Source organism: Lolium perenne, chromosome 2, assembly GCF_019359855.2.
Source record: "Lolium perenne isolate Kyuss_39 chromosome 2, Kyuss_2.0, whole genome shotgun sequence".
Taxonomy (NCBI): Eukaryota; Viridiplantae; Streptophyta; class Magnoliopsida; order Poales; family Poaceae; genus Lolium; species Lolium perenne.
In genome coordinates, this window is record NC_067245.2 from 141,465,860 (window position 1) to 141,536,845 (window position 70,986).

General features: G+C 46.2%; 3 protein-coding genes and 1 long non-coding RNA gene across 7 annotated transcripts; all 4 read right to left on the reverse strand.

Moving 5' to 3' along the window:
- Nucleotides 1-6,887: 6,887 nt before the first annotated feature.
- Nucleotides 6,888-8,962, reverse strand: LOC127333413 (uncharacterized). Its single transcript, XR_007871128.2, has 3 exons — nucleotides 8,673-8,962; nucleotides 7,232-7,336; nucleotides 6,888-6,986 (listed from the first exon to the last, which is right to left on the reverse strand). It is a non-coding gene; the product is annotated as an uncharacterized lncRNA (long non-coding RNA).
- Nucleotides 8,963-9,951: 989 nt separating this feature from the next.
- On the reverse strand, nucleotides 9,952-12,420 carry LOC127333412 (uncharacterized). Its single transcript, XM_051359808.2, has 2 exons — nucleotides 11,657-12,420; nucleotides 9,952-10,273 (listed from the first exon to the last, which is right to left on the reverse strand). Exons 1-2 carry the CDS (start codon nucleotides 12,332-12,334, stop codon nucleotides 10,115-10,117), a joined length of 837 nt encoding a protein of 278 aa, XP_051215768.1. The 5' UTR covers nucleotides 12,335-12,420; the 3' UTR covers nucleotides 9,952-10,114.
- A 12,529-nt stretch (nucleotides 12,421-24,949) lies between these two features.
- Nucleotides 24,950-51,867, reverse strand: LOC127333411 (uncharacterized). Of its 3 annotated transcripts, none has more exons than XM_071826265.1 (11): nucleotides 50,071-51,867; nucleotides 49,461-49,554; nucleotides 49,317-49,380; nucleotides 49,108-49,184; nucleotides 48,710-48,987; nucleotides 47,829-48,082; nucleotides 47,475-47,515; nucleotides 46,154-46,298; nucleotides 45,103-45,253; nucleotides 44,929-44,994; nucleotides 24,955-26,038 (listed from the first exon to the last, which is right to left on the reverse strand). In XM_071826265.1, exons 9-11 carry the CDS (start codon nucleotides 45,184-45,186, stop codon nucleotides 25,238-25,240), a joined length of 951 nt encoding a protein of 316 aa, XP_071682366.1. In that variant the 5' UTR covers nucleotides 45,187-45,253; nucleotides 46,154-46,298; nucleotides 47,475-47,515; nucleotides 47,829-48,082; nucleotides 48,710-48,987; nucleotides 49,108-49,184; nucleotides 49,317-49,380; nucleotides 49,461-49,554; nucleotides 50,071-51,867; the 3' UTR covers nucleotides 24,955-25,237. The 3 variants fall into 3 exon arrangements, with proteins under 3 accessions (XP_051215767.1, XP_071682366.1, XP_071682365.1); XM_071826264.1 differs by having other exon boundaries at nucleotides 49,685-51,867; XM_051359807.2 differs by lacking the exons at nucleotides 45,103-45,253; nucleotides 46,154-46,298; nucleotides 47,475-47,515; ... (4 more) ...; nucleotides 49,461-49,554; nucleotides 50,071-51,867 and adding an exon at nucleotides 45,254-46,134 and having other exon boundaries at nucleotides 24,950-26,038.
- A 1,816-nt stretch (nucleotides 51,868-53,683) lies between these two features.
- LOC127333410 (dolichyl-diphosphooligosaccharide--protein glycosyltransferase 48 kDa subunit) lies at nucleotides 53,684-58,787 on the reverse strand. Of its 2 annotated transcripts, XM_051359803.2 has the most exons (13): nucleotides 58,417-58,786; nucleotides 57,851-57,987; nucleotides 57,632-57,757; nucleotides 56,777-56,830; nucleotides 56,546-56,659; nucleotides 56,105-56,160; nucleotides 55,992-56,033; nucleotides 55,077-55,152; nucleotides 54,921-54,992; nucleotides 54,721-54,846; nucleotides 54,530-54,634; nucleotides 54,335-54,418; nucleotides 53,684-54,057 (listed from the first exon to the last, which is right to left on the reverse strand). In XM_051359803.2, exons 1-13 carry the CDS (start codon nucleotides 58,691-58,693, stop codon nucleotides 54,010-54,012), a joined length of 1,317 nt encoding a protein of 438 aa, XP_051215763.1. In that variant the 5' UTR covers nucleotides 58,694-58,786; the 3' UTR covers nucleotides 53,684-54,009. The 2 variants fall into 2 exon arrangements, with proteins under 2 accessions (XP_051215763.1, XP_051215764.1); XM_051359804.2 differs by lacking the exon at nucleotides 55,992-56,033 and having other exon boundaries at nucleotides 58,417-58,787.
- Between the last annotated feature and the right edge of the window lie 12,199 nt (nucleotides 58,788-70,986).

The following is a 70,986-nucleotide window of genomic DNA, read 5'->3' on the forward strand; positions in this document are numbered from 1 at the left end:
AGATAGCAACCAATCTTTAGCTCTTCCTCTTAATGAGAAAGGGAACAATTTTAGTTTAATAATATCACCATCTACATCTTTATATTTTTGCATTTCACATAATTCAACAAAATTATTAAGATGGGCAGCAGCATCATCGAACTAACACTTAAAATTGCTCTCGCATAACAAGATTCAGTAAAGCAGGTTTAATTTCAAAGAATTCTGCTGTAGTAGCAGGTGGAGCAATAGGTGTGCATAAGAAATCATTATTATTTGTGGTTGTGAAGTCACACAACTTAGTGTTTTCAGCGTTGGCCATTTTAGCAACAGTAAATAAAACAAACTAGATAAAGTAAATGCAAGTAAACTAATTTTTTTGTGTTTTAGATATAGCAAACAAGATAGCAAATAAAGTAAAACTAGCAACTAATTTTTTTGTATTTTGATTTAGTGCAGCAAACAAAGTAGTAAATAAAACTAAGCAAGACAAAAACAAAGTAAAGAGATTGAGAAGTGGAGACTCCCCTTGCAGCGTGTCTTGATCTCCCCGGCACCGGCGCCTTAAATTTGCTTGATGCGTGTGGTTGGCACGTCCGTTGGGAACCCCAAGAGGAAGGTGTGATGCGCACAGCGGCAAGTTTCCCTCAGTAAGAAACCAAGGTTTAATCGAACCAGTAGGAGTCAAGAAGCACGTTGAAGGTTGATGGCGGCGGGATGTAGTGCGGCGCAACACCAGTGATTCCGGCGCCAACGTGGAACCTGCACAACACAACCAAAGTACTTTGCCCCAACGAAACAGTGAGGTTGTCAATCTCACCGGCTTGCTGTAACAAAGAGTTAACCGTATTGTGTGGAAGATGATTGTTTGCAGAAAACAAGAGAACAAGTATTGCAGTAGATTGTATTTCAAGAAAGAGAATTGGACCAGGGTCCACAGTTCACTAGAGGTGTCTCTCCCATAAGACGAACAGCATGTTGGCTGAACAAAAAACACTTGGGCAAATGACAAATAAAGAGAGCATGACCATGCACATACATATCATGATGAGTATAGTGAGATTTAATTGGGCATTACGACAAAGTACATAGACCGTCATCCAACTGCATCTATGCCTAAAAAGTCCACCTTCAGGTTATCATCCGAACCCCTTCCAGTATTAAGTTGCTAACAACATACAATTCCATTAAGTATGGTGCGTAATGTAACTAGTGACTACATCCTTGAACATAGCACTAATGTTTTATCCCTAGTGGCAACAGCACAACACAACCTTAGAACTTTCTCACATCGTCCTGTGTGTCAATGCAGGCATGAACCCACTATCGAGCATAAGTACTCCCTCTTGGAGTTAATAGCAAAAACTTGGCCAGAGTATCTACTAGTAACGGAGAGCATGCAAGATCATAAACAACACATAGCATAACTTTGATAATCAACATAACAAGTATTCTCTATTCATCGGATCCCAACAAACGCAACATATAGAATTACAGATAGATGATCTTGATCATGTTAGGCAGCTCACAAGATCCGACAATGATAGCACAATGGGGAGAAGACAACCATCTAGCTACTGCTATGGACCCATAGTCCAGGGGTAGACTACTCACACATCACACCGGAGGCGACCATGGCGGCGTAGAGTCCTCCGGGAGATGATTCCCCTCTCCGGTAGGGTGCCGGAGGCGATCTCCTGGATCCCCCGAGATGGGATCGGCGTTGGCGGCGTCTCTGGAAGGTTTTCCGTATCGTGGCTCTCGCACCGGGGGTTTCGTCACGGAGGCTATTTGTAGGCGGAAGGGCAGGTCAAGAGGCGGCACGGGGGCCCCACACCACAGGGCCGCGCGGCCAAGGGGGGGCCGCGCCGCCCTAGGGTGTGGCCCCTCCGTGGCCCCTCTTCGTCTCTCCTTCGGACTTCTGGAAGCTTCGTGAGAAAATAGGCCCCTGGGCTTTGATTTCGTCCAATTCCGAGAATATTTCCTTACTAGGATTTCTGAAACCAAAAACAGCAGAAACAAGAATCGGCACTTCGGCATCTTGTTAATAGGTTAGTTCCAGAAAATGCACGAATATGACATAAAGTGTGCATAAAACATGTAGATAACATCAATAATGTGGCATGGAACATAAGAAATTATCGATACATCGGAGACGTATCACATCTTCACCTTGGATTGTTTCTTACTTCCTTATTTTATCTCCAAGAAATCATTATAGCTCCCATATGTCTTCCTTGTCCCTTTGAAAAATCTTTTGATAAATCATCTTGATTCATATCAAGTGTTTGTTTTGGAATACATACCTTTTCTTTACGGTACATTGTGCCATTGTGAAAAGTGAGGGTTTGGTTTATTTGTTCGAACCTTGCTCTTTTGGGGAGTTTGCTATCTCATTCCTTCTTACATATTTTATTAGTTTGAATGAGATAAATCTTTGAGCATGTTTGCTTTATTTCGTCCTCTATGCTCAATGGTTTCTTCTTAGTTCATTTGTTGAACTTTGTTGAACAAATCTTTTGAGATTTGCTTCTTAGATATAACTTGGACAACAAATTTGTTTTGTGGCACCTCTATGCCTTATTTAATTATTTTGGTGTTTTGTCCAAAGTATATCTTTCTTGGATCTTTTAAAGTTTTGGTGCATGCTTATATGTAATTTGTTTATACTTGTAGCATGCTTGCTTTCTTTTGATCCATTATGTAGGATATACTCCATCAAATCCTAAATGGCTAAGATGTGCATGAAATTCAAACTTCATCTAAATATGCACATGTTTATATGGAGTGTGTCCTATATATTGTGGTTAGTCTAACCATGTTGGACCCAATAAGTTTGGGGACCAAGATGTACTTGAATGATGTTTTAGGTACATTGGAGATGCAATGGAGGCTTGTCTCATCTATAAGGAAGGTGTTGTCACCATATGAGGATTGGAGTCAAGCTAGGATGATCGATGAACTCTTATCTATTACATCAAGCCATTGCCATCTCGGTAACAAGTATCTTATTCATGCACTCTCATATAGCATCCAACCTCTTGTAGGTTGTATCTTGGCATGAAATTATTTATTTCGAAAATATTGCGGTTCTTGAAAAACCCTTTTAAAAGTAAAACTTCTTATTGAACATTTGAGTAATTTGAGAAGATGCATATGATAGGTTATATATATATATCATATTTTATGATTCACCTATCACAGATATGCCCTCTAGCAATTTATTGCATATCAATTCCTCAAAGAGCTCTTATGTGCAATATTGATGAAATTGCGAAATAAATCCATATTTATGATACTTGTTGCCTTTCTCAAAACACTCCAACTAGCTCTATTTCCCTTATTGTTAGTTTTGATGTTTTTGAGGTTTAACTTGGTTGAAGTTCATTCATATACCATAAGTGAAAATTGGAGCCATAGGCTATATATGCTTCTTAAGCAAACATCCTTTGGTATATTTTATGACTTCATCTTGGATATCTTGTCTTATCTATTTTGTTAACCTCTTGTGTGTGCATGTTTCTTTATGGATCACTTTGTCCACTTTAGAAACTCATATACATAAGAGAGTTAATCCATCACCTTGATATCCTTGTTCTTTGCCGACCATCTTTTACCCCTTTTTGTTTTAGTGGGTTGGTAAAGAAAATTTATGAGTGCTTGGTTTATTTATTATCTTCATGCACTCATATCTCGTAATTGTTGGACTAAAGTTGTTCTTGATAAGCATACTCTCTTTATCTTAGTTGCGTTCTAAATGATATATAGGGAGTGAGGATTCCATGTTTGTGCATATTGTATTCAAATGCAAACATTATAAATTGTGCACGAACCTTGGGGAGCTTTCTTATTTTTAGAGCACTATATCTCTCTTATCATGATATCTTTGTTTGTCCAATTGGATCCTTGATTGCTTGCTTTATTTGTTGAAGCTCACTTCACCATGTTATCTTTATGCAATCTTTGATCCTCAATATAGTTTGACTTCCTTCAAGTATTCATCATTGAATATGTGCACTTGACTCCACTCAAATTATGAGAAGTGCACACTTTGGGGAGGAACTCACATTATATTGGCCTTCTAAATTTTTCACCCATTTTGACAATCGATGCCAATGGGGGAGAAGTTTAGAGGGTTTAAGGGAATGGTTTTATACTTAAGTTTGGTTTGTGCTTAAGTGTTTTGCCTCTCATGCATTCCATATTTATATGTCTTGCATGGTTGTATATATATAGTGGAAACTATCCCAAAGGTTAATCTTGACAATGTATGCAATGAATTCATGTTCATCACACGTGCATACATTGTGGGGGAGTTTTCTCTATATATATTGGTTCTACTCACATCCATTGCATTTGTTGTAGTTGTGTGAGTAGAGCCGGTTTTGATATGGGCTAGTAGCTTTGTGTTACTTGACCATATCAAATACAACCTCTCGTATACAACTTATTCTCGGATAAGTTGCGTACTTGTCACTAATATTCATTATATAAACCCTCTTATTGTGGTTGTCATCAATTACCAAAATGGGGGAGATTGTAAGGGTACATTGCCCCTATGTGTGGTTTTGGTAATTAATGACAACCCCTATGGACTAATGTTTTCATTGAGTTTATATGAAGGAATATTCCATAGGTACTACTTGTACTCCATGTGTTGGATTCAAGTATGGATGCCATGAAGATAAAAGGTATTCTTTGTGTATTGGCATCAAGATCATCGGTATGAAGATACATATATGTGATATGATCAATAAGAAGAAATGAAGATGGAGTTCTTATGTGGAACTCAATATTAGCCATGCTCTATCTTATGTGAGTATGAGAAGATACAAGGTTGAGTTGGGCAAGTTCAAGATGAGCATCTCAAGTGAATCACATGCTTGAAGCTTGCCGTCTATTTGGTGATAATGGACTAGTGAAGATGTGCATCAATGGAGCTTTCCCATCATAGTGTATGGGGGAGCATTTGTTAGTCTTCACGAAGCAACATCGGTCAAGTGAGGCATTCCGGCTTGACTGAAGCTTGAAGAGTTATCATCAAGATCAAGCGGGATGCGCAAGGCAAAGGTATGGCCTTGCTAGGTTTTCCTTTTACCGGTCTCAAGGTGGATGTTGGGAGACCGGATTATAGGATAGATAGCCGCACTATTAAGAGGGGCTTTCGGTTGAGTAACTTGATCACATCGTCTTAGGGAGCTCAATCCTTTGCATACTTTGCATATCCTTATTGCTTCTTGATGTTTCTCTATGTGAGGTTCTTGAGCTTGTTGCTAGCTTTACAACAAGCCCAAGTTCATCGAAAACGGAGTTCGCATGCATCTTCTACTGCGTTTTCAAGGTTGGGTGATTTTACCGGTTATTCATGATATAAGGTTCTACCCTTTTATATTCATGATAAAATCCCCTCCTACATTTTCTTGAGTTTGCACTTTCTATTGGATAGCATTTGTTGTTATCTTTCCAACGAAATTAGTTTCATGTCAATCGGAGTTCGGGAGCAATAGTTATTAAAGAAAATGTAAAAGAAGAAAAAGAAAAAGAAAAGAAAAAAAAAGGGGGAAGGCTGCCGGTTGCCGCCCGGCCTGCCGGGCCGCACGCCGGCCCACCCGGTCCGCACCGGGCGCCAACCGGACCGGGCGGCCACCGGCCCACGCGCCGACTTAGCCCAGCTGCTCCTCCGGTCCGACCGGGATCCGGACTGGGCCGCCTTGGCCGCCCAAGGCCCACGCGCCCGGCTTCCCCCCGCGCGCCCGAGGCCTACCCGCCGCCCAGCCGTGCCACCTGCCGCGCCCGGTTGCTGGGCCGGTCGGACCAGGCTGCCGACCGGGCTCCTCAGCGCCCAGGCCGGTCGGCCGGCCTGGCAACCGGCTGGGCTGTTTTTCTGCCCGATTTTTATGCGTTTTTCACCCCGTTTCTTCCCCAACGGTTATTTCTTCTTCCCCCACTATAAATACCTTTCTCCTACCTTGAGACAATAACTTCTTCCCTTCTCTCTCACCTCCATTGTTGCATTTGAAGAAGTTGCTCTCTCCCTTGATTCCTCCAACCATTCTTGCTCATACTTGAGGATTTGAGAGAGGAGATCTAGATCTACACTTCCACCAAACCGTTTCTTCTCTAAGTGAGGGAATCTCTTGGGATCTAGATCTTGGAGTCTTTGGTTGACTTTCCCCCTTGTTCTTCCTCTCCAATCTCATCCTAGCATTCGTTGCTTTGGTGAGATTTGAGTGTGAAGGACTTGAACACCTCCGGTGTTCTTGCTTTGCATCATTGCATAGTGTTGAGCTCTCCACCATGATTTGTTCGAGTGAGAGACCGTGAGCTTGTTACTCTTGGAGGGTGACCTCCTAGTTGGCTTGGTTGGTGTCCCGGTGATCTCTTCGTGGAAGATTGTGAAGGGGCCCGGGCTTCTCCTTCGTGGAGCTTGTGAAGTGGTTGTGGAGCTTGCCATCTCCGGAGTGGAGGAAAAGCTAACCATAAGGAAAGTGCCATTATCCTTCGTGGGTGTGGTTCGGAGAATAGGGTGAGCCTTCGTGGCGCGGGGAATCCTTCGTGGGACCTCCACTCCTCCAAACGTGACGTACATTGTTGCAAAGCAAGGGAACACGGGAATACATCCTCGTCTCCGCGTGCCTCGGTTATTTCTATACCCGAGCTCTCTTTCCTTGTGATAGCCAACGTGCTTGAAGTACATATATCTTGCTATCACTTGTGCTACATATATCTTGTGCCTATCTTGCTTAGCTCTAGTTGCTATTGTTACACTTAGTTGAGCTTAGCATATTTTGGGTTTGTGCTTGTAAACTAAACGATAGTTTAATTCCGCATTCTTACAAGACAAATCCGCAAGAGTTTGTAATTGCCTATTCACCCCCGCCTAGGCGACATCTCGATCTTTCACTTGCCAATTAGCAGCTGCAGGTACATTTCAAAATGATGGGTGGATGATGCCCTGCAGTCCAACACAAATAACTACCGATCAAAGGTAGAAGAAGAAATTTGACCTGAAATTCAATGAACCAGATTAATTATTTTCACATGGAAGAAACTTCATGCAAAAATGCAGAAGAATATTCAGTTTATGTTTTCACTTTTCAGTTTCCATGAACAAGCATAAGTTGATGGTATGCACATATTTCTTAGAAGATGGATATACACTTTCTGCTTTGAGAAACAAGCACAAGATGGCTGATCAAAAAACTTCTAAGCACTAAGCACAGTATGTGTTTTCGTTACTTCTTAGTATAACCATAAAGTAGATTTCAAGCTCCAGCTCTTTGGTTCCAAGAGTTTCTGCTGCAAAACCTCAAGCAAGAGAGCAACCTTAACCGTCACACTTGTAGAAGAGAAAAACCTGAAGAAAAGAGCAACAATCGGGTCAAGTTCTCACTGCGTACAGACTGGATGTCCAAACAAGTTACACTGAAATCTGAATTATCAAGCTAATTACCAAACAGGAATACAACATATACATTGGGAACTTATATAAAATACATATATTTGTCTCTGAAAGGAACAAGAAACTACCACAACCCACCAATTTTACACAAGTACACAACAGAATGCAATAGTACTCATACTTTTGCAAAGAGTTGGATGCATGATAGTAACTGAACATGCAACATTTTTTTTTTTGAGAAACACAGTACAAACGTAGACGCTCACATACACGCGCATACACTCACCCCTATGAATGCACACACGCACACCCTACCCCTATGAGCACCTCCGGAAGACTGAGCCGGCGGATTGGATCTTGAAATTGACGAAGTCACCACAGGCGCCTCGCTGTCGACGGGAACGTCGCCTCCCACTGAATGAATATACCGCCTTTTATGAGACACACAGATGTCAAATCTGGGGTTTGAACTCTGGTGGGCTGGGGATACAACCATCCTCCTAACCACCCAACCTCAGGTTGGTTCTCAACTGAACATGCAACATGAACCTAAATGTATGGGAACTGAACTGTAATGAACATATGATGAGTAGAGCCTGATAAACTAAATCTATTGTTATTCCAAATCTGAGAAAATCCTAGATTGTAAGAGGGAATCAATTCATAGTTGGACAAGACAAACAAGAATAATTTAGAAGAGTGTTAGCAAGCTACTTAGAAGAGTACAGAAATCTTCCGAATCTTGCAGACATGTTTTAGATCACATGACAAGTTCCATGTCTCCAATTTTCACTAGAGCTGAAGAAAGTGGGAAAGTAGTAGTCCAAAGATTCTAAGCTTGACAAAAAAATAATCTCTTGTAGAAGGTGCAGTACGTAACGAGACTACACTAAAATCGTATCATAGATGGTGTCCTTCAGTACAACAAAAGAAACATTGAAGTGACAGTACTGGCTACTACCAATAGTGCAGTAAAACCAAATATACATCCGACAAGTTGTGTTATGGTCCTATTAGAGGCCAATCAAGACCGTCAATGAATCAACTGGTGAACTTACAACAACTAGCCCGCATCAAGGGCTCACGAGATGGATATGAGCACATTTTGTAGCCAAAAAAAATACTCCCGCACATTGTTTCCTCGAAGTAGCGACCACATCCATCGGTTCCAAACTGTATTTCAGACATGCCCTCCTCTCCTACTTCGTTCTTGCTACTTCACCATGAACAACGGCGGGGAGAGAGAGAGAGAAAGAGAGGAGGAGGAGGAGGAGGAGGAGGAGGGGGTTACACAGATCGGAGCACATGACCAACGGGAAGTGGCATCGCCGGTCAAATTCCAACAACGGCGGCGGCGTTGTGGAGCAGCTCGGAGAGATCCATCCTTGTATTCGTCGGTTAGATGCTCCGCCCGACCTGCAGCTCCGATCCCGTCGCCGCCGCTCGCTTGCGTGCATAGGGTTTGAATGGGGACGGGGATAATACGCGAGGTGTGGGTAGGGGATTGCGTGCAAGGCAAAAACGGATCGGGGATGGGGTTTTCCGGGGATGACCGGGGATTGTTTTGGCCAAAACTCCAGTACCAAATGGTTAATTAGGGAAAACTGGGGATTCAGAGATGGTCCGAGATAATACTCGCTGATCCCCTTGAATACTCTACTACCAAACAAGGCCTAAACTGGCTGATCGGAGACTTCACTGAACGGAAGGCGTAGGCAAAGTGCTTGTCCTCTCTCACAAGATCAAAGAGAATCAGGGTCTTTCCCCTTCCCAATTGGACGACCAGAGGCCAGATTATAGGAGAAGATTCGGAACCGGCTAGCAGCTTGAGGCGTTCCGTTGGGCAGGCGGTCTTGGAGTGGAAGACGACGCCGGCGGAGTAGCCATCGGCGGCGGCACGGGGAGGGGTCACGTCCAACCAGAAGATCGAAGGTGCCTGTATTGGCGACATCGCCGCCCGAGTCAGATCGATAGTTGTCCTCATCAATCCAAAGATGAGAAGCTCGAGGCTAATCTTTGGGATTCCCTGATGGGAATCGAGAATCCACAGATCTTGGGAAACTGAACAAACTGTATGGTGATCCAGAATTTGTTTTTGCATCTTCCACTGAAGCCGATCTAAAAAAAGACACAGCAGATCGGCGGTGGGGGAAACGAGCACCAGCTGGGTCACGCGCCCATTGCCTAGATCCGCGGCGGCCGCGCTGAAGTCCATCGCCGACACTGGGGCGTCCTTGGTGACGGTCGTTGAGGGCTGCTACTTCTCCAACAAGCTTGACATCGGTGTGCTTCCATCAACGCTTGGTTCGAGGAACTGGTCGATGCGCTTCGCCCCATGGCCGCATACCTCCTCGTGAGTCAAGGCTTACCGGCGGGGGTGCCGGAGGAGACGGGTCCACAAGGAAACCAATGCGACGAAAATCTTTTTCTAACGGAAAGTCTTTTAAGCATTATCGCAAAAGAAATGATGTGCAACCACAAATACATTGAAAAACTAATGGCTGTTACAAATATAATAAAGCAGAATGAAAAAAATCAGGCCAACTTGATAGCCAAAAGATACGAACTGGTAAAAAAAATGCTGAATGCAAGAACCATCTATTGTGCCCAACTTTCCATGATTCAAAATTTTGATTCTGTCATAAGTAAGCCACAAGTCTTGCACAAAAGGGAGTACGAAACCAAGTTCCCTGCAAACGCCAAAATAGATTCTCAACACTTTACTCCAAACATCTAAGCTTCGATCTTCTCCATAGGTGCCTCGATCATGAGCTTTGGCTTAGAAGCCAGCAGGTCCGTGAACTCCTGGTACGGGGCCTTCACAAACCGTGTCTCCATCCAGAAGTCAGGAGTCAGGAAGCCATAGGTTTTCATAAGGCAATCAAAGGTGGCCTGCAAATAACAAGGTTAGGCCCATACACGTACTTACAACCAGCATTATTATTTATTAGTAAGGAAAACTTGGACGAAGGGTTTTCAACAGCAATTAATGTATCCAAAACAAGTACATCATGTAGATAAAGTCAAACTTCTCAAAGTTTGACCAACTATATAGAAAAAGGTCTCAATATTTATAATCCCAAATTCATATATTTAGAACCATCATGAAACATATTTTTCATTTACGTGTATTTAAAAAATTTAGATGTTGACATTTTTGTATATAGTTTCTCAAACTTTAAAAAGTTTGACTCTGATTGACAACTATAGGCATCCTAATTTGGGAAGGAGGGAGTACATCTAAACCCCTTCTGCTCCGTGGATTCTAGAACAGTAAGATTTGCATCGTGATTCATGCATACGAGAATTGCACATGGGCATGTAATTACCCATCTTTCTCCCAGTTAAAGATGAATTACACACGTAATTGGGTGACCAAGAATTAACTTGGCTGTAGGTCAACCAAGACCTAGCTGAGTCCATAACTAAATGGTAATTTCATGATTTGTATAAGTCAGTATTTTACACAGACCTACGAGCAGAACAAATGCTACAGATACAAAACATAGATGACCTGAAAACCATATGATTAACTGGATTGTTTGTTTATATATGATAATTCTTCAGATCATTGTAATCAACTTCACAATGTGCTTGATTAACAGATTTCCACTAGCATAGAACACCACTCTGGGTTATATTTCTAATACGGAATGAACATATTATGAGCCAACTACAATTACACAGAGAGCTGGCAGCACTCGAATACTAAAATGTTTGACCGCATTTACTCACTAAGACCAATGACAGCATTTAATCAAGTATGCCACAGAAACAGCCTACGCTCATAACACAAATGTCAGAACAAATACAAGACCCAGCAGAGTCTAATGATACTAGATAACTAGGGCAGACCATGGGACAAGCCAGTCTTCAAATATTCGTTTTGAGCACAACTACAGCCAAGAAAACATGGTGGCTCACGAATTAGCAAGACGGGCTCAGAGCTGTGATCAACATGTGTGGCTTGATGAGCCACCTGATTTTGTTGTACCATTATTAGTAAACCATGTAACTTTGGTGAGCAATGAACGAACAGAGAACTTTGCGTAAAAATAAAGTACGAATGAAAGAATAGACTCCAGAATCAGGATCGGACAGGTGAAATGAAAGTACCTACTAGAGTGGCATGCAATGAGATATAGGGCGGTCATGTCAACAAAAATGCCCCAAAAGAAATAAAAGCTCACACACCACATCTAAATAAGCATGTACTTTGGGTGTATGTTTTAGTTGTCAGTGCAGAATCTAGAGCAAAGGATGATTTGTCATAACCTTGACAAAGTTGCCGAGGGTCTTGGTGGAGCCACGCGACGAGGTGAAGACATCTTCGATGCCAGCGAACTGGAGAACCTTCTTGGGCACGCGGGCCGCCACGATTCCGGACCCCCTTGGCGCCGGCACCATGCGCACCGTCACGGACCCACACTTGCCAGTCACCTTGCACGGGACGGTGTGGGGCTGGCCGATCTTGTTTCCCCAGTACCCCCTCCTGACCGGCACCACGGACAGCTTGGCGAGGATGATGGCGCCGCGGATAGCCGTGGCCACCTCCTTGGCGCACTTGACCCCGAGACCGACGTGGCCGTTGCTGTCGCCGACGACGACGAAAGCCTTGAAGCGCGTGCGCTGTCCGGCCCGCGTCTGCTTCTGCACAGGCGTGATCTTCATCACCTCGTCCTTGAGCCCTGGGCAGAGGGTATCCACGATCTGGTGCTCCTTGACGGGGAGCGAGTGGAGGTAGATCTCCTCCATCTTCTGGAACCTCCCTTCCTTCACGAGGCGACCGAGCTTGGTGACGGGAACCCACGCCTCCTCCTCCGGGCGGCCTCCACGACGGCCACCGCGTCGCCCACCGCGGCCACGGTCGCCACGGCCGCCGCGGTCACCGCGTCCGAACCCGCGGCCGAAACCACCTCGGTCTCCTCCGCGCTCACCTCCACGATCCGCCATGTTGGAGATTGGGGTTCTTGGGGCGGCGGAGAGCTCGGATCGCTGGGGTGCGTGTAGTTGCGGCTGTGCTGGGCTAGATAAGGCGGAGGCGAAGATGGTGGAGGTTTTATATATCGATCGAGACCCTAGGATTAGGGTTTTCGCACGGAACAAGTTGGGCCGGCTTATCTGCCTGAATTGGGCCTAGTAGTCCCTGACCCAGGCCTTGAGCCATGGGTGTTAACAACACCCCCACTAAAAGGAAAATATACAGTTTGTTATTCTAAAAAAAAATAGTTTGTTCACCCAACATCACGGAACCTGGCCCAAAAAGGAACTTCCCCTCAAATATCTTTGAAAATAATTAAAATCTTCATAAAAATGAACATTTCGTCAGCTGAACCAATGATATCAAAATATATTGGTCATAAAAATCTACAAAAAAAAAATAACATGAACCGAAATTTCGTAGTACCAAGTTTTTTTTTGCATATTTCGAACCTAAGAATCATTTTGCATGTGAATTCCACTTTTGATAATATTTTGGGAGAATATGAAACATTGGACCTTTTTGAGTTGACTATGTGAATAACTACCATATTTACATCGTGTCATCTTAGCAAAAATTTATATAGTCCAACCAATTTTTTTTGAATGACAACGGAAGAGCTACGGTTTCATTGCATTAATGGAAAAGATTTACACAAGGATAGAGAAAGAGCACAAAACGTGACCAACCTATAAAAACAACAATACAAGAGGAGTCGACCCGGGTTGAAGGCGGCCCATGGTACTGGTTAACTAGTGGAATAGGGGCTCCGGCCAGCTTCCATGGAGTTGTTTAATTCTTCATACGAAGTATCAGTGCACACACAGGCAGCTCCTTTTTCTCAATAATATGTATGTTCTGTTCATTCTTAATTCGAAGCAAACAAGGTTGGAAGCTGGAAAAATATTTTTTATTTGGGCCTTGGATTGTCGGCTGGCCATATCCATGTACTGCTCTTGTATGGAGAGATCCTTTAAAATCCAGCACACAGGGAGAGACACCAACCCGAAATGCATAGCCATGTGCTCCCACACCTTGACACTAAAGGGACACTCCATGAATAGATGGGTAGTTGTTTCCAGATTCCTTGGGCTAAGACAGTAGAATTACTCGTTATCCCATTATCTTAGTAGCAGCACGTCAGCCATGTGAACAAAATTCATCATCAGCGTCCAAATGAAGAACTTGCACCTTGCTGGTGCCCACCCTTTCCAAATTAGCTTTTTGAAGACATTTGGAGCAAAAAAGAAACTTATTTGGAGCAATTTCAGTTGGGATTTGGTCAAACAAACATCGATCACACTATAAGATTGCCTTGTCACCATCTCCCAACATGATTTTCGTTGTTGCCGCAAACAAGGCCTTGTCCTTCTTGGAGGTGGTGACTTTCATATGGGCCCAAGGTTAGTTGGGTTTTTTCCATTTTTGCCACATCCATCTCAGCCTCAGAGCTACGCAGAAGGTGTTAATGCAATGTACTCCCAGTCCACCCAAGACTTTGGGCATGCATGTTGCCTCATCATCCCATAGTTGCATGCTCACCGGTCCATAGCCGTGCTCTACGACGGCAGTCGAACTCCTTGACCCAATCATGCATCTCGTTGATCGCCATTAGGTAAACCGACAGGGAAGAGAGCACAAAATTCAACGTCTCCAAGCACCCGAGCAATAGTTGTCAGAATCATGATTCTACTATGCGATTCTACGACTCTACGACCCAGATTGAGTTTGATTCCACGATTCCGCTAAATAGAATCTTAGATTTTACTATTCTAAACGTTAAGAGTCTACGATTTGCGATCCTACAATATAAGTTCTGATCCGATTAAAAATCACGATTCTAACAACATTGGACGGCCTTTCTCATCAACCTAGCCTTCCACGTGGAAAGATATCCATCCACCTTATCTAGAAGCGCTTGTCAGTCTGTTATGCTTAACTTGTTGAGAGATAGAGCATTCCCAACTAGATGCAACGGAATGAAATTACTAGGATGTCGATAGCACGGGCAATGCTATCCACATCAATATCTTTTGGTCTAGTTTATTAACAGTGCAGTGGCGCGGCTGAAAGCGCAAGTATATCGCAAACACCCTCGATGTCTTGCTGAGTGGGGTTTATGATGAGGGCGACATTGTTTGCATACAAAGAAGCTTTAAAGGTGCACTGCCTACCTTGGAGCCTTGTGAGGATTCCGACCTCTGACGCAAGGTCAAGCAAGGTCGAGCAAATGATCGAGTGGCTAAGTCAAACATGAATGGGAAAAGGGAATCCCCTTACCCCGGGCCCCTTAGATTCAAGATCAAGCAACCAGGGGGGCCATTAATGAGAACCTTGGAAGAAACAGTTCTGAAAAGGAGTGCCATCCAATTCATCCATCTAGGACGGAAGCCGCGAGCCTCGAGCATATCCATGATGTATGTGGCGACCCGGACCTGGAAGGATCCGGTGCCTATGTGTATCCATTGTACTAATCCCAAGGATTTTCTAGTAGGCACATTCACGGATAAATATCACATTCATATCATTATTACAACGCATCAAATCCGAATACGTAGTCATTTATTACATAAATGCCCATAGGCCAAAATGAACAGCGGAAGACAAATTAAGTGGCGAATCCAGCAAATGTGCCACAGGCAATCGACTGGAGCATCGTGACCCTAACATCTGATACGGGGTGGCCTTTGGACACCTCCTCCTCAAGACCGACAAGCCCTCCTCGTGGCTCAATGACACGAGCTCGAGCCCAAGCCATACACCAAGAGGTGAATTCGCTCCTTTCCACGTATGCATTTGATACCTCATTGGATGGCATACTACTTCATGCAAATACCCTATGTTCAATCAGGTACATCGACCAAGACGCAAGCCATGGAGACCAAGCCAATGGAGAGAGAGAGCTGAAAATGAAGAAGATGGAGCTACAGCGCCCCAGACGGAACTTCCGCCCCCCAGGACCGGAACTTCCGCCCATATTCCCTGTAAAGAGAATCCAGCCGGAACTTCCGTCCCGAGAGACCGGAACTTCCGCCCTCCGGAACTCCCGCCCAAGTTCCGCCCTAGCTCTGAAAGTGCGCCAAAACGCCCCTGGATGTTACTGCAAGGAAATCGGTCGTTTTCGGAACTAGACCGGAAAGTGGCCGGAAGTAAATCTGCCCCGACCGGAACTTCCGCCCCCCACGACCAGAACTTCCGGCCAGATGCCCTGTGAAGAGAATCCAGCCGGAACTTCCGCCCAGGCGACCGGAACTTCCGCCTACTCGACTTTCACCTCAAACAACACTTTTCTATAACTTACCCCTTCGCCCCACCAACTATAAATAGCCTTGTCGGCTCAGATCTGAGATTAGACTTGATGTGAAATTAAACCTGAGCTTTGCTCTTACCCCTTGAGGGAAACCCTACCATAGATCCTAGATCTTGTACCACCCGGGCTCCTTATCGAATCCTATTGTATCTCTTTGGTGAGTTCTACCAATCTTGGTCTTTTGCTTGCACTTCTACCTTCTGGGTCTTTTGCTTGCACTTCTATCGATTTTTGGTCTTTTCACCCTTCAAGATCTATAGGATTTCGATTCGTCGATCTTTTTGTGGGACTTCTACCGAAAGGTCTTTTCCTGCAACTTCTATCGAGTTGGTGGTTCGGGCCAACGAGGACAAACCGATTTGTGTGTGTGTATGTGTTTGTATCCCACGATTCCCCTTCGCGTTCTTCGTGTTCATCACGTTCTTCCACCTCCCCCACGAGTTCCACCCAAATCCGTGAAGATCGGGCACACCCTTGGGCTTAGCCCTTATCATATGGTATCAAGAGCTCCTTGGTTACCACGGATTTGACCCCCACACCCCCAAAAAAATTCTTGAGAATTTTTTTGAAATTCCCAAAAAATAGCCTCAAATTGGCCTTGGTTGGATCTCGCGATTTGTTGAGTTTTTGGTGGTTTTGCTCCAATAGAAACTTGTCTTTGGTGTTGATCTATAATTCCCCCACCTTCCCACAGCTTTTAGTGCCAAATTTTCCTCGAATTCGAAGGATTTCAGACCGGATTTCCGCCCAAATCGACGAATAGCCCGCATATCTGATTACGACCGGAAGTTTCGCCCGGTAGGACCGGAAGTTTTGCCCGGTAGGACCGGAAGTTCCGCCCGGGACCGGAAGTTCCGCCCCCAGTGACCGGAAGTTCCGGCCGACCGAATTTTTGACAGCTACCTTCGTTTTTCATTTTGGCACTAACTTCTTGTGTTTAGACTTCGGTTTGTGTGCCATTTTAGCTACCAAAAAGCTTCCGCAACATCAGCAATGACGACGGCACCCCGAGGATCCAAGCGGTTCATTTGACACCTCCACCTCCATAGCAAGTTCAAGATCGTCGGCCACCATCATCAAGTGGTATAACTTGGCCCCAAACTTGTAGCCCCAGCCTCTTTTGCGTACCTTTCCCATCGAAAGTGGCTTTCTAGTGTTGCGAAGCATTACGCAAGCGCCCCGACCGTGAGGGTGTGCGTGTGTTGAGCAAAGCTAAGAAGCAAGCTCGTTGTGAAAAGATAAGCAAAAGAAGTGTGACATACTTACATAGCTAGTCGTATCCTTACATAGTGAGAAAAAGAAAGAAAAATACAAAAAGAAAAAGAAAAAGAGTGTGAGTGACACCTATACACAAAAGAGTCCAAAGCTTATAAGCAAAAGAGAGAAAAGAGAAGAGAGGCGTCTTGCGCAAATCTTGTTGCTTCTCAATTTTTCAACCAAGCCACGGTCTCTCTTGCGTTAGCGTGACACCGAGCTAGTAGTCTTCGTTAGGACCATTTTTGTTCGTGCTAATTTTCATAAGTCGAGCTAACCCCAATTTTGTCCCACGCGTGTGTTCCACCTTGTGTATGCCTTTTGTGATCACCGCTTTTGACTTGTGACTTTTGGATCTTACCCACTTTTGACAATTGACTTTTCGTTTGGTTTTTCCATTTGGCTTTACACATCCATACACTACAAGAAAAGTTCAAATAGACAACGTCCCAAAATCGTCCACTAAGGGCCATTTTTCGTCGCCTATTGGCCTAACCCGACGATATGGGTTCTGTGGTCCAAACTGCGTCAGGCAAAGTCCTACCACGTTTTTGTCGGTCCGTCGCGTTCGGGCGCCCTTCCGCCACAGAAAATCGGACCGTTGCAGATGTGTTTTCGGGAGCCCGTTGACTGCTGACGTCATGCAAACTGACACGTGGCAGACGCCGTTAACTAGCAGTTAACGGCGTTAACCGGCTGAAACCCTGTGGTAGGTGGTAGGCCCACACGAGGCATGCCACGCCTTAAGCGGGCCGACCCATTTAGTTTGCGGGCCGGGCCAGCTGACTTAGTTTGACCGGTCAACTATATAGCTGGGCTGGTCCATTAGTTACGTGGGCCGAGCCTAATCTCTAAGGTTGACTGGTCAAAATTTAAATGGGCTGGCCCACTAATCATGTGGGCCGGGCCGAATGCACTCGTTTGACCGGTCAACAGGCAAAAGGGCCGGCCCACTAGACATGTGGGGCCCACTTTCCTGTTATCGGGCGGGCCCATTTAACAAGTGGGGTCCACCATAAAGCAAGTGGGCCGGCCCAATTAGCATGTGGGACCCACTTTCCTGCTATCGGGCCGGCCCATTTAGTAAGTGGGGTCCACCATAGATCAAGTGGGCTGGCCCACCAGGCTAGTGGGTCGGCCTAAAAAAAATAGGTGGGTCCCACTTACCTGTTAAAGGGCCGACCCAGTTAGTATGTGGGGTCCACAATAGAGCAAGTGGGCTGGCCCAACAAGATAGTGGGCCGACCCAATAAGCAGGTGGGGCCCACTTTCATGTAACCGGGCCGGCCCAGTTAGTAAGTGGGGTCCATAATAGAGCAAGTGGGCTGTCCCCACAGGTTGGCGGGCTGGCCCATTAAACATGTGGGGTGATACGCGTACAGCACGCGTCCGTTGGGAACCCCAAGAGGAAGGTGTGATGCGTACAGCAGCAAGTTTTCCCTCAGTAAGAAACCAAGGTTATCGAACCAGTAGGAGCCAAGAAGCACGTGAAGGTTGTTGGTGGCGGAGTGTAGTGCGGCGCAACACCAGGGATTCCGGCGCCAACGTGGAACCTGCACAACACAATCAAAGTACTTTGCCCCAACGTAACAGTGAGGTTGTCAATCTCACCGGCTTGTCAGAACAAAGGATTAGATGTATAGTGTGGATGATGATGTTTGCAAAGAACAAGAAGAACGAGTATTGCAAAGAGATTGTATTCGATGTAAAAGAATGGACCGGGGTCCACAGTTCACTAGTGGTGTCTCTCCAATAAGAAATAGCATGTTGGGTGAACAAATTACAGTTGGGCAATTGACAAATAAAGAGGGCATAACAATGCACATACATATTATGATGAGTAGTGTGAAATTCAATTGGGCATTACGACAAAGTACATAGACCGCTATCCAGCATGCATCTATGCCTAAAAAGTCCACCTTCGGGTAATGTAATCAACACAAATATCCTTAGACATAGCATTGATGTTTTATCCCTAGTGGCAACAGCACATCCACAACCTTAGAACTTTCTGTCACTGTCCCAGATTTAATGGAGGCATGAACCCACTATCGAGCATAAATACTCCCTCTTGGAGTTACAAGTATCAACTTGGCCAGAGCCTCTACTAGCAACGGAGAGCATGCAAGATCATAAACAACACATAGATGATAGATTGATAATAGACATAACATAGTATTCCATATTCATCGGATCCCAACAAACGCAACATGTAGCATTACAAATAGATGATCTTGATCATGTTAGGCAGCTCACAAGATCGAACAATGATAGCACATGAGGAGAAGACAACCATCTAGCTACTGCTATGGACCCATAGTCCAGGGGTGAACTACTCACACATCACTCTGAAGGCGATCATGGCGATGAAGAGTCCTCCGGGAGATGATTCCCCTCTCCGGCAGGGTGCCGGAGGCGATCTCCTGAATCCCCCGAGATGGGATTGGCGGCGGCGGCGTCTCTGAAAGGTTTTCCGTATCGTGGCTCTCGGTACTGGGTTTTCTCAACGAAGGCTTCTTATAGGCGGAAGGGCAGAGTCGGGAGGCTGACGTGGGCCCCACACGCTAGGGCGGCGCGGGCCCTAGCCTGGCCGTGCGACCCTAGTGTGGCGGCGCCTCGTCGCCCCACTTCGTATCCCCCTCGGTCTTCTGGAAGCTTCGTGGAAAAATAAGACCCTGGGCGTTGATTTCGTCCAATTCCGAGAATATTTCCTTTGTAGGATTTCTGAAACCAAAAACAGCAGAAAACATCAACTGGCTCTTCGGCATCTCGTCAATAGGTTAGTGCCGGAAAATGCATAAATATGACATAAAGTGTGTATAAAACATGTGAGTATCATCATAAAAGTAGCATGGAACATAAGATACGTTTGAGACGTATCAAGCATCCCCAAGCTTAGTTCCTACTCGTCCTCGAGTAGGTAAACGATAATAAAGATAATTTCTGAAGTGACATGCTATCATAATCTTGATCAATACTATTGTAAAGCACATGAGATGAATGCAGCGATTCGAAGCAATGGTAGAGACAATGAATAAACAACTGAACCATATAGCAAAGACTTTTCATGAATAGTACTTTCAAGACAAGCATCAATAAGACTTGCATAAGAGTTAACTCATAAAGCAATAAATTCTTAGTAGAAAGCTTTGAAGCAACACAAAGGAAGATATAAGTTTCAGCGGTTGCTTTCAACTTCAACATGTATATCTCATGGATAATTGTCAACATAAAGCAATATAACAAGTGCAATAGGAAAACATGTAAGAATCAATGCACAGTTAACACAAGTGTTTGCTTCTAAGATAGAAGGAAGTAGGTAAACTGACTCAACATAAAAGTAGAAGAATGACCCTTCGCAGAGGGAAGCATGGATTACTATATTTGTGCTAGAGCTTTTATTTTGAAAACATAGAAACAATTTTGTCAACGGTAGTAATAAAGCATATGTGTTATGTATAAGATATCCTATAAGTTGCAAGCATCATGCATAGATTACCAATAGTGCCCGCACCTTGTCCTAATTAGCTTGGATTTACATGGATTATCATTGCATAGCATATGTTTTAACCAAGTGTCACAAAGGGGTACCTCTATGCCGCCTGTACAAAGGTCTAAGGAGAAAGCTCGCATTGGATTTCTCGCCTTTGATTATTCTCAACTTAGACATCCATACCGGGACAACATAGACAACAGATAATGGACTCCTCTTTAATGCATAAGCATTCAACAACAGATAATATTCTCATAAGAGATTGAGGATTGTTGTCCAAACTGAAACTTCCACCATGGATCATGGCTTTAGTTAGCGGCCCAATGTTCTTCTCTAACAATATGCATACTCAAACCATTGATCATGATAAATCACCCTTACTTCAGACAAGACGAACATGCATAGCAACTCACATGATATTAAACAAAGTGTAATAGTTGATGGCGTCCCCAGAAACATGGTTACCGCTCAACAAGCAACTTATTAAGAAATAAGATACATAAGTACATATTCAATACCACAATAGTTTTTTAAGCTATTTTCCCATGAGCTATATATTGCAAAGGCAAAGAATAGAATTTTAAAGGTAGCACTCAAGTAATTTACTTTGGAATGGCGGAGAAATACCATGTAGTAGGTAGGTATGGTGGACACAAATGACATAGTTTTCGGCTCAAGGATTTTGGATGCATGAGAAGTATTCCCTCTCAATACAAGGCTTAGGCTAGCAAGGTTGTTTGAAGCAAACACAAGTATGAACTGGTATAGCAAAACTTACATAAGAACATATTGCAAGCATTATAAGACTCTACATTGTCTTCCTTGTTGTTCAAACCCTCACCAGAAAATATCTAGACTCTAGAGAGACCAATCATGCAAACCAAATTTTAACAAGCTCTATGTAGTTCTTCATTAATAGGTGCAAAGTATATGATGCAAAAGCTTAAACATGATCTATATGAGCACAACAATTGCCAAGTATCAAATTATTCAAGACATTATACCATTTACCACATGTATGTGGTCTTGACAGCGATGAAATGGGCTACCTTGGTTAGTCTATCGACAACTACCCATATTGAATCATTGCCTTTGCTGGATTTGGGCAAACCGGTGATAAAGTCCATTCCTATGGAGTCCCACTTCCATTCTGGAATCTGCAGTGGTTGTAGCAGTCCTGCGGGTCGCTGATGTTCCGCCTTGACTCGTTGACAGATGTCACACTTGGCGATGTAGCTGCCGATCTCTCGCTTCATTCCATGCCACCAGAATTGTTCCTTCAGGTCTTGATACATCTTGGTACCTCCGGGGTGGATTGAGTAAAGGGTGTCATGGGCTTCTTTCAGGATGACTTGCTTCAACTCTGAGTCCGATGGCACACAAAGGCGTCCTTTGTACCAAAGAACTCCGGATTCATCTACGGTGAATCCTGGGGCTTTTCCTGCGGCTATCTGGTTCTTGATTCCGTCAATGCTAGCGTTGCCTTTCTGGGCTTCCTTGATCTGGCTAACCAAGGTGGGTTGAAGCTCGATGCTGGCTAGAAATCCTTCACTCACAAGTTCCAGTCTAAACTGTTCAAACTCTTGAAACAGGCTGGGCTGCTCGATTGCGATCATGGAGTTCAACTGACACGGCAGTCGACTCAAAGCATCCGCTACCACATTGGCCTTGCCGGGGTGGTAGTGAATCTCCATGTCGTAATCCTTGATCAATTCTATCCATCGGTGTTGTCTCATGTTCGGCTCCTTCTGGGTGAAGATGTATTTCAGGCTCTTGTGGTCGGAGTAGATCTCGCATCGATTACCCATGAGGTAATGACGCCAAACTTTCAAGGCTAGGACAACGGCTGCGAGCTCTAAGTCATGGGTTGGGTAGTTTTCTCATGTTGCTTGAACTGTCTTGAAAGGTATGATATCACTTTGCCTTCTTGCATCAAGACACATCCAAGACCAATCTAGGAAGCGTCGCAATATACGTAAAAGGGCTTGGTGATGTCCGGCATGATCAGGATTGGGGCTGAGGTCAGTCTACTCTTGAGTTGTTGAAAACTCTCTTCACATTTGTCAGTCCATTCGAACTTCTTGTCCTTCTTCAACAGTTGGGTCATTGGTCGAGCGATGCTCGAAAAGCCTTCTACAAATCTGCGGTAATATCCGGCTAATCCAAGAAAAGCGCGGACCTCGGTTTGGGTGGTTGGGGCTTGCCATTCTGTAACAGTTTTGATCTTGGCGGGATCTACGGCAATTCCTCCTACAGACAAGATATGTCCCAGGAATCCTACTTCCTCCAACCAAAACTCACACTTGCTGAACTTGGCATACAACTTGTGGTGTCTAAGGGTTTCTAGGACAGTCTCCAAGTGTTGTTCATGTTCCTCTTCGGACTTAATGTAGATGAGAATGTCGTCGATGAAGACAACGACAAACTTGTCCAAAAAGTTCATGAAGATCTTATTCATGAGATTCATGAAATAAGCGGGGGCATTGGTTAATCCAAACGACATGACGTTGTACTCATACAACCCATATCTGGTGGTAAAGACAGTCTTTGGAATGTCGGTGGCGCGAATCTTCAGCTGATGATAACCAGTCCTAAGATCTATCTTTGAGAATACTTTGGCTCCGGTCAACTGATCAAACAGGTCTTCTATCTTGGGTAGGGGGTATTTGTTTTTGACAGTGACATCGTTAAGCTTACGGTAGTCCGTACATAAACGAGTGGCACCATCCTTCTTGTCCACAAACAAAACAGGTGATCTCCAGGGGGATGCACTAGGTCGAATCAAACCTTTGGCTAACATATCATCTATCAGCTTCTTCAGCTCCACAAGCTCTGTTGGGTTCATACTATAGGCTCTCTGCGCTATAGGTCCAGTTCCGGGGATTAACTCGATGATGAACTCGATATCCCGATCCGGGGGCATACCGGGTAGATCATCCGGAAACACATCAGGGTATCGACAGACGACCCTGATTTGATCCAGAGTTGGCTTGGCTACACTTTGGTTGCAGGTGAATTTTCTGGGTTGTCTCTCAGAGACATGTTCTACTAGGATACCGGTGCTGCTGGTCATGGTGATGGCTTTCTTGGCACAGTCAATCAGTCCATGGTGTTTTGACATCCAGTCCATTCCTAGTACGACCTCCAAACCTTTGGTTCCCAGAATAATCAGAGTGGCATAGAAATCTGCTTCATGGATTTTGATGGGTACATTTTTGCAAAATTTTCTGGCTTTGGTGGTTGATCCGGGAATTTGAACTATCATAACATGCTTCAAAATGATAGGTTGAATTTTACTTGTTGATGCAAAGTCTTCGGTGACAAAAGAATGAGATGCTCCGGAATCAAACAACACTCTGGCAGGGATGGAGTTGACAGAAAACATACCCAGTACAACATCTGGTGCTTCCTGGGCTTCTTCGGCGTTCATGTGGAAGATACGACCGTTGCGGTTATTGGGGTTGTTGGGGGCGAACTTCTTGCCGGTGGAGACACGGCGTTGTTGCTGAGCAGGTGCAGCGGTGTTGCCTGCGAGCTTGGCGAGCCTCTTGGGGCACTCGTTGGAGTAGTGTCCCACTACACCACACTCATAACAAGTGATGGTGGCCTTGTCCTTGGTTGCAACGGGGATGGCGTTGCTTCCAGTTCTGGGGGCGGTGTTGGTGTTGTTGTTGTTGTTGTTGGGGGGGGGGGGGGGCTCGGGGCGGAGCGCGGTTGAAGTTGTTGTTGTTGTTGTGGCCTCCTGGCCTGGAGTTTCCTCCACTCCGGTTCTGATAACCGGGGCGCGAGTTCTGCATCTGGGACTTGTTGTTGTTTCTCGGAATGAAACCTCCGCTTGAGCTGGGGCGATACTTCGGGGCGTTGCTAGGCCCACTCTGGTGCATCATGCGGCGTTTGCGGTTCTCATTGGCTTGGTTCAGCTTGCCCTCCATCTGGATGGCGGAGTCTACTAGGGCTTCAAGGTCGGTGAAGGGGATGTTGACGAGGACAGTCTGCATCTCATCATGCAGTCCGTTCAGGAATCTCTCCTGCCTCTTCTCGGTGGTGTCGGTCTCGTCGGGGGCGTACCTTGACAGTGTAAGGAACCTGTCGCGGTATTCTACCACTGTCATGCGTCCTTGCTTGAGTTCGCGGAACTCATCCCTCATCTTCTTGATGAGACCCGGGGGCACATGGTACTTGCTGAACTTGAGCTCGAAATCTGCCCAAGTCATGAATTGACCTCCGTTCATGGAACGGGTGCTAGTCCACCAGGCTCGGGCTGGTCCGGCGAGATAGTGGGTTGCGAACAAGACCATCTCGTTGGCTTCCACTCCGGCTACTTCCAAGTTGTTCTCCATAGTCTGGAGCCAGTCGTCGGCGTCGAGGGGTTCTTCAGTCTTGCTAAACACCGGAGGGTTGGTGTTCTGAAGTTCTTGAGCTTGGATCCGGGGTGGTCATGATTTCCATGGCCTTGGTTGGCAAGGTTTTGCAGTGCTGCGATGTTGGCTTGGCGTTCAGCTCTTTCAGTCTCCCTGTCAGCGATCAGGGTTTGCAGCAGTTGCATCATCGCATCGTTGTTGGTGCGATTGGGAGGGGCCATCTGAATATAGAGAAGATCATGAGATAAGAGGGAAATTTCTATGGTTTATTTTGAGTAGGTTCATAAAATTTGAAACTTGAAGTCTTTTCATGACAAACACAACATTCATTCATTCATTCCACACACATTACAAGCTAACACTTAACACTTCCAATGGTTTTAAGAACCATTCTCTCATGCTATGATACAATGGGCGGGATACAACTCACACCTACATAAGTGATCTAGTGCAACTACTACTCATCCTCTACATCGATCGGGACGAAGTCGTCGGGTCCTGCCTCCAGGAACTCGTAGTCCTCTTCCTCGGTGAACTCGTCCTCCTCAAAGTCGTCGTCGTCGCTCAGGAAGGCTCCTCCTCCCTGAAGGTCGATACCTCCGTCGTCTTCCTCCATCTCTCTCAGCTGATCCTCCTGAGCCTTGACAGTGGCCTCAAGAGATGCTATCTTGGCGCGAAGGCGCACAATCGTAGCGTCCTTCTTGGCACGCTGCTGGCAAAGGGTCTTGCGGTCGTTGGCGAGTAGCTTGATCGCCTCACCCTGCTCGATGATGTGAGCGTGGGTCTGGTTCGCGTACATGCGGGAGGCGTCCAGATCCTTCTGAGTCTGGTAGAGCATGAAGTCAAGGTGCTCAGCATGGTGCCTCAACTCCGGGTGCGGCTGCAGCTCCATGGGCACTCCCGTGGCATCACGCCTCACGAGATGCGCGAAGCGAGAGGCGAGGAGGCGCACCACGTTTTGTCCACAGAGACGCGCAAGTGCCTCCTGAAGGCCACGTGCGAGTCCGTCGAGCCAGTTGCTCTCGCGGAAGGAGAAGAGGATCCTCTCCGAGGTGGGAGGCTCCATCTTGCCCCTCAAGTCGGTAGTGATCACCCACTGCAACTCTCCTCCAGGCGTGTCGTCCAACTGGATCCCGTGGAACTCGGGGTGTGGGCGGCCAAGGAAGTCCGAGACGGTGTTGAGGTCATGCTCGAAGATCAAGCTTCCCCCATTCCCAAGCTGGTAGAACTTGGTGTTGATGGGTTCATTCGGCTCCATCTGAAAGCGAAATGGATAAGTAAGTTAGAGAGTGAACAAGTGTGGCAAAAGTTTAAGTAGATTCAAATAAGGAAGAGCATGATTCATCAAATTTTGAAAAAGTCTCAAAGACAAGAGTGTAAGTAAATTTTCACAAATATTCTCTTCATTTGATTTCAAAGTTAAGTTTTTCTGAACGTCCATTCTAACTATGGTCTTCTAAGGTCAAACAATAGCTCTGATACCAACTTGTCAACACCCGGATTTTTAAGTCCGGATGCCTATTATGTCATTCATCGCAATCCCAGGAATATTGTTGTTGCGAGGCATAATAGTTAAGTATCATAGTCATCATTCGTTACAAACCATATTGTCTTACAACTTGAATCACATGATCCATATTACACGAATAGTTGATCTATTGATCAACGAACAAACACAAGTTCATAGCGGAAGCGTAAAGATAAATGGACTCTCTAGTCCACAAGCCAACGCTTGACGTCGGAAGACTCCTAGTTGTCGTAGGCGTCCTGTTGGTCCTCTCCTTGGTAGTTCTGTTCATCTTCATACTCTGGCCATTTGAATAGCCAGGGACAAAGCCGTGAGTACTTCGAGTACTCGCAAACTAATACTAGTGTAAGTGCTAGACAATTCTAGTAAGGGGTGCTAAGCTCTAGTTTATTTGCATAAAGCCAATTTTAGTTCACAAGTATTTGAGAAAAGACTTATTCAAGTGCTAGACTAACTCAAGTGGGAACATTAGTGTCATTCCCACAACATTTTTTGTGATTCACCACAAGTCACAAATTCACCAATCATTTCACCAACATTTTCAAGAATCTGACATCGGAAACTGTATGGCCTTTCCAACCGTCCGTAACCGGGGACACGGCTATTCGAATAGTTTTACACTCTGTAGAGGTTGCACACTTGTGCCACAACATTTGATTTCATCCGTCGGGATTACCCCAAATCATCGTAACACAGTACGCGGATCATCAACCATAACCTTTCACTTACAAACCCTAGTATGAGCACCTCTCCCCATGAGCTTGGCCTCCCAGTGAAGACCAACTGTCAACCTGGGAACTGCACAGGGCTTGGCCGTACAATTCACCTCAATTCACATCATTTCTCAACAACGGAGGCAGCCTCGGCATAACCCCTATGATGTGTGTTCAGAGGGAACCCATACTAAGATGCATAAATTTCCAGTTAAGCCCTACCCATAATCAGGTATTGTGGGGGTACTCAATATTGGAAAGGTATCGCATTCAAACCAATATCAGTTTTATCAAAAATCACCATCTTCTCTTGGTCATATTCACCTTCAAAATTCATTCAATGGAATGACTCATCATTCCAAGATTTCAAAATTCAGTTCAAGTCACATGTTCCCATCTATAGTCAATTTTTAATATTTAGCACTAGCACTAATCATGAGGGGTGCTAATCTTGCTTGGCTAGCTTGAGACTAACTTTGCTATTCTAGTAACCTTCTTTAACTTTGACCAAAGTTAACTATAAAAGTAACTCTTTGAATAAACAAGTAAAAACTTGTAAGGTAGAAACTTGGGATAGGCTTATGGTAAGAAAGGTAAGACTAATGGTGCCTTGCCCCAAAGGGCTTTGCACTTTGCAAGAATATTAGCTTGCCTTGGTAGTTCTCAAAGTTCTCCTCTTTCTCCTCTTGGTAGCAACCTTCTTCTTCCGGGTATTCTCCGGTGCTAGCGTCTAAATTTGAATACGAGGTATAATCACTCAACAAATTCCTTAGCTATTCTAAACATCACATATATTCACACCAACTATTCTAAGCACACACTTAATACAATTAGGTGCATTGGTTTCTTTGCTTTATGAAAAATAATTTCCTCTCATTACATATGTAAATGATAGTTTCCATTTAGTTTGTGAGAAATAATTACCTCTCATTGAATCTTCTTAAGATTTAATTTCTCAAACAATCATACATGAAATCAGGTTGACCTAATTCAACAATTCATCATCATCATTGGAGAAAATGATTTAAATGAGGTAGAGTACCCCATACTATTTAACAATTCTAAAAATGATTTAATATCACCAAGTAGTATTTCATGTGAGAGTATTTGACCAGTGGTCCAAACTTCATATGAAAGTCCTTGGGACAAGATTTAAATGAAGTGAAATACTTCATATGACTTGCATAATAGTTTTGGACAATATCACTTAAGTAAACTAGCCATATAGTCCTTTATTTAAACTAGGGCATGATCATTCAAAGTGACCACACCATTTTGTTGCAGAAACAATTAGCGTAAGCTAAATGTGAGCTATTAGAGTTGGAATTAACTAAATATCAATTTTGGTTGATTTTTAAGATTTATTTGAATGTGCAAAAGTCCCTGACTTTATCTTTTTGTCACTTTATTTCTACAACAGATCTCACAGTTAGACCAGTGGCAAGTTGTAGATCTTTTCATTAGCTTTCCAACAACATCAAATTTGCTAAATTTGGCCAAGCCAAACAATTCTATTGAATTTCAACGTCAGGGCCAGTATTGAATTTGAATTGAAACCAATTAAACTAATTTGAATAAAAGGGCCGGCGGGAAACTCATTTGGGCCGAAACGATTCAAAAACAGAGAAACTCGGCCCAGCAACGCATCCAGTGCGCGTGGGCCATCTGACGAGGTGGGGGCCACTCGTCAGTCTCTATTTAAACCCGAATCGGTATGGATCAGTGTGGCGCGTTGGATTAGATCCAGATCGGACGGCGCTGGTGCGTCGTCTTCTCCGACGAGACCGAGCTACTGGCGTGGCGAGCCTAGGGGGTCGGAGGGCTAACCAGAGCTCCGGCGATGGCTGGCAGTATGCGCGAGGAAGTGGTGGACGACGGCGATGCTCCTGGTACCGGCGGCAGCTCCAGGGGCGGCTCCAATCGACGGCGACGATCTCCGGGTACTGGCGGCTCCGATCGTCAAATTGGGGCTGCTCCGGCGTCAATCGAGAAGGTGGAGTGGTCGTGGAGAAGCAGAGATGGGAGGAGAAGCTGGTGGTGTGCTTGGTTTGAGCAGGGGAGCTCTCTATTTATAGAGGAGCAAGGGTGTTGCGGGGCAGGGTTAGGGTCGACATGGGCGCGGCAGTTCCGGCGAGGTAGAGAGCTAGGCGATGGCGCAGGACTGTTCTACGGTTCCTGGCGAAGCGATTGGCGGCGACAGCGCGGTCGGGCGGCGTCGGATGGAGTCGCATTGCTTCCATGTCTGCCGCGGCAATGGCGGGATTTCCTCGTCGTCTCCGGCGGCGACGGTCCAGGGTTCCTGTCATGGGCGTGTCTGGCGCATCCGCGGTGGCACGGCGGTGCTCAACGCGTCAAGAGAGGGGCCAGGGCGAGCGTGCGCTGGTGGGGCAGCGCGTGGCCAGAGGTTGTCCGTGGCGTGCGCGCTGCGACGCGAGCGGCATGCTGGGCGATTTTGGGCGCGCGATCTCCGGCGATCTACGGCGTCTACCTCGACAATGGCGGTTGCTAGGCGGTGTAGAAGAGCGAGGTGGCGTCGTTGGGCAGCAGGGCCAGGGTAGGGGAGGAAGGAGAGAAGAGGGGGCGCGGCATGGCCGGCTGTCGTTGCCTAATCGACGGTACCCCGAAGGAGGGATCCTCACGAGGGGGAGAAGAAGTAGGGGCCATAGGGCGGAGTGCTCTCGGGACGGTGGTACGCGATTTACCCAGCTTCGGAACACCTGCACGATGACAGGGCCTACTGCTGCTTATCTGGAATTATATGGGCGCTTTCGCGTTGTTACAATGAGTTGTGGTTGTGCCTCTAGGGCTCCCGGGATCCGGCTTATATAGGCGCACGGATCTAGGGTTTACATGGAGAGTCCTAGCCGGAATACAAGTTACCTAACTACGGTACAATATCTTGCCGTGTACGTCAAGGATCCGCCTTCCTTCTAGGCCGTGCTGGATCCGGATACTTTATGGGCCTCCACGGATCCGGCCTTCTTCGTAGGTCGGTTGAGATCCGGCTTCCTGTTCCTGGGCTGGACTTCATCCTTCATGATCTACAGCAACTGGGCCACCCGATGGGCCACATGCCTCACCACCAACTATGGGCCACCCGGGCTTGCCGGATCGAGGCCATGCCGTTGATATACCCATAAAGTATACCCACAACAGTAGCCCCCGAAGTTCTCCAAGATTCATCATTCCTCCGACTTCATTTAGCTCGGAAACGAAGAGAATCTTGAAGAGCTTCAAAACTTCTTACTTGATTCCGGGTTCATTCATTCGGAAATCCTTCGTCTTCAGATGAGATATTGCAACGGAGACTCCGCTCTTCCCGCGCACACCTCCTTATTTCCCGCGCTAAATTTTCGCAGATGCAAATCTTTAGCCAGAACTTTCGGGAGTGCATGGTTAAGTTACCTCCACGTCGTTTTACCGCACTTGACCTAAGACACGTGTCATCCATCCAACGGTGCGACCGTTCCGTTTCCACCATTGGATCCGAATCCCGAATCTCCGCGAGTGGCCTATAAATACCCCACGGCTCGGTAATTCTTCATTGTTTCACCGCATCTCACCACTTCATCTTCTTCCTCGCGCCGCGCCGCCTGACGGATCTCAACTCCGGCGAACCTTCCTCACGGGAGCTTCACGCGCCGCCGCCTCAAGCCTCTCCTCCAACCAAGATTGCCACGGTTGATCAAGAAATCAACTCCGCCGCCGATTCGTGGTCGTCGGGAGCTCAAAACCGCCAGTTCATCAACCTCTACTTCGCCGGAACTTCGCCGGACCGTCGCGCCATTGCCGGTACGTGCACCGGTCTTGTAGAAGAAGAAGTAGCTGTAGCGTAGATTTTCCGGTTACTCAACTTAGCTCGCATGGGTGCAGCCGGAAGCATGTCTCACGGTTCTCCTCACTGCACTGGTAGTTCTCCGAGTAGCCCGGATCCCAGTGCCGTGGAACCATTTTGCCCGGATCCCATTGCGTATCTACCACCATATGTTTCTGACGTTAGGCTTGCTCAACCATTCTCCGCCTCTTCCAGTACTTTACTAGGCCGGATCCCAACAGCCCAAGAGCTCGAAGAGGAGCTTCAAGGCCAAGCTAGAATGGCAGCCAAGGTACAAGAGGTGGAAAATAAGAAAGCTTCCCAGGCCCGGAGCCGTGAAGGGATGCGGGGTCAATGGTGGCCCTGCGAGACAACTGACGCGGAGCTCCGGGAGCTTCAAAACGAAGGCATGATCTCCGAGCATTGGAGTTTCACACGCGACTCCGACATTCCCAATCCCGACGCGGACGAACGCGTCATGACAAAGGCGTGGGTCGAGCGCGGATTATCACTCCCTTGCTCGGAGTTCTTCCTCTCCGTCCTCGACACGTACGGGCTCCAGCCCCACAACATCTGCCCCAACTCCTACCTCCTGCTCTCGAACTTCGCAACTCTCTGCGAAGGGCATCTAGGGATCCGACCTGACGTCAAGCTGTGGCAGTTCTTTTTCCGAGTGAAGAAGGAGACGAAGGACAAGGCCATGCTGAACTGCGGGAGCATGACTTTCATGCTCCGACCTGGCCGTATGTATCCGCCTCATGATTCCCACGAGTCCATCTGGTACTGGAACGCCGGATGGTTTTATGTGAAGAACGCGTCAGTTCCGAATGTCCACGATGGACTCCTGCCCTTCAGCAACACGCCTCCGGAAGAATTGGCGAGCTGGAGCTTCATCCCACGCTTGCCCAAACACCCATACTGGAGAAGGCCGCGCGGAGGATTTCCTGGTTAGTTCATGATGGACTAACCGGGGCCCAGCTCACCCTCAGCTGGTTTACCCGGAGGATCCAGCCCCTGCGCTACAACGCACGCCTGATGTGCGCTTACACTGGGGCGGACGATCTCCTCCGAGTCACTCGCCACGATCTTCCGGCCGACTCCCTCAAGAGAAGGTTCAAGACGTTGGTGAAAATTCCTAGGGGCCAACAGGTCCCGGAACTGATCAAGGATATTAGCACACACGACAAATGTCCTCTGGTAAGCACTTAATCCTTCGCATTACTTTATCCTTTCACAATTTTCTAAGTGTTTAACTTGTTCTGCTCACCCTTTTCGCATCTTGACTCTTTGGCGGAAGAAAACCTACGCACCATACTCCGAGTTCCCGTTAGCGGTGACTCGGTGGAAGAGGATCCGGAAGACCCTGAGGAGGAAGAAGAACGAGTGCCCCGAAAGGCTGCTCCTCGACCTTCAAAGCGTCCCCGCGCCAAAGTCTCTGGCTCCGACGCCGGAGGCAGCGGTGAGGCTTCCGCCAAGAAACCCAAGGTGGTCAAACCACCTCCGCTTGACTCCAGGAAGGCGGAGCGCCGCCGCTCGAAGATGCTTTCGACAGCGGGGAGACCCTCACGTCCCAACATTCCGGGCGCAGCGTAAGCTTCCGAGCAACATGCGTTGTTTATCTTGGTAAGCTGTGTTATGTATACTTTCCTTTTACTTGCTCACAGGAATCCGAACCCTACCACCGCGCGGACCAATGTTCAGGAGCATATCACTAAGTATATGCAGAAGAAATCTCCCGCCGTTGGTCCTTCGACGCCAGTTCCGCCAAGCGCTCCACAAGCCCCCCTGCAGCCTTCTCCTCCTCCCGCGGACCAGTCTCCGACTCCTGCCGCAGCCACTCCACCGGAAGTAATTCCGGTTAGCAGCGACAGAGTGAGCGGAGATGGTTCCGGCGGCAAGGGTCCCATCAACGATGAAACTGAAGGACGAAACCAAGGGGAGGCAGAAGTCAATTCCTCCGGCAAAGCTGAAGCCTCCACAGGTGATATGGTCGTTTTCCCCAAAAACTTTGGAGATCCGGCTGATCTTACTTCCACCCCGAAAGCCTATGCCACGAAGTTTTTTAACAAACTAACGGAGGCAGAGAAGTGGGAGCTGGAGCAAGATTTGCTCAATGCTATGCTAAACAATGCCTGGGGCAAACCGGACGTTGAAACGTCGGAGATCCAGGACGCAAAGAAAAACATTGGCGAATTCTTCGACAAGCTTGTTTGCAAGCAAAAGGTAACTCCCCAGTAGCCCCCAAGTATTTAGGCGGAAACTTTATCAGTTAGCGTCTGAACACTTTTAGAGAACTTAATCTGAAAGGAAATTTTTAAATGTCGTGGTAGCCCCCAAGCATGATGGCGGAAAAAATTTCCAGCGATAATGCTTTAGAAAGACTTAAACCATGATGGCGGAACTCACTCCGTTTCTGACTGTGTCTGCAGGAACAAAAAGCCCTGCATTACGAGTTGCACAAAAACATTGCGCTGCAGCGTCGTGTGACCATCAGCCAGGCGGAAAAAATCCAGCACTTTCAGGCGGAGAATGCGGCTCTGAAAAAACAACTTTCAGAGGCTCAAGGTTGGTTTCCGATCATCTGACGATTGTGGATTATGTCCCGCACTTTCCGACCTTGATGCTTTATAAACTATGAGCAGGTGCCTCCTCTTCTCTCGCTGCAGCTTCCTCCGAGTTGGAGACTCTTCGTGCTGCACACCAGAATCTCGAAGCAAAACTCGCAGTGGCAGAACAGAAAATTTCTGAGAAGAACTCGGAGCTTATTCAGAAAACTGGTGAGTTTGAGCTGAAAAGACAAACTGACAGCGACATCATCCAGAAGCAGCAAAAAGAGATTGGAGGTCTTCGCAAATATATGGAAACAGCAGAGAGCTGCTGGGACCTGCTCAACTCCGACGTCATGGGTATGTCCTCGAAACTTGTACGACAACATGTGTGTAGCTTGTTGTTTTTAACAAAATTTGCGTCTTCCAGATCCACTCGGATATGACGAGGAACGTCGGAGCCAGTTCCCGCGCGATGACCTGCTTCAGCTGGCCGGAGAAGACTGCAAGGATCTCATCTCCGCCTCCAGAAAAATCTGCCACAACCTCAACATTAAGAAGAGCCGAGTCTGCGATGTGCGCAAGCTCATTAAGAGGATGGATTTGCTTCCGGAGCTGATTGTGGACCTGCAATCCTCTTCAGCACGGGGTGCAGCTGCCATGTCCTTGGCTATGTGCTTAGCGCATAATCCGAGTTTAAACCTGGACCTGGTGACTTCTGGCGTTCCTCCGGAATGTAATGTCAATGCGCTGCTTGACGCGGTTAGCGGCTATGATACACGCATTGCTCGGAGGATCCGCCATGATGAATTTTATGAGAAGGTCGTTCTTCCTGCTGACGAACCTCTCGAAGCTGAGCATTTGGAGGATCGCGAAGCGGAAAACATGCCCGCCCAATCCGGAAGCCAGTACACATGGACAAGCTCAAAGAACCAAGGTGGCGCTGCTTCTCCGACTGCAGCTGGAGCGGAAGAAGATGAAGATGTCTCTTCTCCTGCCAAAGACGCAGCGAAGGAAACTCCGACTGACGCAGGGGGAGCTGATGCCAACGTGGAAACTTCTCCGGTTGAGGAGAAGTAAAAACTTAGTCCTGCGGAAAAACAATGCATCATTTTGGCCCCAGCGAGGGTTTGTAATATAACTTTAATTCTTAAGTATCTAGGGACGAAACAATTATGCGTGGGCGGAAAACTTATCCTGCTATCCGTTAGAATTATTTGCATGTTTCGTTTGTTAAAAGCAAGTGCTGGTTTGTTAATTTTCCGGCTTACTCGTTTGACCTTCCACGAGCCGGAAAACCTTTGGCCGGAAACGCTCGCCTGCGGTGAAGAAACCCAATGGCGTCCATCCATAACCGCGGAAACAAGCCCCCAGCCTAGGTGCCGGAAGTCGCTACCAGGAATCCACGAGTTCGCAACGAAAAAAAATTCCACCAGAAAACTTATGCTTACGTCCTAAAGGACGATTTTGAAAATCTCAACTTTCATACACGCCTAGGCGGAAACATCCAGCTCTGCGGTTTTAGTCGGAAAAACATACACGATCTAAAATGAACAAGTAAAGGAGGTAAAAGACTCAAAGAGTGAACCATAAGCTTTATTTCATTGATCATGTATAACTATTACAGAGTTTGTAACTCGGAAAAAATATATGCTAAGTGTAGAAAGGACGTAGCTGTGCGATGTTCCAAGGGCGATCTGTCTCATCGTAGATATCATCCGGATCCTCACGCTTGCGTTTCCGGTGCCAATTAGCAGGTCTATCCTTCAGCTCGCGGAAATCAACAAGGTAGTACGACCCGTTATGAAGCACTTTGCTAACGACGAAGGGTCCTTCCCACGGAGATTGCAGCTTATGGTCTTTCACCTGTCGAAGGCGGAGGACCAGGTCTCCTGCCATGAAGGAGCGATTCTGAACTCGACGACTGTGATAGCGTCGGAGCTTCTGCTGGTAGATGGCGGAGCGCTGGTCAGCTAAGTTCCGAGCTTCCTCGATCAGGTCCACAGATAGCTGTCTGGCCTCGTCAGCTGTTTCTTCATTGTAGGCGGAAACTCGCGGTGAATCGTGGATGATGTCGGAGGGAAGCACGGCTTCGGATCCGTATACCAGGAAAAATGGGGTAAACCCTGTTGATCTGTTAGGGGTAGTTCGTAAACTCCACAAAACAGCTTCCAACTCGTCAGCCCAAGCTCCAGCTGCTCGTCGCAGCGGTTCTTCAAGGCGCGGTTTAATTCCTGTTAATATTAGGCCGTTAGCCCTTTCAACCTGACCATTTGACTGTGGATGAGCCACAGATGCAAGGTCCAGTCGAATCCCTACTGTCTCACAGTAATCCTTCAATTCTCCCTGTGCGAAGTTTGTGCCATTGTCTGTGATTATGCTGTGTGGGATGCCGAATCGCATCACGAGGCTGCAGACAAATTTTAGTGCCGTAGCACCATCGGCTTTCCTCACTGGCTTTGCCTCGATCCACTTGCTGAATTTGTCAACAGCGACCAGAAGGTATTCAAAACCGCCAGGAGATGATCTTTTTAACTTACCAACCATATCGAGCCCCTGCACCGCAAATGGCCAGGTGATAGGTATGGTCTTCAGCTCTTGGGCTGGAGCGTTTGGTTGAGTAGCGTAGTACCGACAACCTCGGCAGGTCTTGACTATTTTGTCAAGATCTTCTTTAGCTGTGAGCCAGTAAAACCTAGCCGAAAAGCTTTTGCAACGAGTGACCTGGAGGCGGCATGATGCCCGCAGTCCCCTGCATGGATCTCTCTGAGGATTTCAATGCCATCTTGATTGGAGACGCATTTGAGAAATACCCCTGTTGCACTTCGTTTGTAGAGCTGTCCATCAACAATTGTGTAGGATCTTGCTCGTCTGACGATCTGTCGCGCAAAGACCTCGTCCTCTGGCAACTTCTGATCGATGAGGTAGTCCAGGAAAGGCTGGGTCCAAGCCTGAATGATAACCATCACTTCCTTTGCCGGAGATACTGCCACCTCTGGGTTTTCCGGGTTAGCGCCCTTAACTGAGGGTATCCGTAGGTGCTCCAGGAAAATACCAGGCGGAATTTGCTTCCTGCCGGATCCGAGCTTGGATAGCATGTCAGCCGCTGTGTTATCGTCTCTCCTGACGTACTTGACTTCGTATCCGAGGAAGCACTTGGCGATCTCGTCAACTTCGTCTCTGTAGGCCGCCATGACGGAGTTTCTGGCGTTCCAGGTTCCGGCTACTTGTTGTGCCACCAGGTCGGAATCTCCACAGCATATGATGTGCTTGATCCCGATTTCCTTAGCGATGCGCAGACCGTGTAGTAGAGCCTCGTATTCCGCCATGTTGTTTGTAGCTTCGAAGTGGATCTGCAGAACATACTGCAGTTCTTCTCCGGTAGGGGACTTCAGGGTGACTCCGGCTCCTGAGCCTTGATGCTGCTTGGATCCATCGAAGTGCATGACCCATGTTTCTGGCTCCGGCTCCAGACTTGCATCCGGAGCTTCTGTCCAATCTGCGACGAAATCTGCCAAGACTTGGGATTTAACTGCAGTCCTAGGTTTGTAAGCGATGTCGAAGGCGGATAATTCGATGCCCCATTTAGCCGTACGCCCTGTTGCGTCAGCGTTGTTGAGAATTGTTGACAGCGGAGCCTTGCTCACAACTGTTACTGGGTGCTCTTGGAAGTAATGTCTCAGCTTCCGGCTGCCTAGGAACACTCCATAAGCTAGCTTCTGAAAGTGAGGGTATCTTTGCTTTGACTCCGTCAGTACCTCGCTAATGTAATAGACAGGTCTTTGGACGTCATATTCATGACCTTCTTCCTTTCGCTCCACCACGATGACGAGGCTGATGACTTTGTTGGTAGCTGCCAGATAAAGGAGCATCGGCTCTGACTCTGCTGGGGCTGCCAAGATAGGTGGGGAGGTGAGTATTTCCTTCAACCCCCGAAGAGCTGCGTCGGCTGCGTCGTCCCAGACGAATTTGTCTGTTTTCTTCAGCAGCTTGTACAAAGGTAGCGCCTTCTCGCCAAGACGGCTAACAAACCTACTGATTGCTGCGACGCAACCAGTTAGTCGTTGCACATCTTTAAGACAAGTTGGCCGTTTGATACACAGGATTGCCTTGATTTTTTCCGGGTTAACCTCAATGCCTCTGTGAGAGACTATGAAGCCAAGGAGTTTTCCTACCGGCACGCCAAAGACGCACTTCAGCGGATTCAACATCATCTTGTACCTGCGGAGGTTGTCGAAGGTTTCTGTGAGGTCGCTGATCAGGTCGGATCCTTTCCGGATCATGACCGCGATGTCGTCGACGTAAGCGTGCACGTTCCGGCCGATTTGGTCCTTCAGGCACCGCTGCATCGTACGTTGGTAGGTGGCACCTGCGTTTTTCAAACCAAAAGGCATGGTAACATAGCAGTAAGTACCAAACGGGGTAATGAACGAAGTCGCCTTTTGGTCGGACTCCTTCATCCGGATCTGATGATACCCGGAATACGCATCAAGAAAACACAGAAGTTCCACCCCCGCCGTCGAATCAATGACTTGGTCAATGCGCGGCAAGGGGAACGGATCCTTCGGGCAATGCTTGTTCAAGCCGGAGTAATCGATGCACATTCTTAGTATTTCAGTGTTCTTTTTGGGTACAAGGACGGGATTTGCGACCCAATCGGTGTGGATAACTTCTATTACAAAACCTGCCTCTAGTAACTTAGCTAGTTCCATTCCTATGGCGCGGCGCTTCTTATCTCCAAAGCGTCGCATAGCTTGCTTCACTGGTTTAGCCCCTGGATTTATGTTGAGGTAGTGCTCGGCGAGTTCCCTAGGTACTCCGGACATGTCAGAAGGTTGCCATGCGAAGATATCCATGTTAGCGCGGAGGAACTCAACGAGCGCGTCTTCCTATTTGGGGTCCATGTTGGCTCCGACTGAAACCTGCTTGGAAGGGTCGCCTTTGATGAGGTCGTGCTTCTTGGTTTCTATCGCGGCCTTGAAGGAGGTCTTCTGTTCAGAGATCTGCTTCTTGGTGGTCTGCATCTCAGTCGGATCCACCGCGGCTCTGTAGCCTTGCAGCTCCTCTCCGTATATCACAGACTCTGCGAAGGCGGCTTCGCCTAACTCGCACTCATGAGCCTTTTTGTAGTCTCCGGATACGGTAATCATACCTTTAGGACCCGGAATCTTGAGCTTGTTGTAGATGTAGCACGCTCTTGCGTGGAACTTGTGGTAGGTGGGCCTGCCGAAGATGACGTGGTAGGAGCTCTTGAAGGGCACAACTTCAAACGTGATCTTCTCTTCGCGGAAATTGTGAACATCGCCAAAAGCCACGGGAAGTGTGATGCTGCCGAGGGAATTCGCCTTCTTGCCCGGAACCACGCCATGAAACTCAGTGTTGCTGTGTTTGAGCTGTTCCTTGGTAAGGTTCATCCGCTCTAGAGTCTCCAGGTACATGATGTTCAGGCTGGCTCCGCCATCCATGAGGCACTTGGAGAAGTCATACCCGTCTATGCGGGGACTTACAACCAAGGCGTAGCATTCTTTTGGCACAATGGCAGGGTGATCCTCCCTATCAAATGTGCACGGGACTTCCGACCACCTGACATACTACGGCACAGCCGGAACTGTGGCGTTCAGGATCCGGGTAGCTGACTTGGCAGCGCGGACTGTTGGGGTTCCGAGGAAAGTGTGGTAAGCCCCCACGCTCTTTTTCTTGAATGGGTTGGATTTACCTGCGGATCCTACCTTGGGATCCGGCGAGTTATCATCCTCATCCATCGCCTCGGAACTATCTTCCTCTTTGTCCTTGTTCTTGCCCTTGCCTCCCTTGCCGCGTGGGCGGTGCTTCCGGGCTCGCTTGTATCCTGCCTCCGGGTCGTTCTTTAGATCATTGACCCACTTGCAGTTGCGGTTGGTGTGGGTGGACTTCCCTGTAACCGGATCCAGGTGGGCCAGGCAGGGCATGTCTCTGTACTCCTCGTAGGTTTGCGGGGCGCGGGATCCGCCAGCTGTGACCTCAGTGGCATGTTGCTGACCCCTGCCGGCTCCGCCTCCACGGCCGCGTCCTCTTCCGCCTCCTGAACCTCCGCGTTGAAACGCCATGGCGACCATCTCGGATCCGCCACTCTTCTGGTCATCAGGGTTCTTGCGCTTATGGCTGCTGCTGTTGCCATTATCACGGTTCTTCTTTTGTTGATGTAGGGGGATTGCTGTAGCTGCGAGATCACCGCCTGCGTCATCATCGGCGGCAGTATGATCACTGGCAATGGAGATCATCTCATCCAAAGTCAGCTTGTTTGAGTTAGCCAAACGAGTGAGCGTATGCCTCAGCAATCCTCCCCTCTGCAGTCCACCAATGAAGGCATACATGGCGGTGGTGTGGTCGACGTTTTCGCACTCGTTCCTGCATGCCAGCCATCGTGTGAGGTAATGTCTTGAGGTTTCTCCCTTCTTCTGGATGCAGGCTTGCAGGTCGCTTGCCGTGGCAGGTCTTTTGTAGGTGCCTCTGAAGTGTTTCTCGAAAGCGGTCTTCAGGTCGAACCAGCAAAAGATGGAGTTCTTCTCGAGGTCGCTGAGCTAGATCCGGGCTGGACCTACAAGGTACAACTGGAGCATGCGGCAGACGATGTTAGAGGTTCCTCCGGCAAAGGTTACTGCATTATAGTAATCCTCAATCCAGGTATCCGGCCTTTCGGTGCCATCATAATGCTTCAGGTTTCCGGGTAGCTTGAGGTTCATCCTTGGCTTTGGTTCCTCTCGAATCATCCTGCCAAAGCACTTCGGGCCAATGTAGTCGGTTCTGTATTCGTTAAGGCGTTCCCGTGCGTCGCGCGGGCCGTGGCGAGGAGATTGTGAGCGAGAGCGAGATCTCCGGCCGTCACCTCCGCCTCCACCTCCACCGCCACCGCTAGGTGGTGGTGAGGGAGACCTGCGAGGTGGTCGGTCCGATTTCTTGCTTCCGCCTTCCGATTCTCCTCGGCCTTCCCGGTGCAGGCTCCGGCTTCTGTGGCTGCCTTCGCCATGGCGCTGGCTGCCCTGGTCGTTCCGGTTCCGGCGAGGCTCCGGGTCGCGGCTCCGGCGAGGCTCTGGGTCGCGCTCCTCATTCCGACTCCTCCTGGGCTCGGGCGCACGATCGTTATTCTGGTTCCGGCGAGGTTCCGGCGAGCGCTCCCTGTTTCTGTTTCTTGGCAGCACGTTGTCGCGGATAACAATCCCACCATGCCCTGGGGGCCTGGTGTGTCCGGCTGGACTACGGCGGCGAGGGGGTCGCGGGTAACCATTAGGCGGAGGAGAAGGGTTGCGATATTTGTCTCGTCCAGAGTACATTGCATCCTTTCCCTTTCTTGGATCTGACGAAGGCGTCTTTGACGGAACGGGGATCGGATTTGGGTGTTCCCTGGTTTTTCTTCTGCGCTCCGAGGATCCGGTGTGTGATTCTTCATCGGGATGCCGATCGGCGCGAGCGTCCTTCTGCGCGGTAGATACACAGTTATCCGGATTGGATTCTAACCTGCGCGAAGTATCCGCCTTGCTTTGCTGCTGCATTGCTGAAGCGACAAGTTTGCGGAGGTAGTTGATATCAACCTCTTCGTCCTTCTTCTTCAATAGCTCCGCAGCTTTTAGCATGTTGTCCTTTGGGGTTTCTAGCGGCTGCTGCTCTGCGGGCGTGGCGAAGTTGATTCTGCGAGGCGGAATTGCTTCTCTAACGATTCGATCAGCCTCCGCCTGCGCGTAAGTCATCTTTACTTCCCACTCTTGCGCCATGCTCTTGACATGCTTGAGTGTGTCAGCAATTTCGCGATCCTGTCTGTCGAATTGGTCCATCAAACTTGCAGCTTCTGCCCTTTCATCCCTTAATGCGGCTGCGGTATCGGCGAGCTTCTTGGCTGTGGCCAGCATTTCCTTTCTAGTGGCCTCTAGAGCCTCCGGATCTGCGACGTCGCCCGAGGTTATAGGTTTGTTAAGAACTGCACGTGCAACCATCTCTTCAGTTGACAGGAGTTCCTCCGAGGAAGAATCCCTGCGGGGTCGCTCCCGTGACATTGGAGATCCTTGGCGGGATGGCTGAGGGTCAGATTGGTTGGTTGCCTCTTCTGATCCAGGTTGTCCCAGCGCTGCTACGGTTGCGAGAACCTGCTTAGGCTGGGCGGAGTCGAATTCAGTCTGATCCCCGAAACCGTACTCCCATTGCTTGCGGTTAAACTCGACTTTTTCCTTGGTGGGGGTATCTCCGGAAATTGGGCTAAGTTTGCCAAAAATCGACTCTTCAACCGGAGTTTCGCTTTCTCCGACAGTGCTCGCCCCGATCCGGATCCGCGTCGTTTTACGGTGCCTCTACCTGCTCAGGACCAGCTCCGTCTTCTTGAGGGGCGGTTCCGGCGGTATGGGCCAAGAAGTGTACGAAGTGGCACCTCTGCTTTTCTAACACCTGGGAGACCTAGGCGGATCTGCATTGGTCTTCCACCGTTGTTTCCTGCTCAGGGGCGGATTGGGTAGGCTTTGAAAATTCCAGATCCGAGGCGGAATCTTCCTTGGGAAGCTCCTGCATCTCAGATCGGATCTTTGCGACAGCGTCCAGCTCAGCGGCGGTCGCGTCTGCGTTACTTACCAGTGGGTTTCCGTCGGAATCGACGGTTTCCCCAATGAAGATGTGTATGCCGCCAACTGGGACGATGGAGAGCTTGACGGGGTTTGTCCTAGCCGGAATCCAACACTCATCCGGAGGGACGATCGGCAGATTTCCGGCGTAGAGGACGCGCCCCACAGCGATGGTGTCGTCGTAGCTTCCCATGGCGGAACCCTCCCGGTTCCGGCCTCCAGACGCCACAGGCCCCACGGTGGGCGCCAACTGTCGTTGCCTAATCGACGGTACCCCGGAGGAGGGATCCTCACGAGGGGGAGAAGAAGTAGGGGCCATAGGGCGGAGTGCTCTCGGGACGGTGGTACGCGATTTACCCAGCTTCGGAACACCTGCACGATGACAGGGCCTACTGCTGCTTATCTGGAATTATATGGGCGCTTTCGCGTTGTTACAATGAGTTGTGGTTGTGCCTCTAGGGCTCCCGGGATCCGGCTTATATAGGCGCACGGATCTAGGGTTTACATGGAGAGTCCTAGCCGGAATACAAGTTACCTAACTACGGTACAATATCTTGCCGTGTACGTCAAGGATCCGCCTTCCTTCTAGGCCGTGCTGGATCCGGATACTTTATGGGCCTCCACGAATCCGGCCTTCTTCGTAGGTCGGTTGAGATCCGGCTTCCTGTTCCTGGGCTGGACTTCATCCTTCATGATCTACAGCAACTGGGCCGCCCGATGGGCCACATGCCTCACCACCAACTATGGGCCACCCGGGCTTGCCGGATCGAGGCCATGCCGTTGATATACCCATAAAGTATACCCACAACACCGGCATGGCTTGCACATGCAAGCTATGCTTGCTCTCTCTAGGGTTCCTATGCTTGCATTATGGAGAGAGGGAACCAGGGGATAGAGGGGAGTGAGAGGGGGCAGTAGGTTTAGCTAGATCACTATTTTAAATAGTGTTTGCAAAGATTCCATAATTGAAATTTGCAAAGTTTGCCCAAATTTGGTTGAGTTCATATGGTTGCAAAATTTGAAAATGGTGTATTTGGTTAAGTTGTAATTGACCAGAGCCAAACATGTGTGGTGGTGGAATTTTAAAAATCAAAGAATTGCAAAATTTGACAAAGTGGGATTGTTCCATATATTAAAAAGTCTCAACTTTGCATGAGCATAGATTTTGATCCAAAGTGATTTTGGCATGATGGTCTTTACCAAAGTTGTTCACCTTGATGTGCTCTTGGATGAGGTGCAAAGAATTGGGAAAGTTTAGTTTGAAAAATTTGAATTGCAAGGGCTCAAAGTAGGGATCGGACTATAAATGGCAGATTTGACCATTATCATATGTGATCCCATTTTGAGTTTGAATTTGATTTGTTTTGTGTTTCTTTGATTCCAAAAGTTGTAATAAGTATTTAGTAACATAATAAAACTAATGGTGAAGACCAAAATGGTCTAGGGTAAAGATTTGTAAAAATGGCATAAACCATATGTGAGGGTTTTAGGGTTTTATTCTTATTTGATTTCTTTCTCTCTTTGATTTATTTGGTTTGTGATCTTCTCTTGATCACATTAGGGTTTTAGGGTTTATCATATAAACATAAAAACAATCATCATGGCATATCACTCAAATGCACAAGTCCTATGCATGGCACTATATGCAAATAAAAGTTTTTGTTGGCTCTAAATTTTGAATCTCTGGAATTCTTCTAACTTTCTTTTATTGAAGTGGCGCCAAGCTTCTGGCGTACTCTGTGACAAGAGAGTGCCACAAAAGCTAAAAGGCAGGTTTTATAGGACAGCTATCCGACCTGCGATGTTGTATGGCGCTGAGTGTTGGCCAACGAAGAGACGACATATCCAACAGTTAAGTGTAGCAGAGATGCGCATGTTGAGATGGATATGTGGCCACACAAGAATGGATCGAGTACGGAACGACGATATACGGGAGAGAGTTGGGGTAGCACCGATTGAAGAGAAGCTGGTCCAACATCGTCTTAGATGGTTTGGACATATCCAACGGAGGCCTCCGGAAGCGCCAGTGCATAGCGGACGGATAAAGCGTGATGAGAATGTTAAGAGGGGTCGTGGTAGACCAAACTTGACATGGGAGGAGTCCGTTAAGAGAGACCTGAAGGTTTGGAATATCGACAAAGATTTAGCCATGGATAGGGGTGCGTGGAAGTTAGCTATCCACGTTCCGGAACCATGACTTGGCTTCGAGATCTTATGGGTTTCAACTCTAGCCTACCCCAACTTGTTTGGGACTGAAAGGCTTGGTTGTTGTTGTTGTTGTTGTTGTTGTTGGGATATTACACTGACTGTGGATAATATCAGACTAAAAGACATGCTTCCCACAAAACAAACTGCATAATAATGTATGTTTAATAACAATGCATGTGTACAAGAGAACAAACAGTAGCTAGAATACCGGATCAAGATCTACAGGGCGTCAAGCTCAAACGCGATGCCCTTCAGCCTAAAACACGGTGATTAGGGAGGAGGATGAAGAGTCCACCCTCAAATAGGAGAAAAGGAGGAGTGAGTAATTGCAAGCGCACACAGAGGGGGCCAAAGATGGAGAAAATGTAGCCTCTCATTCACCTTCTGCTCTTGATCCAGTCTATTTTTTCTCCACCCATATCTCCTCTCTTATGATGAAGAGCACTGTGGAGTTGGAGGAGGCGAAATCCAGCTTCAAAATATCTCTTGCACATATCTTGTAGATTTGATTGCTATCACAACTACACTAATTGAGAGCAATGAGATAATAACTTGTTTCAAATCAAGTAAATATCTCTTGCAAGCAAAACAAATTAAAATTTGCACTCTACATCTCTTGGCTGCATGCCAAATTAGAATTAGAAAGGAGGGAGCGTCTTTCATGAATTATATATAAGCTCTAGGAATCCAAGATCGTATTGCTTTAGTGGACAGGAGCAATGGCAAGAACCAAGAAGCAACTTTTATATATGTGTACCTTTTTTTTTTGCAAGGATGAATATAAAGTGACTCTCGGCTGCTTCCCTTCAGTGTGCCTCCCTTCCTAGGGAAGAGATAAAACTCAATTAGCATAAGGTGGGCGTTCAGGTCAAACCTGAGAGACAAATGGAAAGAAAAAGAAAAGGGAATTCTGGAAAGATGGACAAATCACCTGAAAAAAAGGAAAGTCCAGGAAAAATGTGCATTTAGAAACTCTAGTAAGCATGGGACTGGATGCAGTTAGGCATGCAACCATCTATGTTTATATTCTATCTCTCCAATAAAATAATGGCAAAAATAAACTCGTCACAGTCTTGTTATACCTGAAGCAAAATAAGTCAAAAGGCATTGAGCAATGCAAAGATCTTGTCCAAAAGCAAAAGATACTATCCTGTCCAAAAGATCTTAACGTGAGTGCAAAGATCTTGTCCAAAAGCAAAAGATACTATCCTTGTCCATGTTTCTTCATTTTAAAGGAAAGTGACAAATTAATCTAACTGTAACGTGGGGAATCAGTTAGTGAGCCTTTCAACCCGTGGAAACAGCATTGAGTTGCTATTATCATCAAAAAAAAATCTGGAAATTGTCTCTGTCTCTGAATGTGTCATGTCTAATTTTGACATATAGACTAAGGACTTTCTAAATCAACATTGCAAAGTTACAGTTTTCCTGTTCATCATACATTTGTACAGTCTTAACAAATTATGGGCGGCAGGCTTGGCTAGATGGTTGCGGGTGGTGTGGTTCTGACGCTGTTTATGACATACGCATCTCAGCATCTAGCTTTGTCGGCCTTTATGAAGGGTTAAAGAGATAGATCGAAACACCCTGAGAGGTAGAACCCAATTTTTTGGGGTAGCAATTGCTTGCTCACGGTAATATAATTTTGAAGTATTTTGTGTCATATCCCCCTGTTGCATCATATGTCTTTGCAATCATAGGTAATTTATAGAAAGAATATTTTTTGTGATTCATTTTAACAGAAAAATGCCAGGAACAAGATTGTGTAGCTACAGAAGAACATTTTTTGGCTCAGCTTCTGGATGGTCTTCAATGTGCTTAACTGATAATGATGTGAATAACGGCCAAAAAATAGATACATCAATCCTCGTTAGGCATCTATTAAATTTCTATATATAGAAAACCTATAAATTGCAGGTCGATATTTTCATCTTGATTGGTATTTAAAATCATAGTGCACATCACAAACTTGGTCTACTTACCAACAATATGAACAGTGAGATCCGTCATTCAACTGGCATGCTGCACTTTTTTGGATGTTTTTTTAGAAGAAGCAACCAACTCTGGTACGTGTTCAACACCTTTGATGAAAACTTGTATAATATTATCAAGATTGCTTTAAGATTTCTAACCATTTTGTAGACAACCAATCAGAGCATAACTTATATATAAGAAACAAAAAAATACTCCATAAAAATCTAATAGATGGATAGATGAGATATAGTTAACACAAAATATTATGCTAACACAGATTTGAACAAAGAAAATCTGCTTCATGTGATGACTTAAATATCTAGACGTCTTTTAAGAAAGAGTCCACTATGTTACTACTGATGACTGTAGCCTGTCCATTACAGAAGCGATGGTAAAGACATGACCAACAGAGGATGAACCATCTCATAGAAAATGCCATGTCTATGGCACATCAGAATGAATAACATATCCGATAGTTTTAAAATAGTAATGCTACAAAACTATGCATAACATATAGGTAGGGAGAGTATCTGACTGTTGAGTACAGTCGAAGAACCAAACCCAAATGAGAATGAATTTAAATGCCAAAGGTCTATATCGCAACTAAAGTGTAAACTAAAACACGTAATTTACACATCACAAAATTGTTGAGAACCATAACATTTAATTGTTCTAAGAACAAACAAACAAGCATAGGCATATGTATTCTGTTATTTTATTTTGTCCTAGTGTAACTGATTCTACCTTCATCAAAACCACAAGCATCCAATATTCAAGCGCAAAAAATATTGGTACTGTAGACTCTCTATTAAAAAATGGATTAAAAAAGAGAAGAACTTTCAAAAAATCCACGTGATATATCTAACAAAATAAAGCAATGTAAAAAACGAAGAATAGCCTGAAGTTATTTTTAACTATGGTTTAACAGAAGGCTTGTCACTGACTTTTATGGCATCTTATTTTCTTCTAGAATAAATAGCAATAAAGGAATTGATTTGGTTATAGCTAATAAGACACCTACCTAGCCAAAGCGTTCACTTCCAAAATTTAACAGCCGGTGCATGTAAAAACTCAAGTAACAAAACAACTACCATATTACAACTGATATTGCTGATCTCGATGCATTGAGGAATGCAACCATCTAATTATTATATTCGATTTCTCCAATGAAATATATATGCCAAAGAACAATCAAACATGTAATTTTGCGCATGTGCCAATAGAAGGGAGAAAATAAATAAGCAATACGCAACAACTCAGTCAGCAAATATGGTGTCGTACTTACAAAGGGAGAAACATAGTGCACTAAGAATCGCATAAAGAGCTCACCACTGAGATTATTAGTATATATCGCGGGGTCATGTCACTTCCTACAGTCAAAGGGGAAACAATAGGCAAGACCTGTTTAGTGAAACCTACATGTACTCTCCACCTCATAGCTACAAAAGTACATGCAGATCAGGAACCAGAATCATGTATTGCATTTTCCTTGATACACAGAGACCCTGGAATATACCTTGACCTAATGTCTTTGGTTTGCTAAAAAAAAGTTGTTCCTTTGAGCAGGAGGTTCCAACTCCGCATCAGTGCATTGTAATTTTGAGTTGACACACGTAATCAAAAAAGCAATAAGTTTTCACCAGACAACAAATGCATAATAATGAATGATTTAGGGGGAAGTACCTATCATCCAGAATAATGCTTCATATCACAAAAAATCCAAGCAATGACTATCAATCTTCGTTGCCTAGTCGGCATTGAAGAACTGCAAATCCACCACTCCAATCCATGGGAGGCTTGAAGACTACTGCTGTAAACTGGAGTAGGTGATAAGATTGAGTCCATTAACTTTGCATATGACATGGTGGCGTGGAGTGATAACGCTGCGCTGAAAGGGTCATTAGGGCTTGGTCACGCTGCGCTTCCAACTTAGTAATCTGCAGTTGTAACTGAGACTGGTCAAAAAATTATCATCTCTCTTGCAGAATATGTACAATTGATCACATTATAGCAGCAAGCTGTTGCTCAGTACCAATCTGTACAGAACTAAAAGACTACCAAATTACACAATAAGAAAGTGGCCATTCACAAGACCATGAACATTGCAGATACACCAATGGAAGGCTACTTCAGACAAATTTGCACCACAAGCAGTCATTGCAGAACATGTACAATTGATCACATTATAGCAACAAGCTGTCGCTCAGTACCAATCTGTACAGAAATAAAAGACTACCAAATTACACAATAAGAAAGTGGCCATTCACAAGAGCATGAACATTGCAGATACACCAATGGAAGGCTACTTCAGCCATATTTGCACCACAAGCAATCAAGCACTGAAAAATTTGAGAAATATAGCATTCATAGAACAAATCAATTAACGGTTAACAATATATGGAGCATGCCCTTTTAAGCATGGATTCATTGATGAGAATTATCTGGCCTTGTCAGCATGTTCAACTTATGAACTCAAAATTTGTACTCCATTTAGAAAGAATTTTACAGGAAAGCTAGATTATAGGAGCATTTAAAAGGAACCAAAATACACAAGAAAAATGCACCTTTTTGCAGCTTCTAGCTGATCCATCTTGTGACTTGAAGAAACTTTTCATCGGATCTAAACATGGATCTGTACAAAAAGGTCAAACAAAATCAAGGCATACGTAGATGGTGGGAAGAGTAGAGGGAGGAGGAGGGGATAGGGCATCAATGACATCATCTAGTCATGGACGTGCTCGGTAGCAGGTGCTCGCATACGTGGTCGCCGAAAGTAGCTCTGGAGACACCGGGATCAACAGCTCGGGCAGGCGAGCCTCACGTGTCTGGGAACTGCGTGATGCTGGCACGGACACAAACCAATCAACTTGTCAATTCCACTTGTTGTAGGTTAAGCCAATCAAAAGTGGTACTATTTTCTGAATCTTATGATGCATGGGAACTAAATGAGTAAATAACTGACCTCATACAAATTTCCGCCTATCAGGTTAAAGCAAAAATGCTCTGGACTATGCCTGGCTTTTCTGCAAACATAGAAGTCTGAAATTTCCTTCAGAAAATAGGAAGGGTTCATGATTTCTTTCAGATGTATGCGTTGCAAAATGAGTAATGGAACGATTGGTACCAACCCACTTATAAAGAAATAAGCAGGAAGGGTAAGCACAGCTATACCTGAAGCAAGGGAAATAGATGCGCAGCAAATGAGATAAGCCCACCAGGCATCACTGCCATTTTCCTTCAAAATAAATACTAATTCAGTAGGTGAGATTTCAATAAAACAAAATGATACTTCAAAGGAAGAATTATAATTCTTACTGCGATAATTTTCCCAGAACAACTAAACCAAACAGATGGAGTCCTCCCCAACCAGCAACCATTAACCATCACCCTCTCTGATGCATTTGCTTTACTGTAAAATAACGAGATTGCATATGAAGACAACAGAAAGGACAAAGGACATAATTCAGATTTCAATATAGAAAATTTAGAGCTGATGCCAAATACCCCCTCTAATGCATCAAACAGAAATACACACAAACCTTTTTTTTTTATCTCTGGACTCCATTGTGTAATGTGAGACATATGATTCCAATGAAACTTTGCCATCCAAATATGCTAATTATACAAGTTTAGGGTGAATTAGCAACTACGGAGTAGAAGTTAATTCTAAGAATAAAGCTTCAAATGACTAAAACTGAATATCATCCTGAATTCCCAAAGTTTCTCTTCCATAAACAGATGGAGCCAATGAACATTGTAGACCATTTTGTACAAACATATTCTATGCTCATACATCATTTTGATGAAGTAGTAAGTTGCAGCGATGGAATCTATGAAGAATGCACGGATCTACCATCCCAAAAATCCACATATGATCTTCAGTGAAATAAGAGAGATAGAGAGGGGCGAGGAAGAGAGGTATAACCTATAGATATAGCAAACTTCGTCGATTATGCGTCAGGGCTGAATCGACATGGTCGGAGGAGAGGTGCAGAGCAGCGCCGCCTCTCTACCGGCAACCATGGGACAGGTCGGCTGTGGTCAACGCGGGAGAAATCCGCCACGACGAAAACCCTAGCCGCATCTTCTGGTACTCACGACCCTCCCCTTCCCCTTTCCCGCTCGTGCGGGCTATGGACCGCCAGACCTCACCCCCTCGTGACCTCCCGCGGCTCGTTTCGATGATGGTGAAGACGCAAGGTCGCGGGAGGCCGCTGAGGAGGAGAGAGCAGCGGGAAAGAGGGTTGAAGAGGACGGCGGTGGCTCGATGCGTTGCTCCTTCCGGAGGAGCATGGGAGGAGGCAGGGTGCCGGTGACACAGAGGAGGAGCCGGAGGAGGGAGGTGGAGCAGGGAGGAGGAGCCGGAGCAGGGAGGGCAGGCCAGCCGGGGCGGAGCCGCGAGGCGGCGGCTGGAGGCGGCGGCGGGCGACGAGGGCGGGCGCGGAGCGGGGGCGCGAGGCGGCTAGGGTTTTTTCCCCTGGGATCTCACTTTTATACCAGGCCAGGCTGAAATACCGAAAATACCCCTGCGGGGTGGAGATCCACTGCCTAATGTCAATGTGCACCGACAGAGAACCCAGTCGTAGTGGCTGACGTGTGGGGCCGGCAAAGGTGGGGCCCACATGCAACCGGAGGCGGGTAACAATTTGCCATTCCATGGATTGATCTAGCCAGTGGGGAGCAACCAGAATCGACGGATGAGATGCACTTATGGAAAGATCCGACGGTCCAGAAGCTGAAATCGCTGTGAAAGCCCCATACGGGTGCAACAATTATACCTTTAGATACTGTGACCGGATAAGGAGAGCAAAAGCTACAGGGTCTATACGATCCCCAAGCCAAATCGATCCCCAATTTCTGCCTGATACGGCGGTGAATTACACGCGTGCTCCTCCCTTCACCGGGGGCGACTGGTACGTCCGCCGCACTCGTCCTCGTCAGAGGATTCGCCGGGAGCTAAGTCATGGGCGCGATGCTGTTCGCAAGTCCCAGCACGGTCGGGCTCCACAAGCCGGCACGGCGACCGCGGCTGCTCGATGGCGAGGCCGACGGCGTGCTGGACAGCGGGGCTCTGAGAACCAGGAGGCGGTAGCGAGCTCCAGTGCGCGGTGAAGAAGGAGGCGTGGCAGGGGAGTCGTGTGCGGGCAAGCCGTGCGCGGGAATGAGCAGATACCCTGGCGGCACTGCGTCGTCCTCGACGGCAGGCGTCGACGACTGCAGGCGCGTCGGCGCGACGGAGCCGGCGACCGCAGCGCTAGTGAAGTTGCACACACCCGAGCCGAACGTGAAGACGGACGCGCTTCTCGGCACGGACTCGACGGCGGGCGCGTGGTCAACAACGACCTCGACGACCGCAGGGGTCGGAGATGGTAGCGGCGCGGACACGAAGATGAACGCATGGTGGGCGGCGACCTCGTTGACCGCAGGGGTCGGAGAATAGGGTGCAAGTGGGACAACAAGCGGGGGCCCGCATATGTGCCGCATGGACCCGCAATTGATAAACAGGATGCCGCAACAGCCTGCAAAAACTGAACGCATTAAAGTGGGCCCCCGCCTAGAGCCCGCAAACCGTGCGCACATCTGAAGGATCTTGCCGAACTCCTCCTCGGCGTTGACGCCCTTGTGGATGAGCATCGTGGCGTCGCCGACGATGAGGTTAGGGGCACCGCCCTCGCCCCAGTCGAGGCCGCCCTCGCCCCAGTCGAGGCCGCGCTCGGTGCATCACCAGTACTCCTCGAGGGTATCGCCATTCCATGCGAAGAGGGCGGCCGAGTCGCGCGCGATGGCGGCGACGACGTGGTCATGCGTGGAGAAGATGTTGTAGGAGCACCAGCAGACCTCGGCGCCGAACGGACCGATCGGGTGCTGCTCGATGGGCGCGGAGGTGGAGGCGGTGCGGGCGCCGCCTCCGCCGGGCGGCAAGAGGAGGTCCACCACGCTGCTGCACCTGCTCAACCTCGAGAAGCCCGACGGCGTCTTTGTCTTCGCCGCCAACGCCGCGGTCAAGCTCCCGCCGCCGTCGCCCGAGCCCGAAGCCGAGAGCCTCATCGACAAGATCGACTCTTGCTGCCGCGTCTTCACCTTCTCCGACTCCGAGCACTGCGCCGACCAGCGGGACCTCAAGCATGCCCGCCTCGCCGAGATCCTCGCCGCCGTCCGCTCCACCGCCAAGAACCAGCCGCCGGGGCTGGCGCTGGACCACCGCGTCATGGCGGCGCTGGTGAGGATGATGCCGACGGAGATGGCAGCGGCGCGGACTGCTCCATAACGACGTCCATCAAAACGGCGAGGGACGCTGGCGCAGTGAAGCTAGCGGCGAAAACCACCTACTCCACGACGGCGGCGATGGTTGACGAAGCGACTGCAGCGATCATTGTCGCGAAGCAGTCGAAGAACTCCAGACATTGTTCTTTCAATCGCTCAGATGTAGAGCGTGAACAGGTGCATCGATTCCTCCTTCGTCAATTTGTTCCCTGCACGGTTCTTTGGAACGGAAGCATGGTGGCGAACTCCCTTCTTCTCTTTGTTCTTTCAGTTCTTGTGATGGAATTCGCGAGCGTGCTGATAACGTGTTAAAAGTAGAATAGAGAGACAAACAAGAGAGACAACAAATGATTCAACTGATACTTTTCATATACACTGGGAAGGGACACGAGTAAGAGTCGCGTCTGTTCGAAGGAGTGCGAGTAGGGTCGCGACTGTTGGCGAAGCAACCGTCATAGATAATTATAAGAGGGAGGATTATCCCTTTAATTAACCTATTAATTAATTCCTAACATTGATCAATGCTTTAGTACGGTATCCAATAGGCAGCTTGTGTATCTGAATCCAGATCGCTATAGAGTTTAGATCAATTGATTCCGGGGAGCCTAAACCATCATACGGCTCAATAATAACAGCGTTTTGACGGAAGAGCCACGGCCCTTCATCCTTCACTTTCAACCAATCTCCGCGACAAAAACATTGTATTGTAAACAGATTCTTTTGAATGGGATTGATTTTTACCTCTTTCGCAGGACTCCAAGCCACCCTCATGTGATGTTCAAAGGTTTGTGGCCTGAAGTAATTTGTCTTGCGAACCCTAGCCAGGGCCATCCACTTGATGCCCTCCTTCGGTGTATCAGTTTCATCCTCAAAAATCAGATCATCTATCTCATATTCCTCGATCCCCAGGCACTGCAGCATATCATCTATGGCTTCGCAGGAGATGTTTCCACCATCGTCCAGATGAGAAAACTAGATCAAGGAACCCTCGGGAGAGGGGAAGTTGTGGACGTCGTTATTAAACCAAGGAGGAGCAAGAGACCAGGCTGGACTCAGCAAAAGATTCTGGGCAGGATTTTATTGAACTCCACGTCGGAACGAATTCGGTCGGTGGAGGAGAACCCTAGTCGCGAGAGGCTAATATTATACTCCTCCATAGCCTTTGAGGGATCAGCCAGATTCAATTTAGCCGCTTAAAACAAATAGTTTACTCCTCTAATGGCTTTTAAGGACACGGCTACATATGCCCTTAGATCATATATAGAACGAGTACATCCAAAACCAAAGCAGGTTCTTGTATATTGACCTGCAAGGTACAGAACCAGGAACAAAATTGTGCAACACAAACAACACATCAACTCGTTAAATTCTTATGGTCCTTCCAATTCTATTGACTATAAAAGTTCCAGTGTTCATCTGAAAAGACTGAAGTAATGGCGGGATGTGGAAGTTTCTAATAAACAGGAGTAAGCTTGTTATCCTCAATGGTGGCCGTCCAAGGTAAGGTTGGCTCTACAAAAAAGATGTCCCATAAATTTGCACCTGGGAATACGGCTTAGCACAATCAGCCTCGGGCACCTTCTGCTATTCCATGGCTTATCTATTTGTGATACAGGTACGCAAATGAGAATATGAAAAAGGCTCCCATCTGCAACAAGGAAATTATGTTAAGGACTTGAAGCTGTCAAAAAAACAAGGAGTTGAAAGTTCTATACTACTCATCCGTTCGTAATTAACTGACTCAGCTTTGCCTAGATACGCATGTACCCACGCACTAAAACACTTTGCATGTATCTAGACAAAATTGAGTCAATTAATTTGGAATGGAAGGAGTAACAGCAATTTCAATGAAGATGTCCCATCAAAAAATGTAACCAATGTGATTCTTTACTAATAACTTGGGAGTATATTAAGGTAGATCTTACTGTTGAAAACGAGGCAGCATAGTATGGATATGCTGAAGTTATGAATCTCTCGTACTCATTATGCCTGTATGGCCTCACTGGAATCTGCATCAGGCAGACAAAATATGAAATGCAATTTTTATTACGAACAATAGATGATGGTCCAATGGATGGAATAAATATGGGAACAAGGAAAGAGGGCACCTCATGACCAACCTGCTTTGCAAGAGAAACACCAGTGTATCCAAGCCTTTGGTACTCAACTTTGAACTGGAAAACACCATAGACATCTGGAACTTTGAAGGATGTTGAATATAAACCCTGCGTTAACAGGAGATGTTACTTTATACTGCAACCTGACAAATAACCACAAAAATTAGAGACTCGTAATTCATAAAGGTGCATACCTTCTTGTCAGTTGACATATTTTTCAGAACATAAGGACTCATCATGTAAAACTGAATTTGAACATCATCAGCAACATATGGTTTCCAGCTTGTTCCAGACCATTCATAGATCTCAACCGAGTATTCCTTTAGGGAAAACATTTATATTAGCACATTTAGCTTCTCACGTAAGGATATACATGAGGGGGTAGAGTTGTTACCAAGTCATCATTGATGCGGTACATGCTAGGTTCATTTGTCTCCCCAACCTTGTGGTGAGCCACATTCACTGCCTGTGATTCAAACATGAAAAGGTTATGTATGATTTCTTATTTTTCTGGAGTGGAAAAGCTCGCATATAAAGCTAGCGTAAAAACCTTTAGATGGCCCCTCTCATGGAAGACCCATTTGCTTGTCTCTGTCACAAATTGTTCATTTCCAGCTTTCTCGTGCCTATACAAAGAACTATATTGAGCATATGACAAAGCTATTTATTATCATGATGCATAGGATGGATTGCAGCACTTCATCCAGAAATAAGTGACTCAGATTTGTCTAGATTTGCATGTCACACACTAAACACGTGTTACACGTCTAGATACATGCAAATCTAGAAAAATTCGAGCCACTTATTTCCGGAATGAGGGAGTACTAGATTTGCATATATTCAGAAAATTCTATCAGAACTATGATACAAGCATATTCACAATCTATGCTACAGCCTACAGTACTAAATTAGTTATGTGTTCCCATATGTGCTAAAAAAGCTTTTACATGCTCACGCTACTGCATTCTCCATAGGGTCACTGAACTTGTTTGTTAGTAACTATTCTCCACAGGGCCATCAAATTTTATCTGGCTATATCTGATGAAAGTGGAACTACTATAGGTGTGAAATATTCAATGTTTGAAACAGAGAAATAAATCTGTTAAACTAAGTTCTACACTTAGGAGCAAAGCAGGATAAACACAACAGTTGCTGAGATACTCTGTTGCCTGGTAAGAGAGCATTCAAATGAAAAAAAAAAAAGCTTAAAGAGTTTGGCATTAGGACAGTCATATAAAAGCATTACGAAACAGGAAATAGGACATACATTTCCTCATTAATTGCAAGATCAGGTTACTAGTCTAATTATCAACGAAGAATAGTGCATAGAGATCAATATTATCTTCAAAAATAATAAGAGATGAAATCTTCCCGGTTTTTTTCTTTTTGCATGGCAAATCTGCACAATTCTACTGAAGCATGGATGAATTACATCTCAAAAAAGTTACCAAAGTAACTAACTAACCTTGTCTTGCTACCAGCCTTCTTAACACCAGACTTTAGGAGCCTGATTTAATTAAAAGGTATGAGCAAATTAAAAACCCCGAGGAAATTACTCTGGCGTGTGTGGTAGCTTACCGGTTGCTAAACAAATCCAGTGATCCAGATATCAACACCCGAGCATTATTTCTTGCCTGATAGGGCAGGGAAAACTTGTTAGAGCGTCTCACTGAAAAAGTAGGCACTCATGATCCCATAAAAACTGATGATACAAGGATGTTGCCATGCCTATCATTAATTTGTACTACTAGTTAATAACTTCATACACTCAAGAATGACCAGCAGAATGAATATAACTACAAAATAACACTTTACCTTTCGTATCATTCAAGAGCCGTGATTGTTGGAGATTAAAAAAAACAGAGAAATGACATTTGTCAATAATTATTGTTTATTCCCTTTGAATCTAGATTTTGTTTATGAACTACATTATGTGCAGGCCCAAGCAAAAGTACATCATATCAAAGCAATATAATGTGGATACCAAGCATGTGAGACAGGTGAAAACCCATGCAATACCTGCATAATAGAAACCAGTGATATACCCGACCCTGTGAGAGATGGAGGGGATGCCAACTTAGTCTTCGGGTTTGCTGAATACGCCGATGGAGAGGCAGATAGAACTTTCAAAACCTACAAACGTGCAGATATAGAGACAAAATGAGGTTTATAGGAAATCTTAAAATGGATTAATGCAAATATAGTAGTGGATCAGCAAAAAAATCTGCATGTAGAAGTTAAGTGACTAACCAAACTGTTTGATGGATTAACTGCATGTCCAATTCCTCGAAACAACACAGGTGCCTAGCAAATGGATAGAACAAATTAAAACAAGCAAACATGTTACAGGTAAGCATTGTACCATGATATTAATAGAATTGCAAACAATCTAGTACTCCCTCCGATCCAAAGTTGAGTCAATTAAAATGAATCGGAGGGATTAATTTATAATGTACATATTATCCTCATCAATATTCAATGCTATGAAATGTCATTAGCACTAACATTACTCGACCTTCAAAAGAAAAGCTTATATAAAACAGCTCACTCTCCAATAGAGACACCAGACAAGAAAAGTTGCATACACAAGTTCTTAAATAATAGCATTTGGCAAATTAATATGGTATTCCGTACTCTAGACTAGTAAATAAGATTGAATACAGATTTGAGATAGCCCATGGGTGACAGGACTGCTAACTGAAGAAGTGAAGACATACTGAACAGCTACTTAAGTTAACAGGCAAACACAGAATCAGCTTGCAGTTGTGGTTGTGCGATGTGCTTACTTTTAAGTAGCTGTCAAAAATATGTTCAGCACATTATATTCACCATGAACAACAAGGTTTGGTCATGATTGTTACAGTTTGATAGACCACAAGGGGCCAAACTCTGCTAACTGCTAATAGTAAGACTGTAAGACCATCAATAAACCACGATGTAGAAAATAAGTGTTCACAGTTCTCATAACAAATATGAGTGGAGCGCAAAATTTGGTCTCAACTCATGTCTAATTATGGGATATTTGAGCGAACATGCAAAACCCTACAAGGGATTGAGTGCTTCAAAGGATCAAATAAACATTCAGGATGGGTACTATCTACTAACCTCGATCTTTTTGGACCCCAATATCACATCTGACTGGATCAGATCATCACCAGCAATCAAGGTGTGGTCACCTTCAACCTCTGTGGAGGCATAATTAATGTGATCAATAACCATCGCCTCTGGATCCTGGAACCATTGAAACACAAGTGATTCAGATCAATGAGAATGGAAACAATGATAGCAAAGGGCGAATAAACAGGGGCAAAAGCAAGAACTTGCCTCGTCGAATTCAATCCCACACTCTGTTGCTATGCCTCGGATAAGATCAGAAGCCGAAGAATCTGCTGCCAGGATCATATCATGCCCAGCATCAATAAATTCCAGAACAGCATTCTGATCCACTGATCCACCGAAACCTGCAGTTGGACAAAGGCTACCATTAAAAACCAATAATCCTGAATAAAACTAGTCGATTACAAAGAAAGAAATATATAGATCACTATAAGAAATTGGCAAGAAATGGCACCTCTAATATCCCCTTTTTTTCTGCTAGAGCTAAAGAACTCCACATAAACCACATTAATCATATTATGTACGTCCTAAATTTCTAAATCACAAGTCCTGAGAGATGGACTTCCCACGATATACCACAGAATTCCACTACGAACCAACTCCAATAACACAGATCGGATCACACCGAGAGCTCCGATCTATCCACTGAATCTATCACCAAAACCAATCCAATTCCACGGAGTCACGGATCGGATCAGGACCCATCAAAGTACGCGCAACTGATTCATCGCGAGGAGGGAGATCTGGGAGGGAGGGAGGAGCCGAGTAATTACGCGGTGTGGATGGGGCGAAGAGGACAAGGCCGTCGTAGAGGTACTGGCCGTAGCGGTGGAGCGAGAGCTTGGGGTCGTCGGCGAGGCGGAACTCCAGATCGAGCCCGCGGGCCTGGAGCGAGCCGAAGAAGGCCGAGTGCGAGGACCGCACGGCCAGGTCGTCGACGAGCACCAGCAGCTTGCGCCCGCGGGGGCCTGCGCCCGAAGCGTCGCCGCGGGAGGCCACGACGAGGAGCGAGGCGGCGGCGAGGAGTAGGAGGAGGCGCAGCGCCGCCATTGCGGTGGTGTTGCGAGACGCGCAGATCTCGCGGTGGGGTTTTTGTTTGGGCTTTGGTTGGAAGTGGCGCAGCGACGGAGACGACGACTAGCCAGTCCCAAGTGGCGAGGTCTACCTGTACTACTCCGTAGAGAGGGAACTGAGGCCGATCTAACCGTTCGATTTGGCAATCCGATGGCTGATAATGATCCATATGCTTGCTGGCTGCAGTGCGAACTGTGTAAGCGGTGTCAGTTGCAAAACAGTTCAGATTGCTCGATAGTCTGGTTATATTGTTTTTTTGAAAATCACATATATTAAAGCCAGCAAGCCGCCTCATTAAAAACCTTCCAGTCCCTTCGGTATCCTGGTAAGGAAAAAAATACGTCTGAAACTTGCTGCTAAACATCAAGATTCAATTACAACATTGTTCAAGACAGCTAAATCATCTAAAGCATCTAAAGCAACCTGCCTAGGAGGGTCATCATCCCAAGTAATCATATTATCCTCTTCAAAACAGAACCTAGCTAGATTATGAGCGACCTTATTTCCTATCTGGTTATATTGTTTGTAGTTACTTAGAGCCTCTAAATTCTCAAATCTTTAAAGCAGTTTAAAAGTTGAGAATAGGCATTTTTTGGTACTTTTGAGGGGTGAAAAACAGGAATAATGACTAGAACCCTTAAACCCTTAAAATTGTGGATTGAGGGCAAAGACTAGAACCCTCAAACCCTTAAAAACTTTCATTTGATATATCATAATTACCATCATCTCAATAAGGATTTGAAGCACATAATAATCATTCTAGTTATTATTACAACACTAAATAGTACTTTGAAGCACATGATAATAATTCAAGTTATTACAATAATTGTTCAAATCAAATAGGACATAGAAAAATAATACAAAGATAGATCATGGGCCTTGGTGCCGCCCATCCAACTGCCAATGGTGCTCTATTAGATCATCTCGGAGCTTACCATGAGTCTGTGTATCCTCAATCGCACGATGTGCTGCAAGAAAATCTTGTATGCGACAAGGGTTTCTTTCCGGTTGCACACGGGTACCAACGTTGTCATAGAAACAAGGCAGGTTTAACCATCTCTCATCCTCGAGTATCATGTTGCGTAGAATCACAACACATTCCATGATGTTCATCAAGGTTTTTTGTCCCCAAAACGATCTGGACTCCGAACTATGGCAAATCTTGCTTGCAAAACACCAAAACCTCTCTCAATATCCTTGTGGTTTGCCTTTTTGATGGGTTCGTTGCATGGAAAACAAAAAAAAAATCTACCGTGAATATGAACAAAAACCAAGATCCAATCTAGGAAGAAGCAAGATCTAATCTATGAAGATCGAAGCAACAAGATGTATGAGAGACTAACCCTCGAAGATCCAAAGCCTTACGAGATCAGATCTCATTGTTGATGTAGTCTATCGTCCGGTGCTGTAATCCGGCAGCACTTCTGTACTCGATCGTGCATACGGTGTCGATGAAGACCGTCCTCTCCCCATTCCAGCGGGCGGCGGAGGTTTGGTAGCTCTCCTCGGAATCCCAGCAGCACGACGGCGTGGTGGTGGTGATGGAGGAATTCCTGTAGGGTTTCGCCAAGCCTGCGCAGGAAGAGGTGAATGGAGAGAGATCGGCGACTAGGGTTTTTGGGAGAGGGAGCCTTGGGGTGGCCGGCCAACCTCCTCACCTCTATATATAGAGGAAGGGGTGGCTAGGGCTGGCCCCACCTCTCTCCAAGTCGCACCAAGAACGGGGGAGGAGATAAACCTCTCCCCAAACCTTTATCTCTTATTTAAACCATTCAAATCTAGAGATAGATCTTATCTCTAATGGGCTGGACGACTTGGGCCCACATGGCATAGTGTGCATGGCCCACTTGGCCATGTAGCACTCATGTGGCCCCTCTCGGGGTGGTGGGCCCACCGATGGCCCTCTAAAACCTTCTAGAAGCTCTGGTCAAAACACCGAAACTTTTCCCGAACCCCGAAAGATGACTTCCATTATATGAATCTTATTCTTCAGACCATTCCGGACCTCTTCGTGATGTCCTGGATCCCATCCGAGACTCCGAACAACATTCGGTCTCCATCTCATATTCTGAAGCTACTATACAACATCGAACCTTAAGCACGTCACCCTACGGTCCGTGAACTATGCGGACATGATCGAGACTCCTCTCCGACCAATAACCAATAGCGGGACCTGGAGATCCATGATGTCTCTCACACATTCAGCGATAACTTAGTGATCGATTGAACCATTAACATACGATACTGATTCCCTTTGTCACACGATACTTTACTTGTCCGAGGTTTGATCATCGGTATCTGACACAGGCATCCCCAATGGGCATGCCGAAGATGCTACCCGGGGTTTACTGAAGGCCCACGACCCGAAGTTTATGAAGCCCGGAAGCCCAATTAAGAGATAGTTTGGAAAGATAGAGTTGTACTAGGAATAATGAATTGTAACTATTACGGGACGAACTCAAAGAGTCTCCCGGACTTTGTAACTTGTACATCACGAAACCCTCGGATCCGCCTCCTACATAAGGGGGAGTCGAGGAAGAAAGAGAGGATCAATTTCATTGTCAACACAACCCTAGTTTTCTAGCAGTCGAGTACTTTTCTGACTGAACCCTCGAGATCTACTTGCCCTCTACTTCCTACGAAAACCCTAGTCTACAATCTGTTGGCATTGACAACTCGATACCTTGTCAGTATCTCCATACCTAGTTCAACCCCGTTACCGACAAGTACTCTTTACTCGTACCATGGTGTGTCATCTCTTGTGACCTTGTCCCATGCTTGCAAGCTAATTAGACCGTCAGACGACATTCCACCGAGAGGGCCTCGAGTATATCTATCCGTCATCGGGATGGACAAATCCCACTCTTGATCCGTATGCCTCAACTCATAATTTTCGAATACTCAATCCCATCTTTATAACCACCCATTTACGCAATGGAGTTTGATGTAATCAAAGTATCCTTCCGGTGTAAGTGATTTACATGATCTCATGGTCGAAGGACTAGGTAACTATGTATCGAAAGCTTATAGCAAGATGAACTTAATGACTTGATCTTATGCTACGCTTATTTAGGTGTGTGTCCATTATATCATTCACCCAATGACATAACCTTGTTATTAACAACATCCAATGTTCATGATCACGAAACCATGATCATCTATTAATCAACAAGCTAGTTATACAAGAGACTTACTAGGGACTCCTTGTTGATTACATAATACACATGTATCGGTGTTTCGGTTAATACAATTATAGCATGGGATGCAAACATTTATCATAAACACAAAGATATAATAATAACCATTTTATTATTGCCTTTTGGGCATATCTCCAACACTCTTGTGCCTTGGTGAAATGAGCCTCTTTTCTGGTTAAAGGCACCCCATTTTTCTCCTTGATGGACTTCACAAGAGTTGCCCACTCGAGATAAATGCCATCGGTGAGATAGTATCCCATTGAGTACTCATTGTCCATGATTTTGTAGTTGCAAGTTGGAGCATCCCCAGAAACTAATCTTGCAAACAAAGGAGATCTATTGAGCACATTGATATCATTGAGTGTTCCCGGCAAACCAAAAAATGCGTGCCAAATCCATGTGTCCTCCGATGCCACGGCCTCAAGCACAATGGTAGCATCACCGCTTTTACCGCAATACATTCCTTGCCATGCTTTTGGGCAATTTTTCCATGTCCAATGCATGCAATCTAGACTACCAAGCATCCCCGGCCATCCCCTTTTTTCATTCATCTCCATCAATCTCTTTGTATCTTCCTTGTTGGGGGCCCGAAGATACACATCACAATCGGATGACTAATTTTGCAAACCTACGGACAGACTCCGTGGTTGTATCTTGTCCAATGCGAAGATACTCGTCGGTATAGTCCGCGTGTATGCCATAGGCGAGCACCCACATTGCAGCCGATATCTTTTGGTATGCACTGAACCCCATGATACCGGAGGCGGATCTACGACGCTTGAAATAATCTGAGGCGGCCTCACAATCTTGGACAATCTTCGCAAACAAACTACGGCGCATTCGTTACCTTCTCCGGAAGAGGCGAGGTGGGTATGTCGGTACCTTGGCGAAGTATTCTTGCATCAAATGGCCGTGTCCGAGAGCGCGGTTCCGGTAGATGGTGTCTCGCCCCATCTTGGACAACCTCCTCCGATCCATCAACTTCACGCGGTCTTCAAACTCTTGCACCTCGACGAGGATTTGCATCATCTCGACGTCGTTGTCTTGAAGCAACTCGTCGATGTCCGAATCGTCCAACAACGACCAACCGGAATCATCAGACAATGACATGGAGTCGTCGGTAGTCACCTCCATCTACAAAACAACAAAAAAATTGTTAGTGCTAATGAACAAAATTATTAGTGCAAATTAAAACAAACAAAATACATGTAGGGGGCGGGGTGGGGAGCGGCCAGCTCGGGGCGACGCGAGCGACGCGGGGCGCAGCAGTAGCGTGGCGACGTCCGGTCGGGGGCGGGGCGCGGTGGGCAGGTCAGGTCGAGGGCGGGCGTCGGGCGGCAGGGTGGCGGCTAGGGAGGTCGGGGGAGGCGGCGAGCGGCAGGGGCGCGGCCGGCTCGGGAGGTGCGGGAGGCGGCGGGTGGCAGGGGCAGCGCGGCGGCTCGGGGCGGCCGCGGCGGCTCGGGAGGACGCGATGCGGGGTGGAAGGCGGCGGAGAGGCACGGCTCCGGGGGAGGGGGAGCTCGCGGCGGCTGGCATGGGTCGAGGGGAGGCGGGCGGCGGCCGACGGCGCGGAGGCGGGAGCTTGGGGATGGGAAATTTCCCTCCCGCGCGACGATAAGAGGAGTGCGGGTTGGGCGCAGTTTGGCCTCCCCAACCCTCACTTCTACAGGTTAAAATCATGTTTGAGAGTTGGACCTCTATATTTTTTTTGCGGATTTGAGGGTTTAGGGGTTCTAGCCTACGCGTTTTTTCTCTCGCAAACTGTAAAAAAGCAGTTCTTTTTTAGGATTTGAGGGTTTAGAGGCACTACTAGTGATGCTCTTTAGGCCACGTACAATGGTAGGGAAGACATGTCTTCTCTTAGCAGTCCATGTCATTGATGACGCGTAAAGCACACGCCCATTGGGAACCCCAAGAGGAAGGTGTGATGCGTGCAGCGGCAAGTTTTCCCTCAGTAAGAAACCAAGGTTGTCGAACCAGTAGGAGTCAAGAAGCACGTGAAGGTTGATGGTGGCGGAGTGTAGTGCGGCGCAACACCAGGGATTCCGGCACCAACGTGGAACCTGCACAACAAAATCCAAATACTTTGCCCCAACTTAATAGTGAGGTTGTCAATCTCACCGGCTTGCTGTAAACAAAGGATTAATTGTATAGTGTGGAAAATGATGTTTGTATGCGAAGAACAGTAAAGAACAATGTTTGCAGTAGATTGTATTCGATTTAAAAGAATGGACCGGGGTCCACAGTTCACTAGTGGTGTCTCTCCAATTAGAAATAGCATGTTGGGTGAACAAATTACAGTTGGGCAATTGACAAATAAAGAGGGCATGACAATGCACATACATATCATGATGAGTAGTGTGAAATTCAATTGGGCATTACGACAAAGTACATAGACCGCTATCCAGCATGCATCTATGCCTAAAAAGTCCACCTTCGGGTTAGCATCCGCACCCCTTCCAGTATTAAGTTGCAAACAACAGACAATTGCATTAAGTATGGTGCGTAATGTAATCAACACAAATATCCTTAGACAAAGCATTGATGTTTTATCCCTAGTGGCAACAGCACATCCACAACCTTAGAACTTTCTGTCACTGTCCCAGATTAAATGGAGGCATGAACCCACTATCGAGCATAAATACTCCCTCTTGGAGTTACAAGTATCAACTTGGTCAGAGCCTCTACTAGCAACGGAGAGCATGCAAGATCTTAAACAACACATATATGATAGATTGATAATCAACATAACATAGTATTCCATATTCATCGGATCCCAACAAACACAACATGTAGCATTACAAATAAATGATCTTGATCATGATAGGCAGCTCACAAGATCTAACATGATAGCACAATGAGGAGAAGACGACCATCTAGCTACTGCTATGGACCCATAGTCCAGGGGTGAACTACTCACACATCACTCCGGAGGCAATCATGGCGATGAAGAGTCCTCCGGGAGATGATTCCCCTCTCCGGCAGGGTGCCGGAGGCGATCTCCTGAATCCCCCGAGATGGGATTGGCGGCGGCGGCGTCTCTGGAAGGTTTTCTGTATCGTGGCTCTCGGTACTGGGATTTTCTCGACGAAGGCTTTTTATAGGCGGAAGGGCAGGTTTGGGGGCGACGCGAGGGCCCCACACAATAGGGCGGCGCGGCCCCACCCTTGGCCGCGCGGCCCTGGCGTGGCGGCGCCTCGTCGCCCCACTTCGTAATCCTTTCGGTCTTCTGGAAGCTTCGTGGAAAAATAAGACCCTGGGCGTTGATTTCGTCCAATTCCGAGAATATTTCCTTTGTAGGATTTCTGAAACCAAAAATAGCAGAAAACAGCAACTGGCTCTTCGGCATCTTGTCAATAGGTTAGTGCCGGAAAATGCATAAATATGACATAAAGTGTGTATAAAACATGTGAGTATCATCATAAAAGTAGCATGGAACATAAGAAATTATAGATACGTTTGAGACGTATCAAGCATCCCCAAGCTTAGTTCATACTCGTCCTCGAGTAGGTAAACGATAACAAAGATAATTTCTGAAGTGACATGCTATCATAATCTTGATCAATACTATTGTAAGCATATGAGATGAATGCAGCGATTCGAAACAATGGTAAAGACAATGAATAAACAACTGAACCATATAGCAAAGACTTTTCATGAATAGTACTTTCAAGACAAGCATCAATAAGACTTGCATAAGAGTTAACTCATAAAGCAATAGATTCTTAGTAGAAAGCTTTGAAGCAACACAAAGGAAGATATAAGTTTCAGCGGTTGCTTTCAACTTCAACATGTTTATCTCATGGATAATTGTCAACACAAAGTAATATGATGAATGCAAATAAGTAAGTATGTAAGAATCAATGCACAGTTAACACAAGTGTTTGCTTCTAAGATGGAAGGAAGTAGGTAAACTGACTCAACATAAAAGTAAAAGAATGGCCCTTCGCAGAGGGAAGCAGGGATAAAATCATGTGCTAGAGCTTTTCAAGTTTTGAAATCATATAGAGAGCATAAAAGTAAAATTTTGAGAGGTGTTTGTTATTGTCAACGAATGGTAGTGGGCACTCTAACCCCCTTGCCAGACAGACTTTCAAAGAGCGGCTCCCATGAAATTTTTTTATTTTTGGGTGACACTCCTTCCAACCTTTGCTTTCACAAGCCATGGATAACCGAATCCTCGGGTACCTTCCATCAATCACATACCATGAAGGAGTGTCTACTTATTTTAGTTTTATTTATAGATGACACTCCTCCCCACCTTTGCTTTCTCAAGCCATGGCTAACCGAATCCTCGGGTGCCTTCCAACAATCACATACCATGGAGGAGTGTCTATTTGTAATATTGTGAAGGTTAATTAATTGGGGCTGGGAACCCCATTGCCAGCTCTTTTTGCAAAATTATTGGATACGCGGATGAAGCCACTAGTCCATTGGTGAAAGTTGCCCAACAAGATTGAAAGATAAAACACCACATACTTCCTCATGAGCTATAAAACATTGACACAAATAAGAGGTAATAACTTTTGAATTGTTTAAAGGTAGCACACGAAGTATTTACTTGGAATGGCAGAAAATACCATGTAGTAGGTAGGTATGGTGGACACAAATGGCATAGTTTTTGGCTCAAGGATTTGGATGCACGAGAAGTATTCCCTCTCAGTACAAGGCTTAGGCTAGCAAGGTTATTTGAAGCAAACACAAGTATGAACCGGTACAGCAAAACTTACATAAGAACATATTGCAAGCATTATAAGACTCTACACTGTCTTCCTTGTTGTTAAAACCCTCACCAGAAAATATCTAGACTTTAGAGAGACCAATCATGCAAACCAAATGTCAGCAAGCTCTATGTAGTTCTTCATTAATAGGTGCAAAGTACATGATGCAAGAGCTTAAACATGATCTATTTGAGCACAACAATTGCCAAGTATCAAATTATTCAAGACATTATACAAATTACCACATGTAGCATTTTCTGTTTCCAACCATATAACAATTAACGAAGCAGTTTCAACCTTCGCCATGAACATTAAGAATAAAGCTAAGAACATATGTGTTCATATGCAACAGGGGAGCATGTCTCTCTCCCACACAATGAATGCTAGGATCCAATTTTATTCAAAAAAAACAAAAACAAGAACATAAAGACGCTACAAATAAAGCACATAAGATATGACGGAATAAAAATATAGTTTCACTAGAGGTGACCTGATAATTTTTCGATGAAGAAGGGGATGCCTTGGGCATCCCCAAGCTTAGATGCTTGAGTCTTCTTGAAATATGCAGGGATGAACCACGGGGGCATCCCCAAGCTTAGAGTTTTCACTCTCCTTGATCATATTGTATCATCCTCCTCTCTTGATCCTTGAAAATTTCCTCCACACCAAACTCAAAACAAACTCATTAGAGGGTTAGTGCATAATCAAAAATTCACATGTTCAGAGGTGACATAATCATTCTTAACACTTCTGGACATTGCACAAAGCTACCGAAAGTTAATGGAACAAAGAAATCCATCAAACATAGTAAAACAGGCAATGCGAAATAAAAGGCAGAATCTATCAAAATAGAACAGTCCATAAAGACGAATTTTTCTGGGGCACTTAACTTGCTCAGATGAAAATGCTCAAATTGAATGAAAGTTGCGTACATATCTGAGGATCACTCACGTAAATTGGCAGATTTTTCTGAGTTATCTATAGAGAATACTACTCAAATTCGTGACAGCAAGAAATCTGTTTCTGCGCAGTAATCCAAATCTAGTATGAACCTTACTATCAAAGATTTTACTTGGCACAACAATGCAATAAAATAAAGATAAGGAGAGGTTGCTACAGTAGTAACAACTTCCAAGACTCAAATATAAAACAAAAGTGCAGAAGTAAAATAATGGGTTGTCTCCCATAAGCGCTTTTCTTTAACGCCTTTCAGCTAGGCACAGAAAGTGTAAATCAAGTATTATCAAGAGATGAAGTATCAACATCATTACCAGGGGTGTTGGGAGTTTCCTCAACAATGCATTGTATCTGGTCTATGCAAGTAACTCCTCTTTGTACGCTTTTAGGCTTACTATTCTCATCAAACAAATTTTCAGGAACAAGCCAAGCATAGTTATTTTCTAGAGCTTCATGCATTCCTAGGAGCTTACTAGGTATCAATACTTTAATCTCCCTATCATCATTAACATTATTAATGTACCTTATTCTATCCATGTCCATCTTTTCAAGTGTTCTCTTAAAATCAGTGAACAAACCAAGCCTCTTATGCTTAATAAAAACTTTTCTAGCTTCTTTAGCTATATCTTCAAATTCTCTAACAAGGAATTTTAAAACAAAATCTCTCTTTTCTCCCATCTCCATATCAGACAGTGTAAGAAACATATGTTGCATTATGGGATTGAGATTAACAAATCTAGTTTCCAACATGTGTACTAAACAGGCAGAAGCACTTCCATAAGTAGGAGCAACTTTTAATAATGGTATATCTTCAAAATCTTCATCCATACTAACATGGGTGAAAATTTCTTCTATATTATCTCTTCCAATGATAGACCCTTGTCCTACCGGTATTTTTTTCAAAGTGAACTTAGGAGGCAACATGATGAAATAAACAAAAGGTAAATAAAGTAAATGCAAATAACTAAATTTTTTTTTGTATTTTTTAATATTGTGAACGCAAACAAAGTAGTAAATAAAGTAAAACAAGTAACTAATTTTTTTGTGTTTTTGATATAAAGAGCAAACAAAGCAATAAATAAAATAAAGTAAAGCAAGACAAAAACAAAGTAAAGAGATTGGAAGTGGAAGACTCCCCTTACAGCGTGTCTTGATCTCCCGACAAGAACGGCGCTTTAAAAAAGCATCTTGATGACGCGTAAAACACACGCCCGTTGGGAACCCCAAGAGGAAGGTGTGATGCGTGCAGCGGCAAGTTTTCCGTCAGTAAGAAACCAAGGTTATCGAACCAGTAGGAGTCAAGAAGCATGTGAAGGTTGATGGTGGCGGAGTGTAGTGCGGCGCAACACCAGGGATTCCGGCGCCAACGTGGAACCTGCACAACACAATCCAAATACTTTGCCCCAACTTAACAGTGAGGTTGTCAATCTCACCGGCTTGCCGTAAACAAAGGATTAATTGTATAGTGTGGAAAATGATGTTTGTATGCGAAGAATAGTAAAGAACAATGTTTGCAGTAGATTGTATTCGATTTAAAAGAATGGACCGGGGTCCACAGTTCACTAGTGGTGTCTCTCCAATTAGAAATAGCATGTTGGGTAAACAAATTACAGTTGGGCAATTGACAAATAAAGAGGGCATGACAATGCACATACATATCATGATGAGTAGTGTGAAATTCAATTGGGCATTACGACAAAGTACATAGACCGCTATCACTACAAGAAAAGTTCTGATAGACAACGTCTCAAAATCGTCCGCTAAGGGGTATTTTTCGTCGCCTATGGGCCTAACCCGATGATATGGGTTCTGTTGTCGAAACTGCGTCAGGCAAAGTCCTACGACGATTTTTTCGGTCCGTCGCGCTTGGGCGCCCTTCCGCCACGGAAAATCGGACCGTTGCAGAAGTGTTTCCGGGAGCCCGTTGACTGCTGACGTCATGAAAACTGACACGTGGCAGACGCTGTTAACTGGCAGTTAACGGCGTTAACCGCTGAAACCCCGTGGTAGATGGTAGGCCCACACGAGGCCTGCCACGTCTTAAGCGGGCCGGCCCATTAAGTTTGCGGGCCAGGCCAGCTGATTTAGGTTGATCGGTCAACTATATAGCTGGGCTGGTCCATTAGTTACGTGGGCCGGGCCTAACCTCTAAGGTTGACTGGTCAAAAGATTAATGGGCCGGCCCACTAAGCATGTGGGCCGGGCCGAATGCACTCGTTTGACCGGTCAACAGGCAAAAGGGCCGGCCCACAAAACATGTGGGACCCTCTTTACTGTGATCGGGCCGGCCCATTTACCAAGTGGGGTCCACTTTAAAGCAAGTGGGCCGGCCCAAGAAGTTATTGGGCCGGCCCAATTAGCATGTGGGTCCCACTTTCCTGCTATCGGGCCGGCCCATTTAGTACGTGGGGTCCACATTAGATCAAATGGGCCAGGCCAAAAGCACAGGTGGGTCCCACTTTCCTATTAAAGGGCCGGCCCATTTAGTATGTGGGGTCCACCATATAGCAAGTGGGCCGGCCCAACAAGATAGTGGGCCGGGCCAAAAACACAGGTGGGTCCCACTTTCCATTTAAAGGGCCGACCCATTTAGTACGTGGGGTCCACCATATAGCAAGTGGGCCGGCCCAACAAGATAGTGGGCCGGGCCAAAAGCACAGGTGGGTCCCACTTTCCTGTTAAAGGGCCGGCCCATTTAGTATGTGGGGTCCACCATATAGCAAGTGGGCCGGCCAACAAGATAGTGGGCCGGGCCAAAAGCACAGGTGGGTCCCACTTTCCTGTTAAAGGGCCGGCCCATTTAGTATGTGGGGTCCACCATATAGCAAGTGAGCCGGCCAACAAGATAGTGGGCCGGGCCAAAAGCACAGGTGGGTCCCACTTTCCTCTTAAAGGGCCGGCCCATTTAGTATGTGGGGTCCACCATATAGCAAGTGGGCCGGGCCAAAAACACGGGTGGGTCCCACTTTCCACTTAAAAGGCTGGCCATTTAGTATGTGGGGTCCACCACAAAAGCAATTGGGCTGGCCCAGCTAGTTAGTGGGCTGGCCCAGCTAGTTAGTGGGCCGGCCCAGTAGTGGGTGGGGTCCACCTTAAAGCAAATGGGCCGGCCCAATTAGATTGTGGGGTCCACGGTAAATCAAGTGGGCTGGTCCAATAAGTAAGTGGGCCAGCCCGTTTAGTTGCTGTTTATATGCCGGCATAATAGGCGCTTTAGGATTTTGCGGGCCGGCACATATGTGATTTCGCTTAATTGGGCCGTTTAAGGGATGGGAATTCGTGATTTAGATACTGAGAATATTTACGCAAAGATTGATTTACGTCGGATAGCCTCACTTACCACAAGCACCAAAGAAAAAATGCGCGAAAGAACTATAAAAACTAACTAAATATT

Coding starts and splice junctions, on each gene's coding strand:
- LOC127333410 (XM_051359803.2), bottom strand. CDS start 58,693: ATGGCGGCGCTGCGCCTCCTCCTACTCCTCGCCGCCGCCTCGCTCCTC. Junction 56,161..56,545: donor CACTGGTTTCTATTATGCAG/GTATTGCATGGG, acceptor CTGCCCTATCAG/GCAAGAAATAATGCTCGGGT. Junction 54,847..54,920: donor ACCGCATCAATGATGACTTG/GTAACAACTCTA, acceptor TTTTCCCTAAAG/GAATACTCGGTTGAGATCTA.
- LOC127333412 (XM_051359808.2), bottom strand. CDS start 12,334: ATGGCGGATCGTGGAGGTGAGCGCGGAGGAGACCGAGGTGGTTTCGGC. Junction 10,274..11,656: donor CCCTCGGCAACTTTGTCAAG/GTTATGACAAAT, acceptor TGTTATTTGCAG/GCCACCTTTGATTGCCTTAT.
- LOC127333411 (XM_071826265.1), bottom strand. CDS start 45,186: ATGGTTGCATGCCTAACTGCATCCAGTCCCATGCTTACTAGAGTTTCT. Junction 44,995..45,102: donor TGGACTTTCCTTTTTTTCAG/GTGATTTGTCCA, acceptor TCTCTTCCCTAG/GAAGGGAGGCACACTGAAGG. Junction 26,039..44,928: donor CATCCTTGCAAAAAAAAAAG/GTACACATATAT, acceptor TTTCGCTTTCAG/ATGGAGCCGAATGAACCCAT.